This window comes from Coenobita brevimanus, chromosome 47 (assembly GCF_032717465.1).
Source record: "Coenobita brevimanus isolate Jiangsu-jjx chromosome 47, ASM3271746v2, whole genome shotgun sequence".
In the NCBI taxonomy this organism is placed as follows: domain Eukaryota; kingdom Metazoa; phylum Arthropoda; class Malacostraca; order Decapoda; family Coenobitidae; genus Coenobita; species Coenobita brevimanus.
This window is the reverse complement of record NC_137000.1, coordinates 25588494-25649441: the sequence shown is the minus strand read 5'-3', so window position 1 is coordinate 25649441 and position 60948 is coordinate 25588494. Positions and strand designations below refer to the sequence as shown.

At 44.1% G+C, this 60948-nt stretch overlaps 1 protein-coding gene across 2 annotated transcripts; it reads right to left on the bottom strand.

Moving 5' to 3' along the window:
• Positions 1-874: 874 nt before the first annotated feature.
• Sumo (Small ubiquitin like modifier) lies at positions 875-33979 on the bottom strand. 2 transcript variants are annotated; one of them, XM_080271815.1, is made up of 3 exons: positions 33898-33979; positions 6780-6905; positions 875-1620 (listed from the first exon to the last, which is right to left on the bottom strand). In XM_080271815.1, the coding sequence occupies exons 1-3, from the start codon at positions 33913-33915 to the stop codon at positions 1465-1467; spliced, it is 300 nt and encodes a 99-aa protein (XP_080127941.1). In that variant the 5' UTR covers positions 33916-33979; the 3' UTR covers positions 875-1464. The 2 variants fall into 2 exon arrangements, with proteins under 2 accessions (XP_080127941.1, XP_080127942.1); XM_080271816.1 differs by having other exon boundaries at positions 6780-6902; positions 33898-33960.
• Between the last annotated feature and the right edge of the window lie 26969 nt (positions 33980-60948).

Genomic DNA, 60948 nt, shown 5'->3' with positions numbered 1-60948 from the left:
GCAAAGTAGGATTGGATGATGGATGAATGGATGGAAGAAAAAAAAAAATCACAATTTCTCGACAGGTCTTTTTTTTTTTTTTTTTTTTTTTTTTTTTTTTGGGGGGGGGGTACAAGTACTGTACATGCATAACATGTATAGTACAGTATCTAAGAAGACTACTGATCATCAACAGGTATAATAAAGAGGCGCTCAGTGGCAAATATACTGTGGCATGGAAGGATGGAGATTGTGAGTTAAGAACCAGCAAATGAAAGTACCGGAAGTGATCAGCTGTTGGGAGAACTCTTTGTTTTAATATTACCATTCACACACATCACTCAATTTCTGTCACTTTGTGCTAAAAAAGTTTTGTAATTTTGAATTGTAACACACAGATCATCCTTACGATAACCATGGTATACTTTTACTTGGGGTGATGCAACCTTTGTCTGTATGGTGGGCTTTTTCCTACCCAGCTCCTGCTTGTGATGCAGGCACTACAGTATATCACTGTGTGGGTACTCTGGATTTCTTAAATTATTTTTCCTCCTCTGGTGCCGAGCAAACAATGTAAAAGACCATACAATACACTAACAAAATATATATATATTTGTCCTCCCATTCAAATTGAAAACATGCACTCTAGTTCTGCATAAACAGAGGGTCTATTGCATATACCTACCCTAATTTTTTTTATCCATTACAGTACTGTACAACTTAATACTATACACTACAAATACATAAACCGGATGCTACAAATGACTGAAAAGTTGTTGATAATTAGAGTACAGTACAATAACTGACCAGGTAAGCAGCAGTGAAAGTGTTTAGACCAAGCTAGGCAGACCTAAACTGCAGCTTAAAGCAGTTGGTCAGCCACATTTGCCATATACAAAACAGTACACTGAAGCTTACTTGGTTTATGATTGTTATCCGGTTGGCTCAAAGAGTTTGCTAAAGCTGCAATTCAGTAAATGGTGGTTCATTATAAAGATTTACTGCATTACCAGATCCAAAAAGCAACGACTATGATACAACTTGGTGATGGCATTTACACGTAACTCTGGTGACCTGTAACGTAAATATTATATATGGAATTTAAATCTGTATATTAATAGCAACTATAATGACCATAAGTTAAGTGGGGAATTTACGGTCCTTTCTACTTGTGAATCAGCAAAACCAAGATATACCTTATATATCTGTAATACAAAAAGATTACACAAATTTTGCTTTGTGAGCATGAAAAGGTATGGTGTAATGTAATTTGTAAAGTCATGAACACTACTTGAGAGAACTATATTCCTCTTACTAAAGAATAAAAAGAAAATACAATGTCTAAGGTCCATCAAATATGTGACACAAAAACAACTTGAGCGTCATCATTCTGAAAAATACAAGTGGATACTTCTCCATCGGACAGACCCAGGTGAGGCTGGAGGCAGAGGATCAAGGTGAGGACACTCAGCATCAACAGAAGGGTCACAATATCATGCTGGGGCAACGTAGACAACCACCAGTTTGCTGCTGGAACACTTCAATTGTATCCCCATCTTCCATTTCCAATCCTTGTGGCGTATCATTTTCTGATATTGGTTGTCCATCAAATCGAAATCTTACTGTAGTCTGGACAAGTTTCTGTGAATATCAAGTTTGGGTTGTTACTAATAATTATATACAAGGTATGGGTAACTGCTTCAGCAATTCATATAATTTAAAGACTCCAACAAGCTTGCACACATCAGCCTTGGTCACCTAATAACAGCTCTCCATGCTGCTCAATCTCTGGCAGCCTCTCTATTCAATAATATATAACAAAACAATATGTAAAACAATAATCAGACTTAAACCATTGCATTAAGTGATATGAATTTGTTATGAAGCACAGCACTGTAAAGTAACATCCTCAAAAGTAAGAATACTATAAATTCTCAAGTACTGCAAACCATACATAAGTTTAAGCTGTATGCCTGTCTCTATATTGCTTCATCAGTCTAGTATAGCTATGCTGGAGTTCTGAACCTCCTCACTTACATTTTAATGTGTCAAGTTCATCAGACTATATCAAGTTAGCATTAATTGGCATGACTAGGAGGGCTTCTAAGGGTATCTTTGTTAATTACAGAGTGGTTTTGCTGACTGTCAGTTAGTCCACTGTACTTTTACTCCTTTAGTATTCAGACTTGTGCCCTTTTCAATAACAGTGAGTGAATAACAACCATCACTTCAAATGCAATAAAGGATGCAAACAGCAAATGAAAAACATTTTACAAACCTTCAGCCACCAGAGGTCAGGCCATGTAATTATGCTGTTCAAATTTTAATGACATCCTATCCTGAAGGCGAATGATAAATACTTCTTCTATGTGAGCTGCTGCTTTGCCTTACTGTAATGTACAACTGTACAAAAAAGTATTATTACAAAGTTGTGTTAAACAATATGAAAATCGACGATGGTTTAGGAAAAACAGGCAGGGGGCTAGGAAACTGTTGGTACCCATGCATATCCAACAATGTTGGTTATGCATGGGATACAAGAGGCATTTCCTGTGTTTGAGGTAATAAATGAGTCAATATGAATGTATCAACCCTTTGGAAACAGCAACCATCGTAGTGTTCGTTAGGTATCTATCGGACCTCTGAGTAACGATACTTTTTTGTACAATTGTACCTGCTGATTTCAAGTGCACTGTACCAATGATGGGCTACAATTTCCAAGGAATAACATACAATACGTATGATAAAATACAATTTCCAAGGAATAACATACAACAAGTATGATAAAATAGTATAAGTACAACTACTTTCTACCAAAAACTGCCAATAAGAAGTCTCTCAAAGTATGGCTGTAACTGGCTCCACTTCCATGTTTAACACTTAGCTATGTCAATCCTCTCTCTCCCTGAAATTTGAACTTCAAATCAATACGTATGAACATGATTTGAAACAATCATTCATTTGTGAGGAAAGGAGGGGATAGGGGAGGCCACGTGCCTGTGTTTGGCTGGGTGAGGGATGACAAGGCATGGGAGATGAGGTTAGGGAAAAATGTAGCAAACTGAGAGTACGGTACTTATAATGCTAAATGTAATCACATTATGGTAAAGATACACTGGTTGATGGGATCTTCTTCAAATGTCATAGAAGATAAAACAAACTATTTACTTCGTAGATACAGCACAAGGAACCTGCATTCTCATCATCTGTTTCCAGTTGTCAGTCACTAATGATAATGATAATGTTGTAAGATCTGGCAAACAGCAATGTGTTGCCAGTGAATGAACTGCATACTTGAACTGTACTGCAGCATTGGTGGCTATGTGCAGTACTATAAATTTAAATTTAGTATGAGCATTATAACTACTTGTACACTGTGAGCAATGTTGTAACTGATTTATTTAGTGCTGTGATAAATATGCAGCTACCTCTGAGAAGCTGTGTTGAAATTTAAGTTACATATATATATATATATATATATATATATATATATATATATATATATATATATATATATACAGTATATATACGAGGTGCTACCCAAAAGTTCCAGTAATTTGAACAAAGGGAGGGAGCCAACTGTTTTCAGTTTTGCCTTTTGCCACTAGGAGGAGTCAGCAGCACCCCTTGTGCATCAGTGTGGCCCCAACTGTGTTTGTGAGCAGGTGTGTTGTTGAGCTATGTTTACTATTGTAACGTGGTGTGTGGGTGGTCTGGCAGTTTTGCAATGGCAGACCAATGGCGCAGCAATGTCAAGCCAATGTTGATCGTTTTCTTCAATATCCTAGGGATTGTTCACAAGGAATTCATCCTGTCTGGTCAGTCTGTCAGTGTTAAGTTTTACTGTGAAGTTTTGCAGCGTCTGAGGGAGAACATCGCCGCAAACCTCCAGAACAGTGGAAGAACAAGGACTGGGTCCTGCATCATGACAACATCCCTGCCCACACATCAATAGTTATCTGGAAGTTCCTGGTTTCCACTAACACGGTAGTCATACCCCATCCATTCTATTCGCCTGACCTTGCCCCATGTGATTTTTTCCAGTTTCCCATGCTGAAATTACGACTAAAGGGGCATCGATTTGACTCAACTGAGGAGATCCAGACAGAATCACAAGAGGTGCTCAAGACCATCACGCCTGAAGCCTTCCAGGGATGCATGGACTCGTGGGCACTGTTTATGTGCCCAAGGGGTAAACTTAGAAGGTAAAAGTGAGAACTAGGAGGTAAGGTAACTTATTTTCCCACAATATTCAAATTACTGGCACTTTTGGGTAGCACCTCGTATGTAGTTTGGAAACTCCCTGTACTGTTGTTTGCAGATGATACTGTGTTGTTGAGTGAAGACGAAGGGGAGTTGCAAGGCTTGGTGGATGAGTTAGGGAGAGTGTGTAAGAAACGGAATCTAAAGGTGAACGTAGGGAAGAGTAAAGTGATGGTCTTTGAGAGAGGTGAAGTCAGTGAATGTACAGCGAGGTTGGATGGTGAGGAATTGGAAAATGTGAGTACGTTTAAGTACTTGGGCAGTGTGATGAGTAGGGATGGAGGTTTGGAGGGTGAAGTGCTTGAAAGGGAACAGCAGGGAAGAAAGGTTGCTGGTTCTTTGAAAGCAGTGATAAGAAACAGGGAAGTGAGCACGGAAGTGAAAAAGTTACTACATGACAGTATTGTGATACCAACTCTAACGTATGGAAGTGAAGCTTGGACGTTGTTGGAAGGACACAAGTCAAGAGTGGGAGCAGTGGAAATGAGTTATTTAAGAGGAGCCTGTGGAGTCACATGGAGAGACAGGCTGATGAATGAGGATATAAAGGAGCGTTGTGGTGTGGATGTGATAGGAAGCGTTATGAGGAACACAACGAGGTGGTTTGGCCATGTGGAGAGGATGGAGGGTGAAAGACTGACGAAGAGAGTATATGTGAGTGAGGTGGAGGGGGGAAGAGGGAGAGGGAGGCCGAGGATGAGGTGGAGGGATGCGGTGGAGAGGTATATGAGAGAGGGGGGTGTGAGTTGGGAGCTGGGCTGTGAAATGGTGGGGGACAGGGCGACTTGGAGGCGATTTGTTTGTGGCCACCTCAAACGGGATTGAGGCGTCTGGCAATAGATATATATATATATATATATATATATATATATATATATATATATATATATATATATATATATGTATATATATATATATATATATGTATATATATATATATATGTATATATATATATATGTATATATACATATATATGTATATATATATATGTATATATATATATATATATATATATATATATATATATATATATATATATATATATATATACATATATATATATATATATATATATATATATATATATATATATATATATATATACATATATATGTATATATATATGTATATATACATATATATGTATATATATATATATGTATATATACATACATATGTATATATACATATATATATATATATATATATATATATATATATATATATATACATATACATATATATATATATATATATATATATATATATATATATATATATTTATGAGGCGTCTAGAACCAAAGGGGCATCGGCACCAAAATGTACTTTGAGTTATGACGCTTTAAAGTTGTGTTTATGGCAACGTCATAACCAGAAGGCAATAAACAAACCTTTTATACATCAAAATGATCATCAGCGCCTATGCTCTACATGTAAAGCCAAAAAAACAAAACAATAATAACCGTAACCACAAAATAGGCAGTAAACCAAACCCCCAATTTATAAGTGGGCATAATAACATATTGTAGGGATTTAAAAACATAGCAGAAAAAACATCAACAAATGTATTAATGTACAAAACTTTATTAACTGAAGATTCCAGTTCACTTAATATTAATGAATGAATAATTATTACTGTAATTTCACGTTTCTGACAGCTAAACCTGAAATCAATGCAGTTATTAATTTTCCTCTACCATAATAGATTGAAATAATAACACTAGAAAAAAAAAGTAGTGTAGTGCTTAAGTAAATTGAGAAGGGGTAGTGGGAGGTTAAATGGTGGGGTCGTCATCTAGGAGATCGACATCCAACTCTGCCTCCTCAGTGCCACGCCCCCTCCCGCTGTCTCCCCTCACCACTCTCTTTTCCTCTTCCTTTCTACCTTTTTCCACTTCTCCACACACTTCTGACACTTACGAGAGGTTATAGGCACCGCCTCCTCACTGTAACTATGTGATGAACTCATCTTGTCATCCCCCATTCAACCCCAATAACAACAGATCATCTTGTCACCAATAATCCACGATAAATGGGGTAAAAATCCAATACATAATAATTATACACCTTAGTGAACACGGGAGGGAAGCCTCACCGGCACACCGGGCGAGCCACACGTTTGCTGATTGGCTGCTCTGGGGAAGTGGCAGAGAGCGAGAATGCTGATTGGTTAGGGTCGTGTGGCTTAGATGCCTGCCTGCTCTGATTTGTTCGCCTGGCATCATGGACAAACCCACGTGACTTTAAGCCCCTCTACCACTGTCCAGAAGGCCGAATCTTGTATGGCAACCAGTGCTGTCACTGAGAAGAGGGTTAAGCCTGTTGTCTCCCCTACCTAACTCAAAACCAGTATATTGGCGGGGATGCCCCTGTGGCTCTAGACGCCTCATATATATATATATATATATATATATATATATATATATATATATATATACATACATAAAAGTAGTTTGCTGGGCTTAGAAAATAGTACCACATAACACTATCATAGTACTGCATTTAACAGCATACTCTATAAAAATGAACCACTTACTGATCTCTCGCAATAAGCATTGATAAGCTTTTTGAGGGATGTGTGCTTCTTAATCTTAAAGTGCACAACCTGACCATCTTGCCCGACAACTTTGAGGTTAATATGTTCTGATGGCTTCTCCTCCTTCTGAAAAACACAAAACATGATAAGTAACCCATTTCAGACCAGTACAGTACTTTACACTGTGCACAACATTATAGTTATAAGAAAACAGTCAAACACAAGCTACTAGTAAAAGTTGTAGTACCAGTGGTGAAAATTTAAAGATGTTTAGAGGTGAGTAAAGAAAGGATACAACTTAAATGATGGATCTGGAAGATCATTATAATGAACATGACTTCTGAAAAATAGCCTATTTTGGAGAAAAGAAAGAAAAAAAAAAAAGGGGCAGGGACAAGTATGGAACATTTTGAAATAGGAGGAATAGGAGGAAAAAAGAGGAGGGAGGAAGGAGAAATTTATGGAGCAGATTGAGATTTTCATTTTTTTTTTTTTGAAGAACTGATGAATCTGAACGATGAGACTACAGTAATGTTAAATGAGACTCGATTCAGTGGTACACAAAGAAAGAAATGTGGTGCCTAAAATCTGACCATGGCAAAGGTCAAAAACACTGTGAAGAGGTTGAAAAATGGAGGGCACCAGGTGTTGTGGAGGTTTATGCCGAGATGATACTATGCACTGGAGAGAGTGAGATGAAATAATTCTGGGAAATATGCCAAAAGTGTCTGGATGAGAGGGACTGTACCACTGGAGTGGAAGGAGGATTCTGTTTTTGAATTATGGGTAACTGAGTTACTGTAAATGCAATATTATCATGGAATATGTAAGGTAAGTGACCCTAAACTGATGTGAAATGACATGACAGGGTCTAAATGGATATGAAAGGCCTGATTAGGTCTGCAGTGACACTGACAAACCTGACTGGACCTAAATGGCTTTGACTAGCCCTGAACTGACCTGACTGGCCAAGAGTGGATGTGATGAACTTTGATGGAACCAAAACAATTGGACTAGTCCTGAACAGACCTACTTGGTCCAAATGAGACCTGAGCTGATGTGCCTGAACTGGACTGGATGTGAGCAGACCAAATGGAAGTCTGGTGGCCTGAATGGCCCTTAATATGGCTGATGATACTGCTGGCATGACACATGTATACAGGTGTCAACTTCACTCACTTTTGTGTGTGTGTGTGTGTGTGTGTGTGTGTGTGTGTGTATATACCGGTATATAAATATATACATATATATATATATATATATATATATATATATATATATATATATAGTGGATTCTCGAATTTCAACAGTTTAGAATTCAATTAATCAAATTTCAATGCATTTTGGAGTGGTCTGCCTACCTCACTTTTCAATGCAAAGTCACGTATTTCGATGCTCTCAGGGCCAGACTCCAACCGAAACAAGCAAAGATAATATTTTTGATGTGAACCAAAATGCTAGAAGTGAAGAAAAATTATACGAAAAAGTATGAACCTAACCTAATATCGTATGTGACATGTGCTCTCAGGGCCAGACTCCAACCAAAACAAGCAAAGATAATATTTTTGATGCGAACCAAAATGCTAGAAGTGAAGGAAAATTATAAGAAGAAGTATGAGCCTAATATCGTGTGTGACATGTGTCAAGAAGAGAATGAAAATCAACATCATTTATTCATATGTGGCACACACGATGATAAGATTCCGAGACAATTCACTGTCAAGTCAATGTGCCGTCAGATAATATCTCCGTCAAAACATGGACAATTTCCCGTCAGGACAATTCGCACCCTGGACTATTCCCCGTCATACAATAATTTTACTAACAGAATTAATAATTAATCAATACTTTAATAACTCGAAGATATAACAAGAGAAATTAAAGGAAAAGAATCAATAATACAAATACTAAAACAAAATGAATTACAGGTGGTAGCAAATACAGTAGGCAGAATACTGAAACGAAGAGAAGTACAGTAATTATGAATATAAGGAGCAACATAGAAATGAATAATAGACTGAAGAAAAACAAAAAAAAAAGCCATGTTGTTTAAGGACAAGAGCTCCTGGATGGGAGTAGGCACCAACAACAACAAGTCATGTGCAAGGTGATGTTCTGTTGTTGGCGGCCATCTTGCGACTGTCCTGCCAGCAGCCAGCCCTCTACTGCCTAGTGCCACACTTTCAGCCTGTACCTTCCACGTGTGGACATGCATTTCACTGCAATTTAGTTGTATGTATTTTCTTTGTATTTTCATCGCAACTTACCTGTTTCAAGATGGCACGCAAGTGGTTCTTCGGATAGCAGTGGTAATGGACAAGAGCAGCCTGGCACCTCTAAATCTTCACAGCCAAAGGAGAAATGGTAATACAGGGAAGGGCAGAAATACACCAAGTATACACTTGCTGACAGTATGGCAATACAATGCAGAACTACAGTTACTTAACCACAATTATAGTTCATAAACTTTAGTGGGGGTGTGGGCAAAAAATCAAGATTTTAAGTAGTTAGGTTCAGAGGCCCTGAACCCAAACTAATTTTTCCCATAAGAAGTTCAGTTTAAAATTCAATTATTTGAATTTCGCGGTGATTCTTAGGTACCCATGCCCATAGAAATTCGAGAATCCACTGTACATATATCAACAGTGGTGTTCCTCAGGGCTCTGTCCTATCACCAACTCTCTTCCTTTTATTCATCAATGATCTTCTAAGCTGTACATCTCACCCTATCCACTCGTATGCTGATGATTACACCCTTCACCTTTCCATTCGGTTCCTGCAACGTTCATCTCAGCAGTTACTCAAACAAACAAGAGATAAGGCTATGGCACACCTAATGTCTGACTTGGCTCATATCTTTGACTGGGGTAAAAATAATCTTGTTTTTCATCCGTCAAAGACTCAGTTTTTACACCTATCAACCCGACAAAATCTTCCACAGGAGTACCCATTAATGTTTAACAATATCCAGCTCAGTCCTGCCTGATCCTTGAACATGCTTGGGGTTTCATTTACTCGGGATTTATCTTGGAAAGATCATATTACATCTCTTGTAAAATCTGTTTCCAAGAGATTGGGTGTGCTAAGCCGACTCCGTACCTTCTTTACCCCTGCATAGCTGTTGACTTTATACCTGGGTTTTATTTGCCCCTGTGTAGAGTACAACTCTCACGTGTGGTGAGGCTCCCCACATACAGCTCTTCTCAACAGGGTGGAGTCAAAGGCTTTTTGTCTCATTCTCTCTCCTCCTCTTACTGGCTCCCTTCAACCTCTGTCTCTTCGTCACATTGTTGCATCTTTATCTCTTTTCTATCGCTTCTTCAATGGTCACTGCTCCTCTGAACTGTCTGTGTGCATCCCTCCACCTCTACGATGGGCGCGTAGCACCCGTCTAGCAACAAACTCTCATCCCTTTTCTGTCCAACTTTCTAATGCAAGTGTTGACTGTTACTCGCAGTCTTTCATTTATGCAACTGGTCAACTCTAGAACTGTCTCCCTCTGTCTGTATTTCCTACTTTCTATGCTCTCCAGTCTTTCAAACGCAGTGTGTCCAGGCATCTCAAAATGAACTAATCTTGAATTTGGCTCCCTTTTGTTTTTTGTTTTTTTTTTCTTGAAAGGAACTGTTTTGGGAGCTCCTAGCCTTTGGCTTCTATTTCCTCGCATAAATATATACAGTGATCTCTCCACTAGCCAATGTAACAGAGCCAAAGGCACGTCCGGAAAGTGGTCCCGTCTGGTAAGTGGGCCTCTGCCTGCTAGACTGGTACTTATGACCCTACCCCAGCCTTACTTTGAAAGCCACCTAAATAACTCCCTACCGGACATGCATAGCACTTATTTAAACCTATTTAAGGCCCTATTCACATCAATAATGGACATAAAGCATGAAATAAATGAAAAGGAACCAGAGCATGAGGAATTAGAAGTATGGAAAATACTTAGCAGTGTACAAGCTACTTACAGCATGTCTCTGGCCACCTCCTCTAGGGCTCTGGTTGTTGTGAAAATGCTCTTGAAGCAAGTACAGTAATCCAGTGTCATGCTACACTTAATTCTTTGCACTGTGAGTTATAATTGTTTAACACTGCACATTCTGTTCTTAATTGCACCATGCCAGTTTCAACTGCCAATTTTAACTGCCACTTTGCACCCCACACTTAATCGTTTGCACTCTAAACACTAATTTCTTAACACTGCACAACGCTGTAAATTCCCATGTGGTCTAGTGACGAGGTATTGCAGTTTATTCACTGTTTCTTCACAAAAATGAGCACGTGCGGCATCCATTGCGATGAACGTCTTCCCTTGACGAAGGTTAGGCAGTAACTGGGGACAGGGTTACCAGATCTGGGCTCGGCCACATTACCAAACTCCTCAATTTTCATTATCAAATTTAACTTTTCATGGATTTGGAGAAAGCATATGACAGGGTGGATAGACAAGGATTGTGGAAAGTGTTAAGAATATATGGAGTAGATGGGAAGTTGTTGAATGCTGTGAAGAGTATGTACGATGGTGCGAAGGCTGCAGTGCGTGTGGATGGTGAACTAAGTGAATTTTTTCTCTTTGAAAGTTGGGTTGAAACAGCGATGTGTCATGTCTCCATGGTTGTTCAATCTGTACATGGATGGGGTAATAAAAGAGGTACAAGGTAGGGTAGTGGATGTTGGAGTGGCCCTGGTGAGAGAGGGTAGTGTTTGGAAACTCCCTGTACTGTTGTTTGCAGATGATACTGTGTTGTTGAGTGAAGACGAAGGGGAGCTGCAAAGCTTGGTGGATGAGTTTGGGAGAGTGTGTAAGAAACGGAATCTAAAGGTGAATGTACGGAAGGTTAAAGTGATGGTCTTTGAGAGAGGTGAAGTCAGTGAATGTACAGCGAGGTTGGATGGTGAGGAATTGGAAAATGTGAGTACGTTTAAGTACTTGGGTAGTGTGATGAGTAAGGATGAAGGTTTGGAGGGTGAAGTGCTTGAAAGGGTACAGAAGGGAAGAAAGGTTGCTGGTTCTTTGAAAGCAGTGATAAGAAACAGGGAAGTGAGCATGCAAGTGAAAAAGTTACTACATGACAGTAATGTGATACCAACTCTAACGTACGGAAGTGAAGCTTGGACGTTGTTGGAAGGACACAAGTCAAGAGTGAGAGCAGTGGAAATGAGTTATTTACGAGGAGCCTGTGGAGTCACATGGAGAGACAGGCTGACGAATGAGGATATAAAGAAGCATTGTGGTGTGGATGTCGATGTGATAGGAAGCGTTATGAGGAACACACTGAGGTGGTTTGGCCACGTGGAGAGGATGGAGGGTGAAAAACTGACGAAGAGAGTGTAGGTGAGTGAGGTGGAGGGGGGAAGCGGGAGGGGGAGGTCGAGGATGAGATGGAGGGATGGGGTGGATAGGTATATGAAAGAGGGGTGTGTGAGTTGGGACCAGGGCAGTGAAATGGCGGGGGAGAGGGCGACTTGGAGGCGATTTGTTTGTGGCCACCCCAAACGGGATTGAGGCGTCTGGCAATAGATAGATAGATAGATATACATATATACATATATATATATATATATATATATATATATATATATACATATATATATATATATATATATATATATATATATATATCGGAAAAAGTCCGATATATATGGATTGGCCATGTGGAGAGGATGGAGGGTGAAAGACTGACGAAGAGAGTGTATGTGAGTGAAGTGGAGGGGGAAGAGGGAGGGGGAGGCCGAGGATGAGATGGAGGTATGGGGTGGAGAGGTATTTGAGAGAGGGGGGTGTGAGTTGGGAGCAGGGCAGTGAAATGGCGGGGGACAGGGCGACTTGGAGGCGATTTGTTTGTGGCCACCCCAAACGGGACTGAGGCGTCTGGCAATAGATAGATAGATAGACAGATAGTATATATATATATATATATATATATATATACAGTATACATATATATATATATATATATATATATATATATACAGTATACAGTCAACCCTTGGCTACCACGGGTTTTGCTATCGCGTTTCATGGCTATCACGGACAGGTGAAATGCAACACGATTACCTTTATCACAACCTCAAATACTGCTATCGCGGATGATGGTCGGCCAGAAACATTCAAATCGCGCGGGCTCCGCCCATGCGTATACTCGCGCCGTGATTGGCGCGACGTCACAGGCTACCCGAGTGCTGATTGGCCCAAGACATGGTTACAGCTACCCATCCTTCCCGCCAAGGTTCAGAGAGAGTCAGCGTTACCAGTCGACAGCAGCTATAGCCGTGAAGACCTATTGTTCAACCACAATGGCCACCAATATCCCATCCAACCCTCCTACCATTGGTGAACGTAACGCGGCTAACCCAGGACGGCAAGTGAGGAAGAGGAAGAACCTGCCTTATGCTCAGAAACTGGAAATTGTGCGGCTGATCGACGGTGGTGAGAGCAAGTGCAGCGTGGGGAAGAAATTTGGTATCAACGAGTCCACGGTCCGAGGAATCTACCAGAAACGAGAGCACATAAGGAAGCACATGGAATTGGCATCGTCAGAGGGAGCCAGCAACGCCTTGCAGAGTCGTAATCAGGTGCTCCTTAAGACAGAACAGTTGCTGGCCAGGTATCTTGATCGGCAGGCATGGAGGAACCAGGCGGTGGAGACGCGTGAGGTCATGGACACAGCCAGGGAGATATATGTTGGGGTTGCAAGGAAGCTGGCTATTGCACAACCACCACTGTTTGTGGCCTCCAAGGGATGGGTGGATCAATTTATGAAACGGCAACGGATCAAGAACAAGAAAATCAGTGGTGAGGCAGCAAGTGCGGACATGGCAGCGGCTAAGGAGTATCCCGACTTTTTAAAGCACGTGATTGAGGAGGGCCAATATACACCTGACCAAATATTCAACATGGATGAGATGAACTTCTTTTGGAAAACTATGCCCAGGCGGACATTCATCACAGCCAACTCTGCCCACGTACGAGGAAGGAAGGCGATGAAGGCACGGTTCACCCTCTTGTTTGCAATGAATGCGTCAGGAACATGCCGCCTTAAACCAAAAGTTATTCATTGTGCTAAACGTCCACGGGCCTACAAGCGACAGGATATGAGCAACCTGAATGTGCACTGGATGTCTTCAAAGAAGGGGTACATGTCGGCAAAGCTGTCGCAAGATTGGATGAAGGAGGCGTTCATTCCCCAGGTCAAGAAGCACTGCGCCCAAAACAACATCCGCTTCAACATTCTGTTGCTGCTGGATAATGCCCCAGGACATTCACCTCTACTGAGGGATTCAGACCCTAACGTCAGAGTTGAATTCTTGCCACCCAACACGACATCATTGATTCAGCCCCTGGACCAGGAGGTAATATCTGTGGTCAAGTCTGCCTACTCGCGACGGCAATTCAGGATAATGAGGGAAGCTACCAAGGACGCCCAGCTCATCCAGCACCTAGTGAACAGTGATGATGATGATGACGAAGTGCAAGGTGATAGTGAACATGACAGAAAAGTGTTTCTTTACTGGAAAAAGTACAATATTAAGCAAGCTGTGGACTTAATGGTGCAATGCTGCGATGATGTGACACAGAAAACAATTCATCACGCTTGGCGAAATATTTTGGAGGGGCTACCTGAGGACCGACGTGGGAATGTGGCAGGTGAGCCACAGTCTGTGCAGGCGGAGATTCAGGCAGCAGTGGAAGAGGCACGGCAAATTCCTGGGACTGGCTTTGCTGACACAACGGAGGACGACATTCGTGACATGATTCAGCCACCCCCTGTTACTGCAGCCGACATCCTAGAGGAGGAGAATGTGGCAGAGGAGGACAGGAGTGAGAGTGGTGAGGAGAACATCGGTGGTGATGCTGGGAGTCGTGGGGGACTCAGCATAGCCAACATAAAGGAAATCATCGACTTGGGTGTAAGGCTATGTCATCTCATCGAGCAAGATGTTAGCGCCAACAGTGAGGCAAATTCTTCGGCGATTATGAAGGCACTGGAAGGTTACCACCAACAATACCATGCCCATATCAACAACCTACAACAACGCCAGATAACAGACTTCCTACGCCGTCGCAACGAGGCTCAGCCCAACCCACAGCCAGGACCATCCCGTGAGCCTCAGGTGGATTCTGATAATGGAGCTGACGACTTTGAAGGTTTTGAGGGTCCCTTCCAGACTCCTGATGAAGCTGATCAATTCCTAGACGAGATAGAACGTCGGAGGGGTGGCCAGTAATACTCCACCCCAGCCTCGGAACCCCTTCAACCCACCCAAGCCCCTCATCCTCTCCAAAAATGTTAAGTAAAATGGCTTATTACAGTTAATTCTGTTTTATTTATAACCTTTATGTACTGTACTGTTGTTAATTTGCAGCATTGGTTTGTAATCCCAGGTATTTTAGTGAAGGAGATGTGAAAATAGGGTAAGGTTGGGGTAAAGTTGGAGGTCGGGGAACCAATTAGAATTTTTCCCATTAGTTCTTAAGTATGGCTATCGCGATTTTGGCTATGGCAGGTCGCCTAGGGTACCAATTACTCGTGATAGCCAAGGGTTGACTGTATACTGTATATACATACCCTGTACACTCAATCCTTGTAAATCGCGGCAATTTGGGTCTGGACCACTGCCACGATTTACAAATTCCGTGGTTTATAAATAATAACTCTTATGTGAAAAATGAATTTGGGTCTGGACTTTGGCCAACCACCCCCCCACAGCACCCTACCTACACCTATCTAGGCATCATCAAACACAGACATACAAATTTAGGAATACTGTATTCAGTGCATGTATTTAATAGAAATAAGCAATGTTAAGGGATCTCACCTTAATCCTATGATGATATTGCTTAAGTGAATGGAGTGGGGTGGTGTTGGGAAGAACTTAGAACCTCTCAGCATGAGGTGGGGGTGCTCCCTTCTCAACACGACAAATGAGCTCCAAACGTTGACTGTACAACAACGGCGGCTGCTTCTTGATGCCATACTGCTTAGAGCACTTCATCGGGGGTTCAGGAGGGGCCATGGAAGGTAGGAGGCGGGGGGGAAGGTGCACAAAAGAAGGCAGGTAGCTCTTGTACTCCACGGCGATGGTCTGTAGTGTGCGGACTGGCGGGAAGAACAACAATGTGGCGGCATTAGTATGCACACTTGCCACCAGGGACGGGTGATGATTGGCTGTTGGGTCGCGATTTTCAAATTGAATGCCGCGGTTTACGATTCTCCTCGGAAAAGGCCCACTTGGGTGCCTAGGTCCGCGATTTTCGTGACTTAACAGCGATTTAAGGGTGACAGCAGTCTGACAGCCACTTAGCCGTGATTTATAAACACGCGATTTACAAGGATTGAGTGTATATACATATATATACACTGTATATATGAGGGCCTCAGTTCCATAATGTTGTAAGCACCAGTCCCAGGGCTTGTGGAAGCATTATGTACTGGTGGCCACCTCAATTGCAGCACTATCTTCCCACAAGTAGATCTGAGCAAATGCTGACAAGGAATGTCGTCAAATATCCAATATTATCTAGACAGATTTTCTATCTCACTCATCTGAAGTAGGAAGCACAAGCCTGGGTTATTTCCATACAGCTGTAAGACTCTCTCTGTCCCTTTAAAATTCCTGCTCAGCAAATAAACGAGCAAGAGGTTGAACACACCCTCCGCGTGAGCCAATGGGAACGACTGTCCAATGAGAACGTGCCCAGCATACCACGTAGAGGCGGGTAGCCAATGTCAGTGTGTCTCCAGGAATAAACACCAATCAGGATCGCTCTACCACATGTTAGCAGACACCGATCAATGTTTACACGCTCCCATCTCCAGTCCCGCCAAATTTTCTCCTGGAGCCAGTGTGACGGAGTAATTTCGAATTATTTTCTTCAAAGCAGAGCGTATTACTAATAATGGCAGATGTTAGTGACAGCTACCACCTCTACCATCCACTGTCCTGTTAGTGGTAACTTTAACCTTTTTTTTTTTGTATGGAACAACTTTTCTTTTACTCTCAGTATCTATCTATCTATCTATCTATCTATAGCCCAACGCCCTAATCCTGCAAAGGGTGGCCGCAGACAAAACGCCTCCAAGTCGCTCTGTCACCCACCATTTGACTGCCCTCCCCCCAACTCACTCCACCCTCTTTCGTATACCTCTCAACTCCATCCCTCCACCTCATCCTCGGTCTTCCCCTCCCTTTCCCTCCCTCCACTTCACCTACATACACCCTCTTAGTCAGTCTTTCATTCTCCATTCTCTCCACATCTCCAGACTACCTCAGTGTATTTCTCCTAATTTTCACATCCACATCCACACCCGCCCCACAATGTTCCTTCACATCTTCATTCGTCAACCTGTCCCTCCATGTCACTTCACATGCTCCTCTCAAGAAACTCATTTCCACTGCTCTCACTCTTGACTTGTTCCCCTCTAACAAGGTCCATGCCTCGCTTCCATACGTCAGGGTAGGGATCACAATACTATCATGCAGTGACTTCTTAACTTCCAAACTCACCTCTCTATTTCTCATCACTGATTTCAGTGAACCAACCATTTTCCTTCCCTGTTGAACCCTTTCAAGCACTTCATCCCCAAAAGTTCCATCCTTACTCATCATCACACTACCCAAGTACTTGAATGCACTCACATTCTCCATATCCTCACCATTCAACCTCACTGTGCATTCTGTGACTTCATTCCTCTCAAACACCATAACTTTACGCTTGTTTACACTAACTTTCAGATTCCTCTTCCTACACACTGTCCCAAATTCATTCATCAAACCTTGCAACTCCCATTCATCTTCATTCAACAATACTGTATCATCACCAAACAGCAACACTGCATTCTTCCACATCTCACCTTCATTCCTTAGAGCCACTCCCACATCCACTGCCCTACCTTGCACCGCCTTTACAACCCCACCCATGTATGCATTGAACACCCATGGAGACATCACACATCCCTGTTTCAGTCCCATATTTAGATCAAAGAACTCACTCAGCTTACCATCCACCCGCACCGTAGCCCTAGCTCCTTCGTACATACTCCTCACAGCACTCAACAATTTGCCCTCCACTCCATATATTCCTAATACCTTCCACATAGCTTGCCTATATATTCTGTCACAAGCTTTCTCCAAGTCCATGAAGGCAGCATACACTTTCTTTCCCTTCTATAGATACTTTTCCAGCAAACATTTACCTATCTATCTATTGCCAGACGCCTTAATCCCATAAGAGGTGGCCACAAACAAATCGCCTCCACGTTGACCTGTCCCCTGCCATTTCACTGCCCTGCTCCCAGCTCACATTCCCCTGCCTCATATACCTCTTCACTCCATCCCTCCATCTCATCCTCGACCTCCCCCTCCTTCTCCCTCCATTCACCTCACTCACATACATTCTCCTCATCAGTCTCTCACTCTCCATCCTCTCCACATGGCCAAACCACCTCAATGTGTTTCTCCTAACGCTTCTTATCACATCCACATCCACGCCACACCACTCCTTCACTTCCTTATTTGTCAGCCTGTCTCTCCATGTGACTCCACATGCTCCTCTCAAATAACTCAATTCCACTGTTCTCACTCTTGACTTCTGTCCCTCCAACAACGTCCAAGCTTCACTTCCATATGTTAGAGTTGATATAACAATACTGTCGTGTAGTAGCTTTTTCACTTCCATGCTCATTTCCGTTTCATATAACTGCTTTCAAGGAGCCAGCAACCTTTCTTCCCTGCTGCACCCTTTCAAGCACTTCACCCTCTAAACTTCCATCATTATTCATCACACTACCCAAGTACTTAAATGCACTCACATTCTCCATTTCCTCCTCATCCAATCTCATTGTACATTCACTAACTTCACTTCTCTCAAAGACCATAACTTTACTCTTCCCTACATTCACCTTTAGATTCCATTTCTTACACACTCTCCCAAACTCATCCACCAAGCCTTGCAGCTCCCCTTCGTCTTCACTTAACAACACAGTATCATCTGCAAACAACAGTACAGGGAGTTTCCAAACACTGCCCTCTCTCACTAGGGCCACTTCAACATCCACTGCCCTACCTTGTATCTTCTACATAACCCCATCCATATATAAACTGAACAACCATGGAGGCATGATACATCCTTGTTTCAATCAAAACTTCAAATAGAAAAATTCACTCAGTTCACCATCCACACGCACTGCAGCCTTGGCACCCTCATACATACTCTTCACGGCATTCAACAACTTCCCATCTACTCCATATATTCTTTTTACTTTCCACAATCTTTGTCTATCCACCCTGTCATATGCTTTCTCCAAATCCATGAAGGCTGCATATAACTTTTTTCCCTTCTCTAGAAACTTTTCCACTAAGGATCTAAGAATGAATATCTGATAACACAACCTCTTCCCTTCCTAAAACCTCCCTGCTCTTCTCCAACTAATTCCTTTGTTATTTCCCTAACCCTGTCAATAAGTATCCCATTATACCTAATATACTATAGCAGTAGGGGTGTGTGTGTGTATTTTGGGCAGCCGAAACTACACATTCAAATTGCACCAAAATTGGCACAGAAATCACAAAAAATTAGCTGATGTGAAAAAACTTGGTCCCATCACGATTGAAAAACTTTTACTATATTTAATAAGCAATCACATTTTGACCAAAAAATGCTGCTCCTGAAGCCCAGCATAGGATCTCCATAGAATTTTTAGCCCAGAGGTAGAACTAAAATAAACTGGGTTCCATTACCGAAGCTGCAAATAACACGATCAATTGGTTAGCTGCAAAAAATCCATGTGACAACGTTACACTAGAACAGCACATAAATGCGAGAGCCCTCCGCAGGAGCAAGTGCGAGGGGCCCGAAGGGCCCACGAGCACTTGTACTGTTCCTATTACACTAAGAAGGCAAATGCCCCTATGATTACCACACACTTCTTTTTCCTCTTTTCCGTTGTACAGGGGAACTCTTAGAACAAATATCTGATCTACACACCCTTTTCCCTTCCTAAATCCCCCTTGTTCTTCTCCACATAGCTACTCTGTTATATGCCTAACCCTATCAATGAGTATTCTACCATATATTTTTCCAGTCACACTAAGAAGGCAAATACCCCTATGGCTACCACATACTTCTCTCTCAGTATCATGTAACTAATTTACCCATTATCAGCTTAGAAAATTACCAATATTTGCCAGCTTCAGTTGCAACACTCCATTATCGCAATATGGTGGTACAGTAACCCCTCTTAAGACCTGGACGACCAAGACCCGGTCACCCCAAGTCCCAGACATTCTGGGCTTGGGTCCATTAGTCCAAGTCTCTGATATTCCCTAAGATATCCAGACAAAAGGCCATCTGGGTGAACATCCAAAATGATCCGGAACACCAAAAATGGCCAGAACCCATTTAAAAAAAAAAAAAAAAAAAAAAAAAAAAAAAAAAAAAAGCTGATATGTGTTCATCCCTACTCTTTAAATTTGCCATGCGGTGACAAACAGCTGTGTTTTGGCATGTAGTTACGGCCACGTCCGCTAGAGCACCCCTGCATCCTCCCCACTTCCTGCCTACCTAGATCACATGGGAATTTACAGTATTGTGCAATGTTAACAACAGAATGTAGTGTTAAGAAATCAGAATGCAACGTTCAAAGGATTAAGTGCAGAGTGCAACACTGGCATACTTTAAGTGCAGCGCAAGTGTAAACACCAGAATGTGCAGTGTTAAAAATTATAATTCACAGTGCAAAGGATTAAGTGCAGCACAAGGAGGAACAGAATGTGCGGTCAAAAAATTATAAGTCCCTTAACTGTTTGAGCAGGGTCTTAAATAGCTGCTGTGCATGTCCAGTAGGGAGTTATTTAGTTGGATTTCGAAGTTAGGTTCAGTTGGGGTCTATAAGTACCTGTTCAGGGGCATTTTGCCCAAGTCTCGGACAAGACCAAGTCCCGGATGTTACTTGGACTATTATGTTGGATATTGGAGGGGTTACTTATTATACATAAACATTACCGTTATCGTCCACTAACACTGGTACTGATCAGTTATTTGTATGACACAATGATTTTGAACACTCAGTGGTTTAATTATCATTACTTCATGATAAATGAGCACATTTTGTAGTGAGAATAATTAAAAATGTGCCAAGTAAGTTAAAAGAAAAAAACAGAAATAATCTAAGGGGGGGGGGTTGCTTTCTCCTCATAGGTGGCGTTATTACAAACCAAGTGATTATTTTATCATCAAAAAAATTCTAAAGGCAAAGGCTATTAAATAAAACCAAACCAAGTGTGGTAGGTTCATTAGTCCCGGAGCAACAAATGAAAAACTTTGACTGCGATTTTCTCTTTATTTTTTTCGGCAGTGCTCAAAACATTGTGGAAGTGAGGCCCTCATATATATACATGTATCTGTATGTATATATATACAGGTATATATATACATATATATATATATATATATATATATATATATATATATATTATATAAATGTATATATACAGCTTATATTTTATACCTATATATATATATATATATATATATATATATATACAGTAAAAGTCCTATTATTCGACAGCTGATTATTTGGTAATCCGACATTTCGGCAGTTTTGAGAAATAGTCCCAATTACGAAAATCATTGATTGTTCGGCAGATGTCCGGAATCATCTCAGCAGTCCAGGAAGTGTTATCTGTGACTTGTAGGCCTAATGTTTCATTACACTTCTGTATGTTCACTGATTTCTATATTTTTTTCAGATTCAGGTATAGTACTGCATTGATTACAATATTGCACAGTATCATACAGTACAGTAACCACCCCTACCAAAATAGCGAGGTTACGTTCCAAGCTCCCTCGCTAATTCTTGAAATTCATTCATTCTTGATGCCTTCCAGAAAATGACATTTACCAGTAACTGCATAGCCCATGAACCACTGATACTGTAATGCATTACCCATAAATAAATGTTGCTTGTTAAATCAATTTCCCTGTTGTTTTTAGCTGTACGGCCGTGACAGTTCTACCATTTTTATTCCTCAGCATAATGGTGGAAGGGACTGTCCTGTTTAACAAAACCTAACCTAACCGAGTTTAACTGTACCGGTACCTAATAATTTAACCAAACCTAACCTAACTTAAAGTCAGAAATATACTTAAAAATAAACTGGAGGAATATGAATTGCTAAGGTCTTTCTGATGAAAGACGTACATTTAGCGCTCATTCTTTTGTTCGTTTTTGTGTTTAATGTGAAAGAGAGAGTATTGATCCATCCATCCATCCATCCAATGCCAGATGCCATATATCCCAAACGGGGTGGCCAAGGGCTTAGAGTTAATTGTTTTTTACAGGGAGGGGCACTAATCCTCCACCAACCCCACTTGACACGTAGGGATGCCAACAGCTTCTGGTGTTCCTAGGCGGTCACCCATCCAAGTACTAACCAGACCCAACGTTGCTTGCAAACAGTAATATATCCCATTAACCCCTTAACCCACCCCATCCCGACGTTTTCTGGGCAGTGGTACGCCCCAGTCCCGACATTTTTGGACCATTTTTTTTTTTGGCTCAAACATCCGCTTTCGGTAAGAAACATTGAAAATTCATAGAGAAATCGCTCACCTGAGGTTTAAAATACTCGATCCAGGTAGGAGTACCTCCTTATCTTACAGGGTTTTCTATCAGGCTGGTTGCAAAGAAAACGAGTTCTATGGGAGGATAACTATTCTACACCACTCATAAATGGTATTTATTTTTTTATTTGGTACGAATTTATATGTAGTACGAGAGTATATTGGTTTTCAAATGGTAATATAGGCATTATAAGCATTGTTTCACTCACTAACTCATCACCATTCCTGACCTTTTTTTTGCCACATTACCTGATCATCATTTCTGACTGTTTCTTCCTCTAATGTTTGTCCTCCACATTGTCATCGATTGGGGAATCACTCTGGCCCTGAATTTCGTACCGTGGCATGACATGGCTTTACTGCCCAGGTCACTGATAACAGGTGAACTGCTGAGAAAAGGTCATGCAGGGGTGGGGGGAGGTCATGCTGGGTAAGGCATTGTCCCTGCCTGGCATTTTGTAGAGGAAGGTGTCCCGTGTATACGTGCCAAAAATCACTCGCGAAAATTGAAAACTGTGCAAATTAGGGACCTTGCAATGTTGCCGCGTTAATGTACATCTCCAGGATATGAGTGCACATCATGTGAGGACATGAATTCACGTCTCCGGGACGGGGTGGGTTAATAAACTCCGGCACAGAACAACCCTTTACAGTACCAATGTCAATGATGTCAAGATAGTGTGAGCTATAAAGAAAACTGAAAAATTATGGGGAGGAAACGAATGTCACTGGTATGTTTACACGACCCTACGCTACAATTCCAAGCAGTGAGGAAGTCAGTTAATCTCAGATGTTTTTGCCCATTTGGTAAATACATCTTAACTTTATCAATTTTTCTGTGACTCATAGCGATATCATAGCATGGGTTTAGGAAGCTAAATAACACATTGCTCGGTGAGCCAGACGATTATCTTCACATCTTTAAGAAAAATAAATTGATTTCAGAAGAATGGAAGAAACTTACTCTACATACTCAAAGAAGGATTAAATTTCTTCCATTTTCTTAAAGATGTGAAGATATTCTGGCTCACCTAGCAATGTGTTATTTAGCTTCCTAAACCCATGCTATAATTTGCTATGATTCACGGGAGAAATTACAAAGTTACGGTGCATTTACCAAAGGGGCGAAAACATCTGAGATTAACCGACCCCCTGACTGCTTGGAATCGTAGTGTAGAGTCGTGTAAACATACCAGTGACCTTTGTTCTCTTCTCATAATTGTTCACAGTTTTTTCATAGCTCACTAACTTGACATCACTGACATCGGTACTGTAAAGGGTTGTTCAATGCCGGAAGATATACTAACTCGACTTCACTGACATCAGTACTGTAAAGGGTTGTTCAATGCCGGAGGTTATTAAGGGGTTAATGGAATACATTACTGTTTGCATCAATACTCTCCCTTTCACATGTAAACAAAAAAACGAACAAAAGAATGAGTGCTAAATGTACGTTTAACTTTCATCAGAAAGACCTTACCAATTCATATTCCTTCACTTTATATTATGTAATTTTCCGACTATTTTATTTTGTTTGGAAAAAGTACTGTATACAGTACTCACTCCAAACATATCTGTAATAATGTAAGTAGTGATGAGTTCACCAATACAAGTGATGTACTGAGCTGGTAGGTAATATTCCGTATCATTTCGGCCATCCAGGAAGTGTTATCTGACTTGTAGGCCTACTGTGTCATTACACATGTACAGGAAACTCGCACGGAACACGTGGGTTTCATTCCTACCGTGCCGTGTTAGGTGCGAAATCGCGTATATTTAAACTACTCCGTATTTTGCTCCCTAGCCCCCCAAATGTGTTGTTTTGCTGTTATCTGTCACTGGTAATCACTAGAAAGCATTTTAAGTGGTTAGAAGGTTTATTTAATGTTATAACTCACAAATACAGTACTCCACAGCAAAACTTCAACACACAAATACTGTACGTAAACACAAGGAAACATTCCGACGCCGATCATAGGTAATCATATAAATCAGGTTAACTGGTACCAGGGCTTTATTTAATGCTTTATCTTTTTTGAGTGCTTTAACTTACAAGTACATACCAGAACAGTACATATTTAACTTAGAAATGCAGTACTGTGGAAAAGCTGTACAGCAAGTCTTTAACGAACAAACAAAAAAGGCAATATTCCGACGCCAATCATGGGTAATCATATAAATCAGGTTAACTGGTTACAAGGCTTTATTTAATGCTTTAATTGCTTACAAGTACATACCAGAACAGTAAATATTTAACTTACAAATACAGTACTCTAGAAAAGCAGTACAGTAAGAGTTTAACGAACAAACAAAAAAGGCAATATTCCGACGCCGATCATGGGTAATCATATAATTCGGGTTAACTGGTTACAAGGCTTTACTTAATGATTTAACTTTATTTAAGTGCTTACAAGTACAGTACATACGAGAACAGTAAATATTTAACAGCACTGTGGAAAAAACGAACAAATAAAAAAGGCAATATTCTGACGCCTATCAGGTAAACTGGTTATAAGACGTTATTTCTTGCTTTAACGTTATTTAATAGTACTTTAAGTTGCACATAAACTTACCAGAACAGTACAATACTGTAAATATTTAACTTACAAACATGGAATATGGGTGTAGCAGAGAGGAAAAGTTTGAATGTAATGGAGATGAGGTGTCTGAGGAGTATGTGTGGAGTGACGCGTATGGATCGGGTGCGAAATGATGAAGTGCGAAGGAGAACTGAAGTTGTTCGGGAGATGGCTGGTAGAGTTGAGCAGAGGGTGTTGCGATGGTTTGGGCATATGGAGAGAATGGATAATGAGCGATTGGTGAAAAAGATAACTAGATCTGATGTGAGAGGTGTAAGGCTGAGAGGAAGACCACGAATAGGATGGATGGACAGTGTGAAGAGAGCGCTGGATGCGAGAGGGATGTCTGTTGAGCAAGGAAGAGTGGCTGTGCGTGACAGAAATAAATGGAGAGAAATTGTGAATGAATAAGTGATGACGCAGCCCTGAGGGGATATTCTCCCGTATTTGATCTGATCAGCTAGTCAGGTTAGGTGCGGGTAAGGGGATGGGTCTGTTATGATGTGGCAGGGGTAAACCAGTTCTGCTGTCGGGCCCTGCTGCGGATGTCACTGATTGCATTGCGCAGTTGACCCTTGTGCGGTGTGGTGCGGTGAAGATCTGTCCGTTCTCCCCTTTGGGGCTAAGATGCGAATGAATGTGTTTGAATGGATGAGTAAATGGGGAGTGTGTCGTCCTGTCTCGGCTACCTCCCTTTCCTTGGGGGAAGCAGCCTAGGTATATAGATAGATAGATAGATAGACAAATACTGTGCTACTGTACTCGGGAATGTCTCACTCACTGAGTAATTTCCCGCCTAGATCGTCACGTAATCAAAACAAACCGCGTGCTGCGGTGATGTTCGAGGATTTGATCTTTCAAAGGCCTCTCCTGCGTTAATTTGTAGTTTTCATAATGGTTCTTTAATCTTACGTTGTCTTATATGTATCCCAGCCCTTACCGTGTACGCGTACCGTGAGATCGTGTTCCGTGCGAGTTTCCTGCATATGTTCACTAATTTTTATATATATTTCAGAATCAGGTATAGTATTGTATTGATTGCAATATTGTACTGTATACAGTACTCTCTCCAAACACAGTTGTAATACAATAAGTGGTGATGACAGTGTTCACCAATATACAGTACCCTCGCATCCAACACGGTAATATTGTCATGCATGGGTCACGTGTTGGACCAAAAACGTGTTGGACTAATAACAGAGCTTATAGGGAAAAATGAATTATGTCAGCAACCCTAGGAAAAGTCACCCTAAATACCTACCATATACCTATACATATACTGGTACTATTGTAATTATAATAAATGGTACTGTGCTATGAATGATAACTAACCTTTTAGGATAGTGTTGGTGGGCTTGCTGGGAATGGAAGGTGGTATCCAAGGCTGTAGGTAGTCCTACTGGGTCCCCGGAGGATGGCTGTTGGTGTCACTAGCAGGTAATGGATCTTGCTCCTCCTCAACTTCCCTCATAAATCCTTCGAAATCACACTCAGAATCACTATCTTCGTCCACAGCCATGGAAGGTCCTGCTTCTGCCTGTCCTAGCACTCTGTAATCCTCGGCAAATGGCATGCTTCTCACACTGTTGCCAGAGCCCCGTCTCGTGACTGTGGAAAGTGATCGCTGTCGCTGAGTTGGTAGAGAATAAGGAGAAGCAACTTTGTTTATAAACTGGTACACACGCCGATGAGAAGGGTTTCAAAACGATTGATATTTATTCTAAAATATTAATATGTATTCAGTGTCAGGCTAAATGTTCAATGCTGTAGTACGTTACATTCTCTGTCGAGTCGCCTGGGTTTTGGTCACACTGTTTAGCCCGTCGTATCCTCGGCAGGAATCCATCCAGATGAATTCCAAATGCCCGTGGTATCGTCGGCAATTTTACCACGTTACCGTTCCGATTTACCATCGTATCCTCGGCAAACCTGGTATGAAGTGCCGTGTGATAGCCTTCGGCTGCCAGGATCTTGTCTTGGTTTTTTATTATGGTCCTCACGTTGGCTTCATTCATGTCGTAGGCCTTGGCAGTGTCAACTTTCCTCTCCCCTTTCTTCTTCCTCTCGATGCTTTCTAGCTTGGTGGCCTGAGGGAGCTGCCGACACTTCTTGGGGTTCTCAGAAGGCTTCCTAGGCATCGTGAGCAGGGTAAAATGCAGTAACAAGGGCAGAAAATGCAGCAAGAAAAAAGCACCTTCCAATGCAATTATGCAACTGAGTGGCGCTGTGGCGGGAGAAATTTAAACAAAACATCACGTGACACCAGAAGCGTTTTTAATTGGGCGGCATCACGATCACGTCACGATAGCGGGCGGGGAAGGCTACTTGATCAGAAGTTTTCATTGGCTATCATCATCATGGGAATGTCCAGTATGACCGTGTTGGACCGGGGGTGATTGTGCTAGAGTTGAACTCTGCGGATTTCGCCCACTTCTCGGAGCTCTGTGCGTGTTATGCTAACACACTCGTGTTGCAGTAATTAAATCGTATTAAATAATACTAATTATTTGCTCTCCATGCTGGACCTGAATCGTGCTGGACTAACGCGTGTTGGATGCGTGGGTACTGTATTTAAGGTACTGAGTGGGTAGGTTTTTTGATTATTCGGGAAATCCAATTTCTCAGCATCATCCTGGTCACATAGATGCCGAATAATAGGACTTTTACTGTATATATATATATATATATATATATATATATATATCATCATCATCAGCCATTACAAGTCCACTGCTGAACAATGGCCTCCCCTAACCTTCTCCATGAATTCCCTGACTGAGCCAATTTTTGCCACATTTTCCTTATCTCATCCCTCCACCTCCTGTCTGGCCTTTTACTGCTACACTTACAATCTCTCTTGCTCCATCGATTATCCCTTATTCTTGCTACATGGCCTGCCTACCTCCATTTCTGTTCTTTTATAACTTCTATAATATCTTTGACTTTAGTCTGCTCTCTCACCTAAGTTGATCTTTTCCTGTCTCTTAATGATATTCCCAACACTGACCTTTCCATTGCTCTCTGAGAACAAATTAATTTATTTTCCATCAATTTTGTCAGTTTCCAAGTCTCACAACCATACGTCATAGCTGGAATTATATATTCGTTACATACTTTTCGTTCCATACAAACTGGCAAGCTACTTTTCATAATGTCCCTATGTTTACTGAAAGCTTTCCATCCAATTGTAATGCGTCTTTTTATTTCGCTATCATTATCTTTCGTTAATTTTAGTATTTGTCCCATGTAATTGTACTGCTCGACTTCTTCAAGAATTTCTCCACTTATTCTGATGATGCTCTTTAGTGTTTGGGGATTAAACAATACTTTAGTCTTATAAGCAACGTTGGGTCTGGTTAGTACTTGGATGGGTGACCGCCTGGGAACACCAGATGCTGCTGGCATAACGTTCTCCCTACGTGTCAAGTGGGGTTGGTGGAGGATTAGTGTCCCTCCCTGTAAAACAATTAACTCTAAGCCCTTGGCCACCCTGTTTGGGATACACGGCGTCTGGCAATGAATGAAAAAATGAATCTTTAGCCCTAGTTTGAGACCTTCTCTGTTCAAGTCATTTAACATTGCTTGCAATGTCTCTGCTGTTTCTGAGATTAGGACAATGTCATCTGCAAATCTTAAATGGTTTAGCTTTTCTCTATCTATGTTCACTCCTTCGTTTTCCCAGTCTAGCTTTCTGAGAATACTTTCTAGCCATGCTGTAAATAACTTTGGTGCAACGTTGGGTCTGGTTAGTACTTGGATAGGTGACTGCCTGGGAACACAAGATGCTGTTGGCATCCCTACGTGTCAGGTGGGGTTGGTAGAGGATTAGTTCCCCTCCCTGTAAAACAATTTAACTCTAAGCCATTGGTCACCCCGTTTGGGATACATGGCGTCTGGCAATGAATGAATGAATGAAAAATTTTATCTCCCTGATGCACGCCTTTCTCAATCTTAATTTTCTCTGAGTCCTTATATTAACTGTAGCAGTTCCCTTTACATATATATATACACAGTAATCACTCCAATATCCGACATAATAGAGCCATAGGCAGGTCCGGATAGTGGTCCTGTCCGGATATTGGGCCCCAGCTTATGGACTTGTACTTATGGACCCTAACTCAGAGAAACACCTATACAACTCCCTCTGGACATGTATAGCACCTATTTAAGACCCAAATCACACCAATAAGGCACATAAATGACTGAAATAAACGAAAAGAAGCATAAAATGATGGTTTAGAAGGAGGTTCATACAATATTAAACATTCTGGTGACTGGCTCCTGGACCCTAACCTAGCCTAACTCAGAAAAACACCTTCCTACTGCACATGCATAGCTCCTAACACCCTATTCACACCAATAAAGGACATTAAAGAGTGAAACGAGGTAAGTATAGTATGGAAAAAAGTACAGTATGAAACATTCTGCCTATTTACAGCAAGTCCATGGCCACCTCGATAAATAACCGCCTCCTCTCAGACTCTGACAGTGAGAAGGATTTCCTAAAGCACTTCCAGTACACTATTCATGAAGTCTTGCACTGAACTTAGTCAATCGCACACAGAAGTCCGTTCTCTTCACAGTGCGCACTCTTGTCTAACTAATGCTCCATTGTAACTTACTAAGTGTTGCACTCTGCACTTTAACTTTTCCCATTCTTCTAATAATTTTCCAAAGCAAAAACAAACAATTCTATTTACGTTAAATTTTGTACCAAATGAGTCTTTTCTCTCACAACTGTAAATCCTTAACACAACACACTGTTTTTTTCAATGCACAACACTGTAAATTCCCGTGTGGTCTAGTGGAGAAGTTCTTGCTGTTTATTCACTGTCAGAGTCCCAGAGTATCACTGGCAGGTGACCTAGGGGTGCGTCACTGGGTCGTGGTGATGGTGTACCCACTGCAGACGACTCTGAAGACAGCCGCAAACTCACATCGAGCGGTGACTCTACCGTGGTTGATGTGCTGGGCTGTGGCTCGGAGCATGAGGGCCTGTCTTGGGGAGGCAACGGAGTGGAGCCAGGGCTGGGCACAGCGGGGGTCACGGGCCTGAAAAAACTGTCAATGGTTGACTGATGCGATGAAAGACGAATCTGACGATTGATGATGCGCTGCCTGAAAGCACGCACTTCCTCCACAAGTCCCAAGGGCCTCATCTCCCTGTCGCAGTCCGGGTGTTCCAAGTAGTCTAGGACGAACTCTAAATGTTCCTGGAGTACGCTCAGCTTGGGGATGGCTGGAGTAGTGTCCTGCTGAGAGGAGTCCGTATCATCGTCGCCTTCCTCATTGGAATCTTCAAGCTGCAACTGAAGACGTGATCTCAATATCAGACAATGTCTGATACCCAGGATCCCCCTCATCGTCATCCAACCACTCACGCACATCGTCCACATCAACATCGTCGCCATGCATGGAAGTCATCCGCATCATACCCTAGAAAATCGTACTCCACATCCGTTCCGAGAAGCAGACAAGACCAACCATTTTCCAGAGTCTTCACAGGGACTTCCTTCCATGCACTAGCCCAGTTGTACAGCGCAGACTTGATGTTGTAGCGACGAAGGTTCTCCAAAGTCCGCTGGCCCTGTGTGTCCCATCCCTCCCTGCGCTCGTCCTCGTCCTCAAGAACAACCATCACCTCGTCCAGGAACTTCCGTCGGTATAGGCGCTTTGTTGCCATGATCACTCCTTGGTCCATTGGTTGGATGAGAGCAGTCGTATTAGGTGGCAGAAACATGTACCTAATCCGGCCATTCTCAGCAACCAAGTCCTTGTCGCACGGGTGGGCAGGTGCATTGTCGAGGAGAAGGAGGGCCTTTACCTGGTCGTGCGGGATTCCCAGTGTCTTCGTCTGGTAATTGATGACCTCCTTGACGAAGTGGCAGTGGAACCAGTCTTTGAAGATCTGGGCTGTAAACCATGCCTTCAAAGAATGGTACCAGACGACAGGAAGGACATCCATCACCCCACGAAGGCACCGAGGCTGCTTTGCGCGGCCAACAACAACGGACTTAAGCCGGTGCATGCCATTAGCACTGGCACAACACAAAGCAGATATCTGTTCCTTGGAGAGCTTGCGGCCAGGTACAAGCTTCTCCGTCTCCTAGGCTAGAGTGTTCGTTGGCAGCGAGCGATAGAATAGACCAGTTTCGTCTGCGTTGTAGACTTGACCGAGAGTGAGGCCCTCCCTGTCGATCAAGCCCTTCACCTTGTGCCGAAACTTGTCAACTCCATCCTCGTTAGCGTCCAAAGCTTCGCCATGAGCTTTACGGTTGGTAAGGCCATGCCATAACTTGAATGCAAAGAGCCAACCCTCAGATGCCTTGAAGTCTAGGGCGTCGTGAAGCCTGGCGAACTTCTCAGCAGCAGCCTTCAGCTCCGTTCCACGTACCATCACACCAGCAGCACGTTGCTGTCGATACCAAATCAATGTGGAGCGGTCGATTTCTGCAAACTTGGGGGTAAACATCACCTTCCTCTCCACGTTGCGTTTGCTTCTCAATGAGAAGTCAGCCGTGTACTGCATGAGCTTGTCTCGGGATCTCTCAATATCGAACAAAGTAGATCGGGCCAGGTTAAACTCGCGGAGGATGTGGGAAGAAGACCACCCCGCATCTACTTTCTCCAATATCTCCCGTTTCTTCTCCAGAGTCAACACCACTCTCTTCCTTTTTTCAGGTGGCGGGGCCATCATCACACACACAAAGAGGAGGCCCGAGAGCAGCAGGAGTGCCTGCAGCAGGTAAGGCACCACCACAAAAGCAATCACGTGGGCAGCCATAACGACGAGCATGCACTTGCAGCGAGAGACAGGCGGAAAGTGGGGAGGATGCAGCGGCGCTCTATCGGACGTCGGAGGAATGACCCGCCACAACAATGCTCTCCCGCGCCGCGCACGACAAGTTCAAATTACGGGCGGATTTTTTTTTTTTTTTTTGGGGGGGGGGGGGGGGTTACTGGATCCAGGGACGATTATGTCCGGTTAGTGGGGATGTTCGGATATTGGGCGTCCGGATATTAGAGTGATTACTGTATATATATACATATATATATATCGGGTATATATATATATATATATATATATATATATACTGTATATATATATGACTAGGTGCAGCAAACTGATAAAATGAATACAAATACTGTATAAATAATTGGTGTACTTATATGACATGAATACTGTAATTATTACAGCTTTTCAAATACTAATGTTTATTTTGTTGGTAAAAATAAACACCTGCTACTTTTGATCTGATACTAATGACACTAACCGAAGCAGTTACGTAAGGTTAGACTGGTTATGTCCATGTTCAGTCTAATTTGGCCTATGAGTTATGTTGAAGAGGGGTCGAAGGATGCCTAGGTTAGGTTGAAATTGTACCTTGATAAATTTTTCATTATTTTAAAATTATTTCCCCCCCCCTTTTTCATGAACTGGGGGTAACTCTGACCTAAATTCTACTGAAGAATGACATGACATTCTTGAGACTGGGGAGTGACTGTCTCTGAAATGGGTGATTTCTGACAGAAACAAATTTAATGTGAAAACTATGTGCAGTACAAAAATGGATAAATAGATAAATAAAAAAATAAAATACTTTCTGCATCACATATCTGTGGGTGAACAAATGTAAGAATTTGCCAAACAATTTGGATTCATACAAAATTGATCCACCTCATGGGAAGTTCTAACAGTGGACCTTCAGTCATAATACTGGCTTCACTGGCTTGTCTTCTGCATATTACCTAGCCCACCATTTGTTGCCCATTTATGGGGTTTTTGGACTGTTTTTCTTGCAACTGTCTGGTGATAGGACTATAATTATTTCATACCCTCATTAACAGCTAATGAGAATATAAAGGAGCGTTGTGGTGTGGATGTGGATGTGATAGGAAGCGTTATGAGGAACACACTGAGGTGGTTTGGCCATGTGGAGAGGATGGAGGGTGAAAGACTGACGAAGAGAGTGTATGTGAGTGAGGTGGAGGTGGGAAGAGGGAGGGGGAGGCCAAGGATGAGATGGAGGGATGGGGTGGAGAGGTATATGAGAGAGGGGGTGTGTGAGTTGGGAGCAGGGCAGTGAAACGGCGGGGGACAGGGCGACTTGGAGGCGATTTGTTTGTGGCCACCCCAAACGGGATTGAGGCGTCTGGCAATAGATAGATAGATAGATTAACAGCTAACTCAAGACAACAGTCCTTAATGTAACTACACACCAGGATGATCATCAGTGAAACAAATTGTAATGAGATAGTGGACCACCTTACTTTGCATTTGTTTTTTCTTCTCCTTCACCACAATCTTCTACAGCTGCTCTGAGTTTGTAGTACTGACCTAACCTCAGCTATGATGTCACTGAAGACTAATTATTGATCGAGTCTATTATCTAAAATGTACTTCTTTACACCTTTAAAGTCTCTGAATCTGACCAAAGATATGTGAAATTTTTGTGAAAATCTGAAAGACAGATCCATCTCATTAACATATACCCACCACAGACCTTGGCTGTATTGCCTTGATATTCCACAACAGAAGTTTACCATTTTCGGTGATTCTGGTGAGCACAAAAAATGACAAAATTTACTTATCTGATGGTGGCATGACCACTGGACTTGGACCGAAAGCTGATGCCTTATTTAAATCACTGAACAGTACAAATGGACAATATTCATACTGAAATCCACATCAATGTACCTATATATGGTAAAAATTTGAACATCAATAACAATGCCCAGTTATTTCAAACATATCTGACAATGCTATGCGTCAGAACTGAAGGCTATTATTATCCTCGAGCCTCAACTCCCATCTCAATGGAAGATGCTGAAATCAATGCAAGAAAATGCAGAGGCCCTTGCTGCAACACACAACATGACGCTCAAGTTGAATGACAAATTTTATGTTGGCACTAACCTTGGCTTCCTCGGACATTGTATTAACCGTGAAGATGAACGCTACCCTCCGAGTCCGTTTGTAAACACCATCTATCCGAGAACAAAATTGTCTATGTACGCATTGCATAAAATATACCAACACTATCAAATTTACTAAGAAAATCGCCGTTTATTCCATACAATCGATTTATTTCTTATCAATTACCATAAGGTTAAATAATTCAGTTATATTTTTTTAGGATTAAGTAAAACAAAATATATATTTCTCAACATAATAGTCTTGGTCTAATAACAAAGATATACTGCCCATGTATGTATACATTTACATTTTTGCACTATAACAAGCTTTACGTGAGAAGTAATCCCTTTGGACAAAAACAAAAAATCCTAGTACTCAAAACTCGTGTTAGTAGAAATCGAAATTAAGAGGAACTTTAGGAATATTCATGAAAATATGTATATTGTTGTAATGTTAAATGGCTTACGTATTTATCTGTTGTTTTGCTCCAATAAATGTTTTGAAAGGGTGAGACATGATAAAGAAGAACGACAGAAGCAGAAGGAAAGGCCTTGGGTAAAATGCAGTATAGTATCACCAAGGGCAACCCAACACTCCCAGGAGCCCACAGAGGAGCATACAGCGCGACTGACTCCGGGCGACAGGGACATAAGTCCGCCCGGGTCGCGCGCCCTTATGACCCAGAGCTCGCCCGCCGCCACCATAGCAGGAAAGCGAGACTACCTTCCGGGCGAGCCGACCACCAACAACCACGGGGTGGAGCTATTACTCTAGCTCCAGTCAGCAGCCCTGAGACGGCCGGTAGCTGATCAACCCTCCTACAGGAGATTGCCTGCAGCCGCTCTGGAGGTAACGAGGAGACGGCCAGTAGCCACTCCCGCCTTCGTCAGGAGACGGCCAGAAGCCGCTCTGAAGGTGCCCTAGACGAGACGGCTGGGAGCCGCTCAACCCTCCTACTGGAGACGGCCTGCAGCCGTTCATGAGGTAATGAGGAGATGGCCGGTAGCCGCTCCGAAGGTGCCCTTGAATCAATCTGTAGCCACGCACTTCCTCAGGCCACGGTCAGTAGCCGGGCCTTAGCAACGGCCGGTAGCCGCGCCCCTAGAAGGCCATGGCCAGTAGCCGAGCACTACAGCAGGAGACGGCTGGTAGCCGCTCCTCTGTCAGGTCCTGACTCCTGCCCACCAACCAACAACCCAGAGGGAGACCCCAGCCCGGAGGAGTATTGGAGAGGCCCTGTAACTACCACCAGGCTCCTCACTACAGCTGGTTCATGAGAGGACCCGCCTGACAGACCCCAATGGAGGCCTATGCTGCAGCCCACTCCTGATAGCATCCCCAACTGCAGGAAACCTCAGCCCCCAGGACCTCGAGACCGCCCCCAGGACCCCCGGGAGGGACATCCCTTCACCCCAACACCGGAGATCTTCGTCCTCCATTAGGCGCCTGAGCGAGAAGTTCAGGCAGCTTTTCGGCCCCAGCCCTGAGGTCCAGACTCCCACCCTGAGCCCTGAAAGCACTGGACCCTTCGTCACCAGCAGCCCCGGATGAGAGAGGATGCCCCTACGCGTGATCCCGTGGCCCCTGAATACGGAGGCCCCTGGTGGAGCTCAGCCCCGTCAGTAGTGAGGCTGAGCCATTCCCGCCGCCCTTGTACCTGACCGCCAGTACGCCCAGTCCCGAAAGTGAAAGCACAGTGTTCGTGACATAGGCAACAAGGGCAGAACAGTGAGTTATCAGAACATGGAAAGTCAGTGAGAAAAGCATCAGTAATAATATAAAAGAGAAGTGGAATAAGTAAGATAACAGTGAAACAGTGAACACGGCAAGGCGGTGAAATAAGGGTCTGTCTCAAGTGAACATGCAACCATATATAGGGACTCCGCCTCGCATGAAGATCATACAGAGACCTCAGTGCAAGAACAATAATTAACGACACAACAGACAAACCAGTTAGCCTGCCAGCAGTGAAAATAGTGCCACAAACTCCACCAGCATACAGAACCTAGACTTTCCCAAATAGTAGTGTTTAGCTTCACTGCCCTGAGTGCTATTCACCTTACCCGACCTTGTCCTAAACAGTATCCTGTGCGATACTAACACCCAATATCTAAGCCTTAGAATTATAATTGTTCAGCATAACTGTATTTGTGCCATCTGCCCGTTCCACTGTAGAATTTAGCAATACAAATGTAAGGTTGTTGCCTCGAGTTTTTGTGTCCTGCCTTTCTCTTATTTGTCTAAGTTCCGGTCTAGAAAGAGAACCCAGCTACACACTAGGCGTTAGAGGGACGGGAAGCCGACCCTAAAACACCTAGCATCACATTAGGTAATGTGTTTCATAAACAGGATGGCTAGCACAGGGAATGCCATATTCATGTGACTTTTTTTTTTTTTTTCGAAAATTCTCTTGCTATTAAAATCAGACTGAAATACCGGCCGTGGCGACTAAGGACACCACTCCACCCCCAGGAGGAGACTACGGAGGAGTTTATGGCATGCGTGTAATGTCTGTACAATACGGATGTAAGTCCCACTGGGCCGAGTGCCCCCATTCCTCGGTGTGCACCAGGTGCAACCACCCCAGTCTGAGTGCACTATCTTTTTGCCGGGCCAGCCCTCACCAGGATCGGGGTTGAGCTAAAAACCCAGCTCCAAGCAGCACCCCAGTGACGGCCTGTAGCTGTGCAAACCCAAAGATGGCCCGTAGCTGCTCTAATAAAGCAACGGCCTGTAGCCACACCCTTGTGATGGCCTGTGGCCACACACTAAAGCAACGCCCCGTAGCCGCGCCCAAAAGGAGACAGCCTGTAGCTGCTCCAAGTGCTGCTGAACCCCCCTGCAGAACCCATGACAGCCTGCAGCTGCACATGGAGAGAAAATGGCATGCCCCCTCTCCTTCTGCAGTTCCCTTGAAGGGCATGACACCAATGACGACCTGTAGCAGCACCAGTAGGCAGGAGACAGCCTGTAGTCGCTCCCTACATGCACATTGCCCTTCATGTGGGACTCTGGCGACTGCCTGTAGCCATGCTCATAGACAAGCGACAGCCTGTAGCCATGCTTTGTCTGAGGTCCCGTCAGGAAGTCGGGCCCTGGTGACAGCCGGTAGCCACAGCAACAGGGAAGGGATGGCCTGTAGCCGCCCTCCTCCTGTTGCCCAAGGGACCTCGGTGATGGCCTGTAGCTGTTCCAGGGAGGGACGCTACAAAAGTCCCTCACCCCCTGTGGCTTCACAACATGAGGGCAACCTGCACTCAGTCCTGCCCACCACTGGTGGCACCCACCAGGATCGAGGTAACCTCCAGGAGGAGAACTTCCAACTCGAGGACTGGTGGAGAGGCCCTGTGTTGTCCCTGGGGTTGTACTCCATACAGTCAGTGCCAGGGGAGGACCCATGCCTGACGGATTCCTGCTGGGAGCGACGCCACACTCCTATCCTGACAGCAGAGCAGCAGGAAGGAGACCGCAGCCAACGGCCCCTCGATGGCGCCCCCCCAGGACCTCGGGACGAGACTTCTCCCCTCCCCGAAGAAGGCGATGCCCTTCCCCCACCAGGCGCCTGCAGGAGCACGTACAAAGACTATTTGGCCCTAGCCCTGAGGGCCAGACCCCAGTCCCCAGCCCCAATAGTGACGGGCCCTTCACCATGCCCAATCATAGTCCACAACGAGAGGCGACGCCCCTGCGAGTAGTCCTGTGGCCGCGGGATGAAGGGACTCCTGAGGGGACTCTGCCAATGCCAGGCCGACACCAGTGAGTCCCAGGCTACCCGTACCCCTTGCCCACCGACCAGTGATTGTGATACATAGTCCTCACAGAGCGGAGGTGAGAAACGAGACACAGAGACTGCATATCCACTCAGTGCCAGTGAGAGGTAAAGTTCAGTGCCAGAATAAGAACTCTTGCATCAGTACAAGCATCAGTACATAACCACTTTGTGTAAATACGAGGTAAAGTTCAGTGCCGGAGTAAGGACTCTTGTGACAGGACATATCCACCCTGTGCAAAGTGAGAGGTAAAACTCAGTATCAGACTAAGAACTCTTGTGACAGTGTATATCCATTCCATACTAGTGGGAGACTAAGTCATTGCCGGAATAAGGACTCTTGATCTACTCTGTGCCCATTAAAAACCATACCTCACCCTCTCACTGTGAAACAAGGCACAAATATATGAACTCTGAACTGATTATCACCCATTTACCCAAACTGAGCATAGTGTCCGTCTTGTATCCTGCACAATACACACGACCCATTTCCCAGCCTGTGTATTGACTTTATATAGAGAATCGAGTGGATTGTCTGCCCGTTCTGTAGCTAAGAATTTGTTAATATATGTGTAAGGTTGTTGCTCTGTGTTTTTATGCCCTGTTCCACTCATACTGTGTCTAAGTACCAGTCTAGAAAGGGAACCCAGCTATACCTTAGGCGTTATTTGGATAGGAAGCCGACCTAAAAATGCCTAGCATAACACAGACATCATCACTGTTATGCTAGGTTCCTTAGGTCGATTTCTCGTCCTTAGAACACTAGCTACTGAGCTGGGTTCTCTTTCAAGACCAGAACTAGAATACACGACAAGAGGAACAGGGCATAAAAACTCGGCTGACCAACCTTACACGTATAGGCTATTATTGTTATGCTAGGTGTTCTTAGGCCGACTTCTCCTCCTTTGAACACTAGCTACTGAGCCGGGGTTCTCTTTCGAGACCAGAACTAGAATACACAAAAAGAGGAACAGGGCATAAAAACTCGGCTGACCAACCTTACATGTATATTGCCTTAATTACAATCTTTACAGTACAACAACAATGGTACACATATACAGGTTAAGGGGGACACAGTCAGGCTGATAGACCCTGGCCCAGGTTGCTGTGAGACTGGGCTGCTTACAGGTGGCGCCCGGGCGTAGGAGGTAACTCCTCAGGTGTGCCTTCCCGTAGGAGGCATGGGACTACTGACAGGGGCGATGTCGTCCTGACGGGGCCACTGGTCGGTGTAGAGGGAGGCTCATTTCTGGCGGGGCTTCTACCGGGAAGGTGGCCCTCTGGACTGGGGCCGAACAGGGCCAGCAGGCGTGCTTACCTCCGCCTGCTCTTGAAGGAGGGCTATCTGCAGGTGGGGCTGGGGAGGTCATGCCCCCGAGTCCTAGGCATGCCACTGGGTGTCTGGGGACTGCAGTCTCCGCAGGGTCGAACCGTCGTCAGGAGCTGTCTGCGCATCCCTTCCTCGTGGAGTCCGTCAGCGGAGGGCGTCATCCAGGGGCAGGCTGCAGGGCGTGGATCCCTGGGCTTGTGATGGGCCCTCACCACAACTCCTTTAGCTGCGACTCCTCTGGGGGACTGCGTCTGTGAGGAGAAAGAGAGAAGTGTCTCACTCAGTCCTGGATGGGTGGTGGGCCAAGCCAGGGACTTCCTCCAAAGGGGTATTCTCAAGGGTTGTGGACAAAGGGCATACAGTGGCTGTCCCTTCCTGCCCAGTGAATACAGTGGCCATCACCAGGGGTCCACAGGCCCTAGAGACAACAGCTGAAGTGTGTATAGTGGCCGTCACTTCCTGCCCGGTGAGTACAGTGCCCATCACTGCGGGGCTGCTCCCTAAGGAGGTGGCAGACGAAGGGCGTACAGTGGCCGTCACCACAGGTGTGCCTTTTCCTGGTTTACCAGCTGAAGTGCATACAGTGGCCATCGCTTCCTGCCTGGTGTGTACAGTGGCTGTACCGTGGGGCTGGTTCCAGGTGTGGCTGCAGCCGTAGTGCATACAGTGTCTGTCACTTCTTGCCTGGTGTGTACAGTGGCCATCACTCCAGGGCTGCAGGGGGTAACAGCAGAAAGGCATACAGTGGCCGTCCCTTCCCCGGTGAGTACAGTGGCCATCACTGTGGTGCTGTTTGGGACTGTGCTAGGATGAATCCCACCTCTATCCTGGCGAGGGCTGGCCCAGCTGTGATGTAGCCTAGTTGGCTGGGAGTGCGTTCCTGCTGGTGGCCGTGTAGAGGGAAAGAGGGGTGCAGTGCTCTGGGGCACCTAGGCCCATCTCGCTTGGGCCTTGCGCTCTCTCTATGCATCTCCCCGTGGTCTCCTCCTAGGGTGGGTGTTGCAACACCCCTCCCTGGGCTTCCCGTGGGGGCAGGTATCTCATTTACCTTAGTTACAATCAGAACAAATACAGTACTAATAATATACATACACAGGTTAAGGGGGACACAGTTGGACTAGTTGACTCTGGCCTGGACTGCTGTGGATTTGGGCTGCTTACAGGTGATGCCCAGGCCTGGGAGGTGGCTTCAGGTGTGCCTTCCTGTAGGAGGCACGTGACTACTGCTGGATGCTGAGTCGTCCGAAATGGGCTGCTGGATGCAGTGGAGAGAGGCCCTTCCCTAGTGGGGCCTCGGTGGGGAAGGCAGTCCTCTGGGCTGGGACCGAACAGGGTTAGCAGGCGTGCTTGCCTCCGCCTGCTCCTGGAGGAGGGCTGCCTGCTGATATGGCTGGGGAGGTCACGTTCCTGAGTACTGGGCGTCTGGGGGCTGTGGTCTCTGCTGGATCAAGCTTTCATCAGGAGCTGCCTGCAGGGTCCCTTCCTGGTAGAGTCCGTCAGCTGAGGGTGTTACCTGGACACTGGCTGCAGGGCACTGATCCTCAGGCTTGTGATGGGCCCTCGCCAAAGTTCCTCCAGCTGCAACTCCTCGGAGGAACTGCACCTGTGGGAGGAGAGAGAAAGGCATCCCGTTTCGCCTCTGGATGGGTGGTGAGCCAAGCCAGGGACTTCCACCAGAAGGGTAGTCACCAGGGCAGTGGATGAAGGGTGTACAGTGGCCCTCCCTTATTCCCTGGTGTGGCTGGTGGCCGTCACCGTGGTGCTGTTCACTGAGGAGGCAGCTGCAGCTAAGGAGCAGCTAGTGGCCCTCTCTTCTTTCCCGGTGCGGCTGGTGGCCCTCTCGTCTTTCCCAGTGTGCCTGGTGGCCCTCTTTTCTTTCCCGGTGCGGCTGGTGGCCCTCTCGTCTTTCCCAGTGCGCCTGGTGGCCCTCTCTTCTTTCCCGGTGCGGCTGGTGGTCTTCACCGAGGTGCTGCTCCCAGGGGCAGCTGCAGCTAAAGAGTGGCTGGTGGCCCTCTCTTCTCTCCTAGTGCGGCTGGTGGCTGTCACTGCGGTGATGCAGGGGGCAACAGCTAAAGAGCGGCTGGTGGCCCTCTCTTCTTTCCCAGTGTGGCTGGTGGCCGTCACCGCGGTGCTGTTTGGAACTGTACGAAGCCAAGTCCCACCCCGATCCTGGCGAGGGCTGGCCCAGCTGTAGTGTAGTCTGCTGGGGCAGCATTCTTGCTGATGGCTGTGTTGCGGGGAAGAGGGTCGCAGGGTCGCAGGGGACATAGGCCCGTCTCACCCGGGTCTTATGCGCTCCCTATGCGCCTCCCCGTGGTCTCTTGGGGTGGGTGTTGGGCCGTGGATCCTCCCTGGGGTGGGGGTTGCGATACCCCTCCTTGGGCTTCCCGTGGGGGTGGGCACTTCAGTCACAGTTAATGTTTACTATGCTTTAATCAGGTGAAAATCGGCCTGGAGAATACGATAGGACACTGGAATTTTGATGAAATTAAAGGTACTGTGCCTGCGCATGGGACACCTACAGCAATGACCATAGGCTGGGGGATGGCGTAGAATAAGGGACAGCTGCTCTGAGGACCAAACTAACCATGGGTCCAAGGAATGTCCATACTTCATTGTTCACTCTTCAAGTCAGCGCCTTGTATGGCAACGCCCCAAAGATCTCACAGCTTCTCTCACTTTTTGTTTCCTTCTACCCCAAGCCCTTTAACACTTCTCTTTCATCTTGGTTTTTCTCACTTTTTAACTCTTCCCTAGAGTCTGCACCAAATCTTTTACCCAGTCGTCCACTCCCAAAGTCTTCATCACATCTCGCTCCTAATGATCCTATTCTACACGCTTTCACCATTATCTCCCTCACTTCTTCACTCACCCAAGTCCCTCAGTCACGTCGTTTCCTTACATGTTCACCAAATTCTACGTAGTCTCTCTCTCTCTCTCTCTCTCCAGTCCCCCTAAACCACCAGTATTGGACTGGGTCCTTGACAGGCCCGGACATTTTTCAGTCAGGTCGGCCCACGTATGAAAACAGTGCAAGACTGTAAGTAGATGAGAGAATTAAAGAATAAATGATCAGAGCGTGGAGTGTAAAGGAGTGTATTAATTGGGGGTGGATGAGTGAGTGCATGAGTGAGTGCAGACTGGGTGAAAAAGTAAGTCGGTGAGTGTGTGGAGAGAAAGTGAGTTGGGAGTGAGTGGCTGAATAAATGTGTAATCGAGTGAATGACTGGGTGGAAACTGGGTGTTATAGTGGGCGAATGAGTGAGAGTGAGTGACTGGGGAGTGAGTTAGTAAAAGACTGACAAACTGATTGTCGGACTCAGTGAGTGACGAGTGAGTGAGCGAGTGAGTATGGAGTGAGGGATTGAATGACGGAATGGGGAATGTGAGTGAATGAGTGAGACTGAGTGGGTGGGTAGTGAATGATTTAGTGAGGCTAGTGGTGAATGATTGATTCAGTGAGGGAGTTGGGAGTCACTGATTGTGTGAGTATGGAGAGGGTGAGTGAATGACGGGAATGGGGAGTCAGTGAGTGTACGAGTACTGTATAAGGAGTGAGTGAGTGAGTAAGCGAGTGAATGTATGTGGGTGGGGAGTGAGTGAGTGCGTGAGTGAGTGTGGGTGGGTGGGGAGTGAGTGAGTGAGTGAGTGAGTGTGGGTGGGTGAGGAGTGAGTGAGTAAGCTAATGAGTGTGTGTGGGTGGGGAGTGAGTAGATGAAATGAGTGAGGAGGGAGGAAAGAGTCAGGTAAGTGGAGGAAGAATGAGTGGAGACAGTGAGTAGGGAATAGGGAAGAGGAACTGGGTATACATTGGTGGGGATGGAGTGATTTGGGGAGTGGGCAGAAATAAGTGGACAGAGCGAGAAGGGATGGAAGAAGGCAAGTGAGAGGGAATGAGTGGAGTTAGAGTGGGGGGTAATGTTGCATGGAGAATTACTGTATAATGGGGAGGGAGAGAGGGAGACGAGAAGTGGGTGAGAGTGAGAGGTCAGGAAAAGCGTAAGAGACAACGTGGAGCTCTACTTTCCTGGAGGGGTGAGGGAAAGAGGACATGAGGAAGGAAAAGAAGTGGAGGGTAGGGGTCGAAAACAGGGAAGAGATGCAGGAAGGAAAAAGGGAGGGAGGTGTAGACGAAAGGAAGGAGTGAGAAGAGTTCAAGGGTGCGTGGATAAGGGAAGGAGAAAAGAAGAAAAGATGAGCCGAGGAAGGAGATGAGGAAAGGGGTGACGTGCTCAGAGATGAGGTTAGAGACTGAAAGTAAAGTGAAAGGAGAAGCAATGTAATGATGAGGTAAGAAAAGGGAGAAGGCAAGCGGAGAAAAGTAGGATATGATTAACAAAGTGAGGAAGATGGAGAAGTGATTTAAGAAGGGAGACAGGTGTAGATATTTGTAAGAATAAAAAGTACTGAAGGGAAAAAGGAAGTAGTGCGGGGAGTGGTGAGAGAAATATCTTACAAGGTGGGAGACGGAAGTGGGGGATGGGACGATAGTGTAGAGATACAGTGAGGGGAGGTAGGGGATAGGGGAGAGGAGGTACGAAGAAGGTGAGGGAAAGGCAGTGGGAAATCATGTGGGGTTGGGGGAGAGAGAGAGGATGGAGAGGACGGGGTTGGGAGACGATGGGCTTGACAAGAGGGGAGGCAATGTGGTGTCCTAGAGGAATACCCAGCTATCTTTCTCCACGCCAGGTATATGAAGCCGGGGTGTGTTTACCTCGTTGGCGTTTTTCACCTGAAGAAAATTTAGATTTTGAATCTTTGCACCGCTTGAATCCGGCCGATATACAGCAACCATCTTCACGGTGTGTAAGTCTATTCCCCATCTCCAACCTCACCACCCACAATAATACCAGCCAGTCCCGCTCATTCTACCCATTGTTGTCAACTCTCCTTGAAAAAAAAAAAAAACGTATACCCGGTATACGTATTTATGTATGTCTCTCTCTCTCTCTTTCTCTCTCTCTCTCTCGATATATATATATATATATATATATATATATATATATATATACAGTATATATATCATCATCATCATCATCCGGACCTTTCCCACCCTAAGGCAGGGAGAGGAGTGGCAGCGTCCAGACAGCCCAAGTTTGCGCAGTCCAATGGGGAACGCTTCCATTCACTCATCATTCAAGCCCCCGGAATCCTGGCTCTACCTGATACGCCCAAAACATTCACCACATTCTGTAGCTCCACATAAACGTATCTGATAGAGTCAATCTGGATGCTGTCACGTTAAAAATGGGTGCCAAATATATATATATATATATATATATATATATATATATATATATATATATATATATATATATATATATATATATATCGATAAAGTATAACCTGGATCTATATACTGTATTATTTTCTCTCACTGTCTCACAACCACTAACTGAATTGTTCTGAACTGACCTGACTGGAACTAATGAACCCAAAGTTTTCTAAACAAATTAAAAACAGAGCCCATCCGAATCTAACTGAATGGATGCTACTTAGCCTAATTTGACGTCCCAGTGGATCTAAACTTCTCTTAACAGATTTGAATGGATATGATTGAACCTGAACTGACAGAAATGGGCCTGATTTGATATAAGTGGATCTTAACACTGGTGCACTAATCTATGAAAACTGCAGTGGGTGTGAATGGACAAGTTTAGACTTGAAATTCTCTGACGGAGCCTACTGAATGTGATAGTGAATGGGTGTAGCCGGGCCTGAAATGTTGCGACTGGACTTATGTGATTGTGAATGGGCGTGGTTGGGCCTAAAATACCGCGACTGTGCCTATGTGATTACATGAATCCAGAATGACCAAACAGAGCATGAATTAAACTAACGACATGAACTGGTGTGAATTGTCTGAATGGATTAACTGCCACTGTCTGAGTTGATCATGATCGTCTTTGAATAAGAGTATATGAATCTGGTGTTATCTGAATTACCCCAACTGAATGACCTGAACTGATCTGAAATGAATCAGAATTAATCAGAGAGGGCGAAATTGATGTTGTAGTCATCATCATCATCTTCGCAATCATCATCATGACCTCTTTTCTGTCACCCAAGTGTGAGGTGGGGCAGGGCTCAGAGAGTAAATAAAACAGAAGCATGGATAGATGAAGGACTAATCAGCATGCCCAGCGAAATGCGCCACACACACACATTCACTTACCATTTAATCTCCCGGAACGCTGACTCTACCTCTCAGGTGTAGCTATCTGCACAAACTTGTTTTGTATTTTTTCCTCATAGATGCTAAAATGCAGTGCAGTATTACAGAGGGCAACCCAACCCCCCAGAAGGAGCCTACAGGGGAGCAAATACAGAGCGACTGGACTCCGGGCGACAGGGACATAAGTCCGCCCGGGCCGTGCGCCCCTGTGACCCGGAGCTCACTCGCCGCCACCGCAGCAGGAAAGAGAGAATACCTTCCAGGCGAGCCAAACACCGACAACCACGGGGTGGAGCTATTATTCTAGCTCCAATCAGCACCCGTGAGACGGCCAGTAGCCGATCAACCCTCCTACAGGAGACGGCCTGCAGCCGCTCCGGAGGTAACAAGGAGACGGCCGGTAGCCGCTCATGCCTTTGTCAGGGGACGGCCAGAAGCCGCTCTGAAGGTCCCTAAACGAGACGGCCGGTAGCTGCTTGACCCTCCTACAGGAGACGGCCTACAGCCGCTCCGGAGGTAACGAGGAGACGGCCGGTAGCCACTTCTGCCTTCATCAGGAGACAGCCGGTGGCCACTCTGAAGGTGCCCCTCATGAGACGGCCGGTAACCGCTCAACCCTCCTACAGGAGATGTCCTGCAGCCGCTCTAGAAGTAACGAGGAGACGGCCAGTAGCCGCTCCCACCTTTGTCAGGAGATGGCCAGTAGCCGCTCCAAAGGTGCCCTTGAGTTGGCCTATAGCCGCTCCCTTCCCCAGGCCACAGCCAGTAGCTGGGCCTTAGTGAAGGCTGGTAGCCACGCCCCTAGAAGGCCATGGCCAGTAGCCGGGCACTACGACAGGAGATGGCTGGTAGCCGCTCCTCCATCATGTGCTGACTCCTGTCCATGAAACTACAACCCGGAGGGAGACCCCAGCCTGAAGGAGTATTGGAGAGGCCCTGTAACGACCACCGGGCTCTTCTCACTGCAGCCGGTTCCTGAGATGACCGACCTGACAGACCCTGATGGAGGCCGACGGCACAGCCCACTCCTGACGGCGTCTCCAACCGCCGGAGACTGCAGCCCCCGGGACCTCCAGGCTGCCCCCAGGACCCCCGGGCGGGACATCCCTTCACCCCGACGCCGGAGATCTTCGTCCTTTGTCAGGCGCCTGAGCGAGAGGTTCAGGCAGCATTTCGGCCCCAGCCCTGAGGGCCAGACTCCCACCCCAAGCCCTAAAATTGCGGGACCCTTCGCCACCAGCAGCCCCGGACGAGAGAGGACGCCTCTACTCGTGATCCCGTGGCCCCTGAATACGGAGGCCCCTGGCGGAACTCAGCCCCGTCAGTAGTAAGGCGAGTAGTCTCCGCCGCCCTTGTACCTGACCGCCATCACGCCCAGTCCCGAAAGTGAATGACAATGAAAGGAGAGTGTCCGTGATACAGCGAAGTAAGGGCAGAAGAGTGAGTTATCAGAATATGGAAAGTAAGTGAGAAAAGCATCAGTAATAATAATAAAAGAGAGGTGGAATAAGTAAGATGACAGTGAAACAATGAATACGGCAGGGCAGTGAAGTAAATGTCTGTCTAAGTGAACACGCTACCATATAGTGACACAGCCTCACCTTAAGATCATACGGAGGCACCAGTGCAAGAACAATAATTAACGACACGAAAGACATACCAGTTAGACTGCCAGCAGTGAAAACAGTGCCACGAACTCCACCCGATATACATGACCTAGACTTTCCCAAATAATAGTGTTTAGCTTCACTGCCCTAAAACTCCTGATTGTAGTGCTATTCACCTTACCCGACCTTGTCCTAAGTAGTATCCTGTGCGATACTAACACCCATAATCTAGGCTTTAAGATTATAATTGTTCAGCATAACTATTCTTGTGACATCTACCCGTTCCACTGTAGAATTTAGCAATACACATGTAATGTTGTTGCCTTGAGTTTTTGTGTCGTGCCTCTCTCTTATTTGTCTAAGCTCCGGTCTAGAAAGAGAACTTAGCTACACATTAGGCGTTAGAGGGACGGGAAGCCGACCCTAAAACACATTACAGATGCATTTCAGAGCCACTTTAAAAAAGGGGGTGCCTCTTGTGCCTCTCTGAACATAATTCACCGAACCAACTGGATACCTTGTCAGTTCTCTGACCTCATCAACTTCCTCTGTTCATAACTGGTCCTTAAAGCTTAACAAGACAAGACTTCGGAAGAACAGGATGTGAAGACTCTCGTGGGACTCCTGTGACGCACTGCCAACAAGGTGACGCACACCATATGAATCCTCCACTGTAGCCTCGAGTCGGACGTAATATGTGGGGCTCAGGCTTGTGTTCTAAGTGGCTCTGGAGAATTCGTACCGCCTCTTCCCTGGCGATTTATTCTGCGGATTACATCTTTCTATCCTCCTGTACGTTACTGAGGCAGACTATGTCAATATTTAAAACGATGAAAAATACCATACAAAAGAATATCGAGGTGTGATGGACGTAAGAAATGGCTTAGAAAAAGAAGCCAAGAAGGCCGCAGTGGCTCGTATAGTATGGTCCCAAGTGTGGAGTAGTGGAAGTTGTTTTTATCATTGCTAGAGCGTCTGGGAACAATTATTGCCTGTTTGTCGGGAAGGATGCCTTATCCCATTACCATTCTATTTTTAGTCTCCTGCTAATTTTAGTTGTGGCACCGCCCACGGAGAAAGGTTATACTCTATACTATAGCTTGGAGTTATGATAATGTACCTGTTCACTGAAATGTAATTACCTTTGTACTTTGACCTCTCATCAACCATTAGCCCTATATTCCTAACCCTCTCTCACTACGCTGACTTATGTTTTCTTTAAATCTAGTTAGTGAACAGACGATTTTACTTAACTTGTTAAAGGCTCCGAGTTCTGAACGGGTAAATGAAGGATATATCTAACCCATCCAATTCGAAAAGCTTCATTATAAAATACACTGCTCCGACAGTAGTTTCTTTATGACAGGCTGCATTATTTTCCTACAGCACAATTTCAGTTGATCAGAAAACTAACTGTCCATCCATCAATCCATCCATTCATCCATCTGTCTATGCCTGTTTGTTTGTCCGTCTGTTTGTCTGTCTCTATAGCCAGAGACCTTCCTGCCTCTACATGGCCCTGTCTATTGTCATCAAGCAACCCTTCCTCCATCTCACACCACTTCAATACCTCTCCACCGCGTCCATACCTCATCATCGGTCTCGATTTCCCCCTCACCCTCCATCTCATTCACACTCTTCCATCATTCTCTCACTCTCAGTAAACTTATGTTAGAAAAATATTTACTACTTCGTTTATCGTTATCACCGTAAGTTTAGTTCAAAGTTTAGCACCTCCTTGCACTCCCTTCCGTGCCGGTGGTAGCCTTTGATGGTGGCAGCGAGAAAAAAGTACAAATGACGTCCTTGCCCTGAAAGGCTTGCTGTTTTGCTTATTATTATTATTGTTATTATTATTATTATTATTATTATTATTATTATTATTATTTATTATTATTATTATTATTATTATTATTATTATTATTATTATTATTATTATCATCATCATCATCATCATCATCATCATCGCTGTTTATTATTATTATTATTATTATCATCATCATCATCATCATCATCATCGCTGTTTTATTATTATTATTATTATTATTAGAGTGGTGGGTGGGGACGCTCATCATCCACTCACTCGATGTAGTGTTGCTCTCGGATTCCCGCCCTTTCCTCTCTTCCTTCCTTCTTTCCTCTTCTATCTTTATTTCATTTTTTCTTCTTCCTTCTGTCTACGGGTGGCTCTACAACGAGTGACAAGCCAAATGGTTTCCTGTACGCTGGGAAACCTTGTACTACGCTGTGTGGGAACCATATAACCAGATTTTGGCGCCTGGTGGATTAGTGGGTAATTACGGCGCTCCAATCGGATTAAGCCTGTGCAGCTTTATATCCAGGGGGTGGTAGGGGTTTATTGTTCACGTAATGCCACTCAGGGATGAGTGAGGCTGGTCACTCTCATATTAAATGTCAGGACCAACTTGCCTTGCCCCGGGCTCCTACGCTCCTCATGGGGCAACACTGGATTAGAGGATGATGATGATGATGATGATGATGATGATTACTAATACTATTACTACTACCACTACTTCTACTACTACTACTACTACTGCTGCTGCTGCTGCTGCTGCTACCACTACTACTACTGCTACTACTACTACTTCTGCTGCTGCTGCTGCTGCTGCTCCTGCTGCTGCTACTACTACCACTACTAACTATTACTGCCACTACCACTACTGCTACTACTACTACTACCACTACTATTACTGCTGCCGCTGCTGCTGATGATGGTGATGATGATGATGATGACACTTTTTTTTTTTTTAATGCAAGGAGAAGGAACCAAAGGCAAGGAGGCTGCAAACCGCTCCTTCCAAGAAAAAAAAAAAAGACAATACAACAGAAAGCCAAATTCAAGAACCGTTCATTTCGAGATGCCTGGACACACTGCCTTTGAAAGACTGGGGATCATAGGAAGAAGGAAATAAAGACAGAGGGAGACAGTTTCAGAGTTGACCTGTTGCATAAATGAAGGACTGGGAATAATGGTTCACTCTAGCATTAGAAAGTTGGACAGAAAAGGGATGGGAGTTTGTTGCTAGACGGGTGCTACGTGCCCGTCGTAGAGGTGGAGGGATGCAAGCAGACAGGTCAGAGAAGCAGTGACCATTGAAGTAGTGACAGAAAAGAGAAAAAGATGCAACAGTGTGGTTTTATCATTATTATTATTATTATTATTATTATTATTATCATCATCATCCGGACCTCCTTTCCCACCCTAGGGCAGGGTGAGGAGTAGCAACGTCCAGACAGCTCAAGTTTGCCCAATCCAGTGGGTCACGCCTCCATTCTCACATCATTCAAACCCCCGGAATCCTGGCTCTGTTATTATTATTGTTATTATCATTATTATTATTATTATTATTATAAATTATTATTAAGAAGAAGTGACTAATTATTAGCAATATTTATGATCTGTGACCCTCCCCCTCCCAACGGATAACGTTGTGTCATTTTAGTGGAGGTGGCGTTTTTGTGTTTAGGGAATGTCGTGTGTCACAGTCCCTTGTTTACACACTTTCTTCATCCCACACGCTTTACAAAGGATATATTTTCACGTAACATGATTTAGCCATGTTATCCTATTCTCTGAGCCTGTTAAGCGACAGTGATATATAATACAGCTGTTAAAATTGTAACATTAAAATCAATTTCCATTAACATTTAAAATATTTCCATAATAAAATTAACAGTGTTCAATTATGGTAGTAAATCCAGTTGAATCATTCAGCATGCAATTTCCTTCTCATAGGCAATATGAATTGAGTGAAACATGCATGCAACATCTCGTCAAATGAACCTTTCCTTATGGCTTCGAGAAAGAGAACTGAGAAAGAAAAATTTAGTTACTTTCCGAGAACATTCCTTTACCTAAATATGTTGTGTTAGCAACTTGCAACTAAGGCTGGCGACATGAGACGACCAATAGTGTAGCAAAGAAACCACACCACATGTCACCCCACACTAACACACCCTGACCTCCAACCTCTCGCCACCGCCCCTACTCGCTCAGCACACGGCTGCATTTAGCTTATGCATTATTCTGTAAGGTTATAGATATTTTCTGACTTGCATTTGTTTTTCTTTCTTTCTTTCTTTCTTCTTCTTCTTCTTCTTTTTTACAATAGTACTTTACCCTTTAACTGGGAAGAGTTTCCCTGTGCTGTATATAATAATCTGGCATTAATCCATATCTTTATAACCAGATGCCTCTAGGAGGGGGGTGGCTACTCGTCGCCCTGTCCTCACACCACCCTCGTTCATATACCTCTCCACCTAATCCTCGGTCTTTCTCTTCACCACACTCACAGATACTCTCCTAGTTAATCTCTTACTCTCCACGTGGCCAAACCATCTTAGGATACTTCTAGCACCTTCAAGCACATCCACGTCAGCACCACAGCGTTTCCAAGCTTCGTTATTTGTCTGTCTGCCCCTCCACGTAGGGACAGGAGGTGGCAGCAGAGTTGGCCTGCAGTCCTAATGGACCCAGATTCGAGTCCCTGCTGGGGTAAGGAACAGTTTAAGGATTTGAATTTCGTTATAACAGACTTCACTGATCTACCGGACGACCCACCGACATATAAAAATACCCCCTCTAATACCAATACACCAGTTTTGTATGAGACGGTTCTAGCATTTATTCAGTATGGACGGTGGGTGTTAGTGCCGAAATGGTGACATGTGGAGGTGTATGGACGTAGGAGGACTACTGGGTCATGGTAACGGGCTGTGAAGCTTATGCCCAGAGTTGGAAAAAAAAAAAAAAAAACTTACTGCACCTGCTCCTGTCAGATAACTCTTTTTCACCCCTACCACTCCTGCTTGTGTCCTTCCAGGAAAGTTCAAGTTTCACTTCCATATGTTAGTGTGGGAATCACGATGTTCTTGCTGCGGCGTCAAGCTCCTCTAAACGAGGATCCTGTGGAATGCAAGCTGAAGTTCTTCTCCTGCAGTCCACAACATATAACGGGACAGTGAGGTCTCCCGGTTATATCGGTGCCACTGCGTGAAACCGTCCTTCTTCTGCACGGGGAATCACAATACTTTCACACAACAACTCATTTTATTTTCATGTCCATCTCCCTTTTCCATGTCACCGTCCACAGCGTACTGTCTATGCAAGCCTCATTGCCTACCGTACGCTTTCTCCTACTCAGAATGAAATTCCCCTCGACTACAGAGATAACATTAATACAAGCACGGTAATTAACTTCTTTGAAATCCAGGTCTTTTCCACAACCACCGGGAAAAATTTGGATTCATTCCTGTCGAAATTATTTTTTTCTACATTGTTGTTTCTGTACAGCAAAATTAGCCATAAATGGTTTATTAAATATTCTCAGGTATCCAACAAGTATTCTGCATCCACTTATCATTGTCGGTGTCCATAGTACACAAAATAGTCGTAGATTTATCTCTCGAGGTTTGCGATGCAGACTTTTTTTTTTTTTTTTTCACTTTCAGCACACACAATATCAGCATGGAAATAAAAGATAAACTCGGTTTATTCCTTTATCATTTTATTTCTATGCATTTTAAGTAATAAATAGTTTAAAAAATTCTATATGTACATCTCTATGTACAGTGAGCATGGCCACACCAGACATTGTGCATGACGGCTGGAACCTACTTACGAGCACAAAAAGACACAGTAGACATTGGTAGTGATACGCATAAGATTTTTGGACATACACAACAAAAATACTATCTGCTGCAGAAACACTGGTCACAGGGGTAAGATCACCACTGCAGGAAGTGCTGTTCAGCTGTCAATGGCCAATAATATGGTTCATTAGCCTATTTATGTAGTCATGTTTTAAAAATCTGATTTAATATCATTAACTATATTATCTGTTTGCTGTACAGATTTTCAGTCTAACATGTCACATTAGCAACATCAAGTCAAACCCAGCTTTCTGACCAGATACAAGCATTAATTTTCCCAATTACAATACGTAAATGTGAAGTTTGCCTTCCCTTTGTAACCTGAGTGCAAATACTCCTACAGAGAGCTAAACTGTGCATATTTATCTTAAGGACGGCATCAACATGTAATGTGATTTAACTCACGCAACATAGGCAGCATATGATCATGTTGCATGATGTGTTTTTTCATTACATTTTGTCCAAATAGATACACTAACAGTAGCATAAGAATTTTTTGTAAATTTTACCGTAAAGTAAAATTTGTGGAGCATCATAGATGTGAAAATTCTACATTGTATACTATATACACTATAGTACAAGTGATTGGTAACAATATACGTGGAGCTGAGTTATGCAAAAAATAATCATATGAAACCAATGACTCTCACACAGGTATCTGCTCTTACCCTAGTGAGGTAGGAAAACGCCGCCACCAGAGAGCGACTAGTGAAGTCTGAGGGTCGAGCACGATTTCGTCATGGTCTCTTGATTCTCCGAAAGGCTGACATCACCCCAGCTATTTGCTGTGACGCTTAACGTTTAGTTTTCATATCAAACTGGCATGGCTCATGAAAAAATAAATTAACTTCATTGTCTCACGATGAGAAGAGAATCTAGGATTGGCTCTCTGTCTTTCCTTTGAAGTTAATATTTCTCCAGATCACTCTTAGGTATTCCCAGTATTGTCCAGATCACTCCAGACATCCACAGAATTGTCCAGATAACTTCCATGCATCCATAGTATTGTTCACATCACTGTCAGATATTCACAATATTATTCAGATCCCTCCCAAATTTTCTCAGTATTATCTGTCACTCCCAGGTATCCACTGTATTGTCTATCATTCCCAGGAAAGTACAGTATTGTCCATCACTCCCAGGAATCCACAGTATTGTCCATCACTCCCAGGAATCCACAGTAGGTTATTGTCCATCACTCCCAGGTACCCACAGCCAAACATGGTCATATTATCTCTATAATCAGTGGAATGTATGGAATATGAGTGTACAGACGCTACTGTCGTCTCGCAGAATACGAGTGCGTTGCTGCATTGTGGCTTTTTCACTGAACCAAGTTAGCTTGTAAATTACTATTAAGATTTTGTAGTATATTAAATTATATGGTTTTTGATCGGCGGATACGACTTCCTGAGGGCAATAATTTCAAATTAAGCTTTTCAGAACGAGGACGTCCTTTTCACTTGATTATTACAAAACAGAATTTCTGAACGTGAGAGCTGTGATGTTAATCCTTTACAGATTGGATGCTAAACTGAACGCATCTTTTGTTGCAGAAAGCACAAAATAATTACGTCCTAGTGCTGAAGATATTAAGTTGAAATTTTCAAAGCTAGTGATGAATATCGCCCAGTTCAATTATGCAGTGCCGAGAACTGTAATAAGATACTCTACCGTTACAAGTCTAACTTACACGAACAGTTTGGCTTTTAGTCCTGCAGTGAACCACCTCAGGCTAATGATGATGATAATGGTGGTGGTGGTGGTGATGGTGGTGGCAAACACAAGATGTGTCAGGTACGGTACAAGTTCCGTGGTCACCTAGTGCGTATGGTTGCGAGGAGTGATCACTGCTACTCACGCTCCTTTCTAGACCGATGGTAGGCCCTATTGTTGAACGTGGAGAAGGTAATTTCTTCCTTACGTCGACGGTAAAATAACAGTTTATCTGCTCGTTTCATTTGACACTGCATAATATGATGAGTGGATCATGATACATGCTTGTGGATGAGTCAGGGTGGCTAGAGACTGCGTCGGCTGGCATAGAGCTAAATGTCATCACATCTGATGGTTCGATATTCTATCCACTTTCAGGTTGATATGATACGATAGTATTAACAACTGCGAGACTTGACAACAAGAAAATAGTCAATGCACCTCCCTACTTATCTTTGCACCTGCAAGACTAGTTCTAACGTCAGCAGATTTGCTCTAATATGTCATAGACCAACACAAACACCTGCAGGTCATCCCTGGCTTTGCTCATGCATGTTACGGCAGCGCCACAGGCTAATCCTTGTTCCTGCGGTAGGGTAATTCTGACAGTCGTAGACTAATCCTTGCATCCACAGGACTGAACCTGAAGGTTATTGATGACTGTGTGCACCTGCGTGTTCCTGCTGTTGTAGTAGATGACGGACATAGGGGAGTACTCGACGGGGGAGCAGCAGGGGGTTAGGTCTTGTCGTATAGTCAGCTGAGAAGCCAGTAGCATCAGGGCCTATGGTAGGGAAGATCAGCTATAAATAAGGAATATGGGAAAGAAATTCCCATATTAAGATATATGTAGGAGTTGCGTTTAAACATTAATGTGCACACACTACATCGTTTCTGGAGCTGAGTTTACGCTATAAATAATGTTATTTTTGCCTAGATTGTTTAAAGGATCTACTATGTTCGTATAATTCTCATCCCCGAAAAAGTTGCCGAAATACAAAACTATCTGTCACTTACCTGCTTTGCACTGGTATAATCTGGTACTCTGTCCACGTTGAAGCCGGGGTTGCATGAGCCACGGCAGTAGTAGAAGGTGAAGGACTGTGGCTGAATAAACCAGTTTTGCCAGTTCATGTCTGACACGCTAATGTTGACGGACTCCCGGCAGCAGCGGCCAGACAGTTCGGTGGAGCATTCTCGTGGTACTGACCGGCGAGTGCGAATCTGTAACACCATTGCAAACACATGTCAGCACTACACTACACTACAGTGTTAATTCACACACACACACACACACACACACACACACACACACACACACACACACACACACACACACACACACACTTCTTCAATAATTTTTTTGCACATCACAGTCTATATTCTCATGTATGTTATTAATGTTACTTAATATCGACACAGGATGCATGAATAACAAATGCTAACACATCTGGAAATGAGTACTGAAATGTAATGTTCAGATAAATCGCTAAGGAAGAAGCGTTACGAAATTTCTTACCCAATTATCGTAGAGTACGGCCCTTACAAACTTTAGTTCACTTCATCGTTAGATGGAAAAACAATCAGAATAATGATGCTGATGCTGACGGTTTCATGTATAAAATTGTCAAAGTCCTCTTGGTAACTATTAAAGAAGAAATTCATGGTACTCCTCCTAGGGCCCGTATTTATAGATTCGCCTAAGCTAAAGTTGTGTCTAAGATTGTTGGTGTATACTTTTGCCTTTCACACATACAACTACCAAACACCTGACCGCCAAAACAGAGGAAGTGTTAAAGTGATAAAATACGAAAAACAAAACTGTGTGTAAGAACTGTTATGAAAGTTTTTTGGTGGAAATATTGGTTAGAATCCTATAGAATCGCAACACATTATCACAATCTCACCCGAGGTTCCTGGGCGGCCAAGACCAAAAAAGGTCGGTGTTGTGGGACGTACGAGAAAGGATGACGGCGACCCCCACAGGTAGAACACCGCACTACGATATCGAGATGCTTCCTTCCACTTGCCCACCACCCACCCACCATCTGACTCATGTCCACCTGCCCCCACCCACTCACGCTGGGAGTCAGTGGCAGGGTCATGGGTTCTCCTCGGTAACTGTGGCGGCCGTGTGAAGTCACCACAACCTGCAGTCATAGGAGATCTTAGTGCTGTAGTTTTAAATTTGGAAGCGTGAAAGTATGCAAAGACCCCCAGTTTTTGACGATAATTTCTGAGGCTTGTGATATCACAGAACATGTCTTTTATGTGTCGTTGCTGACTCTACTGTATAGCAGTGGTTCTTAACCTTTTTACTACCACGCCCCCTCTGGTAGTTGGTCCTTCCCTCCACGCCCCCTCGCATGTTCAACCAAACTGATAAAATTCCCTCCCTGATTTTAAGGAAAAACTGAAAACAATTGGTGTTTTTAGTCTTCTTATTGAGCATGAATTCTGTGCAAACAATATACCCAGCATATTGAATCAGGTTACTATCTTACTGATTTAATGAGATACTTGACACTGCTTCTTTGCTACCACATTTTGAATGCGTGGTAGAATGCCAGAGGGTGCACAACATCCCCTTTAACGTTCAGCCGGTGTCTGTGCTTGGTCTTGACAGCAACGAGCATGGAAAATGCAGCTTCACAAAGATACGTGGATCCAAACATTGTCAGAATCCGAAGAGCTTGATCTGAGATCAGAGGGTAAACAGGAATGTACTTGAACCAGAATATCTCAAGATCCAGTTCTTTTGAAGTCTTCCTCAGCTGAAGAGTTGAACTTTAACGCAAGAAACTTATCTTTCACTTCATCCGAAACATCAGCTACTTCACATTGAAATGGGTTCCTGATGACTTTCCAGGCTTCACACTTCTCATCTGTACCTGGGAAGTATCTGCTGAATTCTGCTTTCAGGTCAGTCAGATGAGCGATTTTTTTCTTTTACTCAAAATCAAGGTAATTGTGGATGAGAGCAGAATCCAAGTTACTAAAACTAGCTGTATTGCCATCCTGAATTCGACATTTCCAGAGGTCGAGTTTGGCCATGAAGGCTCGAATGGTGAAGTGATGCATGACGATGTTGATGTTTTTTCCCTTGTAGTTTAAGGCTGATTGCATTCAGCGCCTCGAAAATGTCCACCAGGTAAGCTGGAGATAGCAGAAAACCTTCAGACTGGAACTTGTCATGGAGATCTGCCTTCTGTTGTGAATCTAGAAATATTGCTACATCTCGTAGTTCATAAAGCCGTCCAAGCATGTTTTGTATTTCTTTCATAATCATCTTGATATTAGCCACGCTCTTGTTAAGAGAATTACAAATATAATTAGAGAAATTTCTACTTTTTCCCCTGGCCTCGCGCCCCCCCAGGAATTTACTCACGCCCCCCAGGTTAAGAACCTCTGCTCTATAGTATGGGATGTAGAGTAATCACATCTTACAGTTACAAATGCTCCACAGTGACTGTCAGATACTGGGTGCTTCCGTACATTTTCGTGCATCCAGGTTAAATCTAACCTCGCTAGTTAGAAAAGTTCTCTCCTAAAGTGAATAACATCGTATGGAGATAGAAAAAATATATAAGAATTAGTCGCCGTACTGGAGGGGTTTAAGGTATTAAGGTCAGTATTGCAGTCGCACCTGATCAGCAGTAACAGTGTGGTTGTCGGTGTGGTGTTGTTGCCAAACCCACAACGTTGCCGCCGATCCTTCCCGCCACGTCCATCCCTTCGCACTGAATCGCAGGCAGATGGCGTCACGCTCACCTCCACACGCCGTACCTGCATAAACACATTTCATGGCGTTAAAGAAGTGGACTGCTGTCTGAAAGGATGCATGTTCGATCCCAGGCTGGGGCACGGAACTATCTGATTGGAAATGGGAGTGTCAGGACAGGTTGCAGTTGCAATGGGTGGTGGGGTATGTAGGGGGCGGAATACTCTGTGATGATGATGTAGGTTGAACTGTACTGTGGAAGTCAAAATATTTCCTCGGAGAAACTTGATGGGGAGAGTAAATGAAAGAGTAGGGTGGGCAGAGAGGAGTGGGTGGTGGTGGATAATGGGGTAAGGTAGAATGAGTACACCCTGTAATGACAGGGGCTGAATGGAGTGTGATGTTCTCTTTGGGACCTCTTCTATAACAGATTTCTAGAAACTCGATGTGAAGGAATAGAAGGTGTGTGGTGCGCACGTAGAGTTGTTAGGACAGGCTAGGATAGTGCTGGGCGGTTGGGTAGGACGGGAGTAGTGCACGTTGTGATGATAGACATTGCAGATTTGTCAATATTGACGTGGTGAAGGCTTAAGTTACAGCTTCCTATTAGAACAACAAACAAACACGCGTCATTGTGACATATATTACTTCTTCTGACACAGGTAAAAAACCATGTTGTTGAAGTAACCACCGTAATGGAGACTGTCTCCAACCACTACTGTACTTCCCAGTACTTAATTAATACACCGTGGGCTGCACTGCACGCTGGTACTGGAAAAGAACGCCTTAACGTGAAGGTACCAGTAACTGTTAACCAAACGTCTCTTATTTCCCTCACTATTCCCTAAATGAAGAGGGTGGACTGCTGGAGAAGAGCAACTTCAGCACACCTTCCATTAGGCTCACGTTCAGGGGAACTAGAGTAACAACAGCAACAAAAACACTGCAAAGGATTGACATAAAGTAATCGCCTTCAGGAAATCAATTCATCAGAGGCTGAACAACGAGTACCGAAATTATTTTTCTCACATGGAAGTTCTGATGATCATACCATTTTCTGCAACTCATATTTAATCATACATTCATTCATTGAATACAGAAACTAGGTGGCAGGAAATACTGCAGATAAAACTTTGCCTGTGCGATATCACCAGGATTTATCGTGGGAATAATACAAGTTCAAAACAAGAAGCGGTGCCAAGGCACAGCAAATCCGTCCTCGGCAATCATTTTAATGCCTGACTTATAAACATAACAGGATATCTAGTCAAAGACGTCACATATCAAATTTGGAGTATATCGGGTGAAAATTGACGATTTTATGCCCATTTGAAATTTTTGACCAGACCCATCTGACATTGACCACCCTACCACGAACTGGGGCATCTGGAAGATGCACCTTTAGGTTTTGCGTTTGGTTTCATGTCGATATGACGAATCTGAAAGGGGTTATGGCGAGAACGATTTTTTTTTTTTTTTTTTTTTTTTTTACATTTTTGGGGCATACAGCCTGGGCCTTAGCCCAGCTTGGCCAAAAATCTAATCAGGTAATCAGGGGATCATAGCCCATCACACCTGTAATTTTAGTCAACATCGCACAAGTAGTTTTCGCGTAAAGTTGTTAACAGACAGACAGTGAAGACCATACCCGTCCCCGAGCCCCTCCGGAGCAGGGACGGGTAATAAATTCACAGTACATGCTGGATTAGTAAAAAACGAAATTGTTATAAGGAATTCTATACAGTGATACCATTTTAAAATGAAATCAGCAATCAAAATGCATAGAGGCAAGATTATATATGTGAGAAACTTAGGCTACTGTTATATCTAATTAACTGAATTTCCTCAGGCCCATGATGTGATATAACATGTATTTGTACCCCCGCCAAGGAAGATGGACGGTGGTCGTGTAATCACCCGCGTGTCAGCTTTAGAACTAGGTATTCTAAAAAAATGTTGCCGGATTTCAATGAAATCTTGTGGAGAGGTGAGCGGTGGGTCAAGGAAGAATTTATTAGGTTTTTAGATGGACCCGGATCCGGATGTAGGAATGAATAAGTTTTATTTGCGTTAGCGAGGTATGCGCTCTTTGAGTGCTTCCTAGTTTCATTATATTCTTGCACATTATGAAGGATTTTCTTCCCTGAAGTGAGATGTATAACTGTGAAAAGGTTCTTGAAGGTTGCATCTAAATCCTCCTGTCCGACAATTCATCTGAGTCGAACAAAATTGCCTGGTAGTTACAAGAATAAATTGAAAACTATGTGACTGGACGGAAGGGATATACTGTTTATCCGAAAATCACTTTTAGGGGTTAGGGTCCGTGCCAGGGGAGAGTGTGGGAGAGGCCAGAGATTGGCGCGAGAGTGACAGTTATGAAAGCACCACTACCACCGGCTTGACGTGACACCTCCACCCATCAGTCTGGAGTGTAGTCTGAACGTCTCCACAGTCACCATTTTCGCCACTTCAGCCCCTCTTCCTGCCATCACAAAGCACATCAGCACTGTTATGTGAGAACCTTTAGGAGAGAGAGAGAGAGAGAGAGAGAGAGAGAGAGTACAGTACTGAAGCAAAATTCTGCTACAAAATTTCCTCAAAGATCTATCGTGTGGACTCTCAGCTCATGATTCCTCCATACCCAGCAATACATTCATACATATTCAATTGTCATTTTTTTTTTTTTTTGTAAGTAACGTGCTGACATCTCAAACTAGAGTACTCCAATTTTCGACCCATCATTAACCTGGTTCGCCATGAACCCAGCGCTGACTCCTGGTAAGACAGGAGTGGTATTTGAATTGTTAAAGATAATATTATAAACAAAATATCTTAGGCGCAACGTAAGCTTAAGATAGATTATAAATAAAATGCTGTGACTCGGTTGTGGTGAAGACGACAGTACGATGCGATGCGATGAGGTAGCAGGAAAGAAAATGAATAGGAAGTACTGAGCTGAGAGTGGTTCCTAGTAAAGATGATACAGCTATAACATGACCTCGCCTTTGACCTCTGCGTTGTTGCCAGGCTTCCCCCTTCACTGCCATGACGGCTTTTGAC

Excerpts from the sequence above, each read along its gene's own strand:
- Sumo (XM_080271815.1), bottom strand. Across the intron at positions 1,621-6,779 it reads ATGCTTATTGCGAGAGATCA|AAACTTGTCCAGACTACAGT; the intron begins GTAAGTGGTTCA and ends TGATATTCACAG.